This window comes from Arachis ipaensis, chromosome B10 (genome assembly GCF_059453495.1).
Source record: "Arachis ipaensis isolate K30076 ecotype BB chromosome B10, ASM5945349v1, whole genome shotgun sequence".
NCBI lineage: Eukaryota > Viridiplantae > Streptophyta > Magnoliopsida > Fabales > Fabaceae > Arachis > Arachis ipaensis.
Window position 1 is genome coordinate 96,617,719 of NC_142435.1, and position 72,089 is coordinate 96,689,807.

The 72,089-nt window shown below is 40.4% G+C and overlaps 5 non-coding genes across 5 annotated transcripts; 1 reads left to right on the plus strand and 4 right to left on the minus strand.

The window, feature by feature from the left end:
• Window positions 1-5,519: 5,519 nt before the first annotated feature.
• Window positions 5,520-5,623, minus strand: LOC148580978 (small nucleolar RNA R71). The gene has a single exon (XR_015895821.1). It is a non-coding gene; the product is annotated as a small nucleolar RNA R71 (small nucleolar RNA).
• A 9,719-nt stretch (window positions 5,624-15,342) lies between these two features.
• Window positions 15,343-15,446, minus strand: LOC148580979 (small nucleolar RNA R71). Its single transcript, XR_015895833.1, has one exon. It is a non-coding gene; the product is annotated as a small nucleolar RNA R71 (small nucleolar RNA).
• A 7,747-nt stretch (window positions 15,447-23,193) lies between these two features.
• On the minus strand, window positions 23,194-23,297 carry LOC148580980 (small nucleolar RNA R71). Its single transcript, XR_015895847.1, has one exon. It is a non-coding gene; the product is annotated as a small nucleolar RNA R71 (small nucleolar RNA).
• A 20,695-nt stretch (window positions 23,298-43,992) lies between these two features.
• Window positions 43,993-44,096, minus strand: LOC148580981 (small nucleolar RNA R71). Its single transcript, XR_015895488.1, has one exon. It is a non-coding gene; the product is annotated as a small nucleolar RNA R71 (small nucleolar RNA).
• A 13,383-nt stretch (window positions 44,097-57,479) lies between these two features.
• Window positions 57,480-57,587, plus strand: LOC148580982 (small nucleolar RNA R71). The gene has a single exon (XR_015895091.1). It is a non-coding gene; the product is annotated as a small nucleolar RNA R71 (small nucleolar RNA).
• Window positions 57,588-72,089: the final 14,502 nt, after the last annotated feature.

The window sequence follows — 72,089 nt, forward strand, 5'->3', positions numbered from 1 at the left end:
ACAACTATTGCTGAAGACCTTTGTGCCATCAGAGCTGAATGGGTGAGAAAAACAAGAGGGGCTCCAAGAGTCTTGAGAAGGGGAGACCTAACACCGGAAGCTAAAGGGTGGTATGCAATAGTTAGGAGATCCATCCTACCCACTGCAAACTCTTCAGAAATAGTCCCTAAAAGAGCCATCTTGCTACATTGCATTATGGTGGGAGGGGAAATCAAAGTTCATAAACTCATTGCTGAACAGATACAAGAGTTTAGTGAGAAAAGTGACCCTGAATCCTGGCTCCACTTCCCTAGCACCATCATTAGACTATGCATCGATGCCCAAGTACCACTTGAAGATGAAAGACCTAATTGGCTATATCCGGGACTGGCCATAACTGCGTACAGAATGACTCTTGCCCCAACTGCTCCAAGACATACAAGAAGAAGAAATGAAGAAGGGCAACAAGCGGAAGCAGAGCAAGAAGCAGAACAAGAAGGACAGGAAGGGGAAGACAGAGAAGAAGAGCAAGAAGAGCAAGCAATCCCAGAAAGAAGACAACGAATTCCCAGAGACCCCATGGATATGAGCAGAATGCAGGAAATCATGGAAGGAATGTCTCAACAATACATGAGGTCTCAGGAGAGACAAGAGGACTTTCACCTAAAAATGATGGATATGCAAAGGAACTTTGAATCAAGATTCTTAGATCTGCAAAGGGAACAGAATTTACACTTACAGGAATCCTTCAGCCACATATGCCAACACCAAGATGCCAATGTCTTGGCAATCAAGGAAGCCACCACTTTACAGAATGCAAGATACTCAGTCCAAGCTGATTACAACATCAGTTCGCAAATCAAGCTTAACTACATAGGGGAACATCTACACAAGATGGACCCAGCATTCCCAGCTTTTGATGAGTATTTCAAAGGGAGGAAAGAAGGAGAAATAAACAAGGCAATGATCCTTGAAAAAGGAGTGGAAGAAACAATGAAAAAGGCTGGATTCTGGAAAAAGCTCATAAGAAAAGACAAAGGAAGCACAAGTGGTCAAAAAGAGGCAGGAAGCAAGAAGAAGCAGGATCCCAAGAATTAAGAAGAACCAAGCAATAAATAAGAGGTGGTCTCGTTCCTTAATAATCAAATGATAATTGGTGAATTGTCTTTATGAGCTTTCTTTCATCACAAGTCATTTAAGTGTTATGTGGAGTTTTTTTTTAGTATGAGTGTCTGTTTATTGCTTTGAATAAAGTGAATGCCTAGATGTTTGGATATAACTTCACCTTCTTAATCAAATGCTTGCCATGCTTGTTCTGTTTCCAAAAATAAAAGAAAAGTTTGAACAAAAGTAACTTGGCTCAATTAGTGACAAATTAAGTAGAATTAAGTGGTGGTATGCATGCTTGATTGTTTAAGTCACATCACTGGAAATAGAGTGTAGAATTATCATTTTTTTTGTGTAGAAATTGAAAACTGTCTATGGATCTTGATGAATAAATGTCTTTGGCCATGAAAAAGAAAGAAAAAGAAGAAGAAAAAGCCACTGAAAAAGGGCAACCAAAAAGCAAAAAAAATTGAGAAAATAAGCTAGGCACCAATGGTTTGAACTTCTGAGACAAATGCCTGTGGTGTTTATGTATTAAGGATATGCTTGGATGAATAGGTTCTGAGGAGTGTTTCAACACTCGGTAACTTGGGTTAACTAACCCGGGATTATCAACCAAAAGTCCATTATCAAGAGCAACCTAAATACAAAACATTTAGTCACACAAAGAGGTGCTGGGCACCAATGTCTCAAGAAGAAATGTGAACTAAAATGCCTAAAGTGGATATGTGTAGTGCACTAATAAGAAAAAGAAAATGCCAAAGGCTTGTGCAACACATGACACTAAGCAAACAAGGAGCAAAGGAGCTCTAAGAAAAAGAAAAGAAAAACAAAGAAGAGAAAAGTGCCAAGGACATAAGAATAACAAGAGGCCATAGCAGTGTTTGATGGATGCAATGAAAAAGTGATAATCTTACCTGATAAGTATGAAAAAGTGATGCTGCAACTTTCTGCATAAAACCCTTCTGATGAACTTCAAATGCTTGCTAATATAGCCAATGTAATTGCTTTCTGTTTCATACTTTCTTCTCAAATAACTCAGGACTTGCTTAGGGACAAGCAAGTATTAAGTTTGGTGTTGTGATGCCAAGGCATCTTAGGCTAGTTTCACTAGCATTTTTCTGTTAGTTTTAGTTGTTTTATGCATTTTCTTAAGCTTAAAGTAACCAAGAATGGTTAAAATAAGAACAAAGCAATGAACCATCCAAACAGTATGATTTTGATGCAAATTCCATGAGTTTTTAGTTATATTACTTGAATGCTATGAATGGAAGATTTCTCATGAAATTTTGCAAGACTTTGATGCAATTGTTTGGATGATTTCAGGGAAGAAGAGGCTAGGCAAGGAAGCAACAAAGTCAATAAAGGAAGCTTGAATATCACATGTGGAGTTTAAGTTCCAGTTTAAGCCTAAACTGGAGCTTAAACGCCAGAATCATGAAGGCTAAGAAATGCTGGAATTGAAGTTTAACCTCCAGTTTAACCTTAAACTGGAGGTTAAACGCCAGAATTAGAATTCCAATCAGGAAGCACTTCCACGTTTAACCTCCAGTTTAACCTTAAACTGGAGGTTAAACGCCAGAAGTGAGAAGGACACCAAGGGGGGCAGTTCCACGTTTAACCTCCAGTTTAACCTTAAACTGGAGGTTAAACGCCAGAAAGGGGAAAAGCACCAGGGAGCCATTTCCACGTTTAAGCTCCAGTTTGACCTTAAACTGGAGCTTAAACGTGTTCGACCAAGTTTCTCCTCCAGGGTTGCTTTCTCCATTTCCACGTTTAAGCTCCAGTTTAACCTTAAACTGGAGCTTAAACGTGTTCGACACCTCCAGGGCTACCTTTCTAAGCTTCCACGTTTAAGCTCCAGTTTAACCTTAAACTGGAGCTTAAACGTGTTCGACCTCCAGGGCTACCTTTCTCAGCTTCCACGTTTAAGCTCCAGTTTAACCTTAAACTGGAGCTTAAACGTGTTCGACCTCCAGGATGCCTTCTTCCATTTCCACGTTTAAGCTCCAGTTTAACCTTAAACTGGAGCTTAAACGTGTTCGACCTCCAGGGCTGCCCTTTCTATCTCCACGTTTAAGCTTCAGTTTAACCTTAAACTGAAGCTTAAACGTGTTCGACTAAGTTACCCTCCAGGGCTGCCTTCTTCCATTTCCACGTTTAAGCTTCAGTTTAACCTTAAACTGAAGCTTAAACGTGCTCCCACAAAAGGCATCACTGGAAGTGTCTGACGTTTAAGCTGCAGTTTAAGCTTAAACTGCAACTTAAACGCCACTCTTGGAAAAGGTTTCTGGGCCAAAAATATTGTGGTTTAAGTTAGTATTTGAACACAAACATTAACTTAAACTTACTCTGGTATGAAACCCAATTGAATATCATGGTTTATGGGATTGGGCCTGAAGGATTGATGAGTCTGAAATTTCAATTTATTGAGTCATGTGTCATTATTTGATTATCACTAAGTTGGCTCAATGAATGTTACAGAATTTGGATCAGCAGCCTCATCAAGATTATGGATCATAAACCCAAGGCAAAAGGAAAGCAGGGAGAGGCCTCAAAGCCCAAGAAACACGACAGAAGCTCAATATAGAAAGTGTATAAATAGGATAGAATTGAAGTTAGGAAGGACTTTTGAACATTTACCTTTTCATTTGGCTAGTTTTCATATCTTTGTAATTGAATTCAGAGCTATGACTTACTAAACCCCCTTTCATTGGGTTAGGGAGCTCTATTGTAATTCAATGAATCAATAATAGTTTATCTTCTTCTTCAATCTTTTCTCTTGAATTTTGTTAGAAAGCTTCTCAATCTAATTCCATTGGGTAGTTGTCTTGGGAAAGAAACTACCCATAATTGGAATCCTTCGGAACCTTGGGAAAGGAATGGAGGATTCATGCTAGAGAAGCTTTCTCACAGTGAATTGGATTGGGGTTTGGATGGATATTGTGACATGTAATCCTACCAAATTGTGGTTCATGAAGCTGTGTGGTATAATCAGTGATCGAGCATCATCTCTTCTTATGAACATTTAAACCAAGGGATTGGGAATTTGTTTGTTTTTAGAGAGAATTGGTGAGCCAAGGGATTGGGATCCAATCATATAAGATTGCCAAGCAAAATTCAATGAACGCATTGGTTGAGGAAGAGATAAACATGTTTTGATTCGGAGATCTCAATATCTCCTAACACCCAATGAATTCCCCATTTCTGATTTCCACTTTCTCTTTACATTCTGCAACTCAATTCATGCAATCACCCCCATTCCCTTTTAATTTCAGCAATTTAGCTTTTGCTCTTTAATTCATGCAATTTAAGATTCCGCCATTTCAATTTCTTGTCATTTACTTTTCCCGCCAATTTTACATTCCGCAATTCTCATCTAAATCTTGATTCCGCTCAACTAGAACACACTTCTAATCTGAATTGCTCACTCAACCAATCCTTGTGGGATTCGACCTCACTCTATTGTGAGTTTTTACTTGACGATAACCGGTGCACTTGCCGGAAGGAATTTTGCCGATCGTGCAATTTCCTAAATCGTAGCATAACTAGTTTATGCGCATCAAGTTTATGGCGCCGTTGCCGGGGATTGGTTTTCGATTGACAATTCTCAAATTGGAAGTTAACTAGATTGAGCATTTTTTTTGTTTTGATTAATTCAGTACACGTTACTTGTTGAATTTCAATTTCTGCACTCTGTTACATGCTTTCTTTCTTTATGCCTTTAAATTCAAGCAACTAACTCACTGACTCACTAACTGTTTGAATTAATTCCTCAATTGCTCTAACCATACTCTTCCATTAACCAAGAGTATTTCACTTGTTTGTTGCCTGTGCTGTGTTCTTGTATGACAGGTAGGAGAGGAGAGACATCAACTCCTCCATATACCGAACCAGAGAGGACCCTTCATAGACTTAGAAGGGAAGCAAGAGGGAAGAGAGTACTGGGAGAAGAAGAATCTGAAGGAGAATCTGAGGACAATTTTGAGGAAGCTCTAGATCTCAACATGGATAGAGAAGTTCACAACCATGAAAGAGCTGATGGAAACAATGCCATTCCTGAGAGGAGGGTTCTTAGTTCATACATAAACCCAACCTCTGGGAATTGTGGTAGCAGCATTCAGAAACCACCCATTCAGGCCAACAATTTTGAACTCAAACCACAGCTAATATCACTTGTGGAGAATCATTGTTCATTTGGTGGGAGTGCTAATGAAGATCCCAACCAACATCTCACAAAATTCCTGAGAATTTGTGACACTGTGAAGTCCAATGGAGTCCAGGAAGATGCCTATAAACTGCTTTTGTTCCCATTTTCACTTAGGGACAAAGCAGCTAAGTGGCTGGAATCATTCCCAAGGGGTAGTCTAACAACATGGGATGAGGTGGAAAGCAAGTTTCTGGCACGTTTCTACCCCCCACAAAAGGTCAATAGGCTTCGATCTGAGGTTCAGACTTTTAGACAACAAGATGGTGAAACTCTCTACGAGGCATGGGAGAGATTCAAGGATTTGACAAGGAAATGCCCACCAGACATGTTCCATGATTGGGTGCAATTGCATATTTTCTATGATGGACTCTCTTATGAATCAAGGAAGGCTGTAGACCATTCATCAGGAGGTTCATTGAACAGGAAAAAGACTGTGGAAGAAGCCATTGAAGTGATTGAGACAGTGGCTGAGAATGAGTACTACTATGCATCAGAGAGGCACAACACTAAGGGAGTCATGGAGCTGAACCATGTTGATACAATTCTAGCCCAAAACAAGGTGTTTGCCAAGCAACTAGCAGAGCTTACCAGGCAATTAGAAACAAAGCAAGTGGCTGCAATACACACACAAGATCAAGAGGAAGTAAGCATTGAAGGAGGTGATTGGGAAGAGGCCAACTATGTGGGAAACCAACAAAGGCAATCATATGATCCACATTCCAACACTTACAACCCAGGATGGAAAAATCACCCAAACTTTGGGTGGGGGAACCAACAAACCCAACCACAAAACCACAAACCTTACAACCACAACCAACATAACAATTCCACATACCAAAACTCCAACCAAAGAGCATACCAAGCCACACAAAACACTTACTCCCAACCATCATATCATGGCCAAAATAATCAACCTACCCAACCTAATCCGAACCAACAATTTCAAGATCAATTAAACCGGATAGAAGGAATGCTTGCAACCATGAGTCAAGACATAACCGAATTGAAAGATTTTAAGGAAGAAGTAAATTTTAACCTGCAAAACCAAGGAGCTGCCATCTAGAAGCTAGAAAATCAAATTTTGTATTTGTCTAAGCAAACCCCTGGGACAAGCGTTTCTCATGCTGCCAAGGCTATTGCAAGGGAAGAATGTAAGGCCATAACCCTCAGAAGTGGAAAGAATCTAAAGGAGATCTCAAAGGAAACCGCAGAGGATGAAGCAAGGGAACATGTGAGAGACAAGGAACAAGGACAATCCTTTACACCGTCCGCAACAAAAGAAAAAGAAAAAGAGGTCCTGAAGCCTTATACACCTAAAGCACCATATCCTCAACGTTTGATGAAAAGTGAAAAGGATGGTCAATTCTCCAGGTTCTTGGAGATTTTCAAGAAGCTCCAAATCAACATTCCGTTTGCTGAGGCAATAGAGCAAATGCCACTCTATGCAAAATTCTTAAAAGAATTAATGACCAAGAAGAGAAGCTGGAGAAATGAGGAAACTGTGTTGTTAACTGAAGAATGCAGTGCCATCATTCAGCACAAATTGCCTCAGAAATTGAAGGACCCAGGCAGTTTCCAAATCCCCTGCATCATAGGAGAAGTCATGGTGGAGAAGGCCTTGTGTGACTTAGGGGCCAGCATCAATTTGATGTCTCTAACAATGATGAGAAGAATGAAGATTGAGGAAGCCAAACCAACAAGAATGGCCCTCCAATTGGCAGATCGAACTTTTAAATTCCCTCATGGGATAGTTGAAGATTTGTTGGTGAAAGTGGGAGATTTTATATTTCCTGCTGATTTTGTGGTGTTAGATATGGAGGAAGAAGCCAAAGCTTCAATAATTCTGGGAAGACCCTTCCTAGCTACTGCTGGAGCCATCATAGATGTACAAAAGGGTGAACTCACTCTTAGACTACATGATGAGAAATTGGTGTTTAACGTATTCAAGGCAATGAGCTATCCATCAGAATCACTAAGGGAATGCATGAGGGTGGATGTAGTGGACATTGCAGTACAAGAAACCTTTGAGGAAACAACAAAGGAAGTGGCAGAGGAGGAGTTCACCAAGGACATAGAAGTTAGTGACATCAAGGCTGCTGAAACAACCATGCCAAACATGCCAGAGATAGTGAAAGAAGAGAAGGAAGCACCAAAACCTGAGCTCAAAGCATTGCCCCCTAATCTCAAGTATGCATACTTGGGTAGTGATGAGAGTCATCCTGTTATCATTAGCTCTGCCCTGAGTCAAGAACAGGAAGAAGAATTGATCAAGGTGCTACAAACTCATCAAGATGCCATTGGATGGACCCTAGCTGATTTGAAGGGGATAAGTTCATCCATATGCATGCATAAAATCTTGTTAGAAGAGGATGCTAGACCCTCCATCCAAGCTCAGAGAAGATTGAATCCCGTCATGAAAGAAGTGGTACAAAAGGAGGTCATGAAGTTATGGCAGGCAGGGGTAATCTACCCCATTTCTGATAGCCCATGGGTTAGTCCCATCCATGTAGTTCCCAAGAAAGGTGGCATAACTGTGGTGCCAAATGAGAGGAACGAACTCATACCCACAAGAACTGTCACTGGGTGGAGGATGTGCATAGACTACAGGAAGCTCAATGAAGCCACCAGAAAAGATCATTTCCCACTCCCATTCATGGATCAGATGCTTGAAAGGCTTGCCGGACATGCTTACTATTGCTTTTTGGATGGATATTCAGGCTACAATCAAATAGTAGTTGATCCTAGAGATCAAGAGAAAACATCATTTGTTTGTCCATATGGAGTTTTTGCTTATAGACGCATGCCCTTTGGATTGTGCAATGCACCTGCCACTTTCCAAAGATGCATGCTGTCCATCTTTTCGGACATGATTGAAAAATTTATTGAGGTCTTCATGGACGATTTTTCTGTGTTTGGAGATTCTTTTCCTAGCTGCCTACACCACCTTGCCTTGGTGCTTAAGAGGTGCCAAGAGACTAACCTAGTATTAAACTGGGAAAAATGTCATTTCATGGTCACAGAAGGAATAGTCCTTGGCCACAAAATCTCTAATAGAGGCATTGAGGTGGACAGAGCTAAGGTGGAACTCATTGAAAAACTACCTCCACCAAGTAATGTCAAGGCAGTTAGGAGTTTTTTGGGACACGCTGGTTTTTACAGAAGGTTTATTAGAGACTTTTCTAAAATAGCCAAACCTTTGAGTAACTTGCTTGTCTCTGATACACCCTTTGTATTTGATAAAAATTGCATGCTAGCCTATGAACTTTTGAAGCAAAAACTTTCCTCTGCACCTATCATTGCCCCACCTGATTGGAACTTACCTTTTGAACTGATGTGTGATGCATCAGACCTTGCTATTGGGGCAGTGTTAGGACAAAGGAAAGACAATTTGGTACATGTGATTTATTATGCCAGTAAAGTCTTGAATGATAACCAAAGGAATTACACAACCACTGAAAAAGAACTCTTGGCAATAGTCTTTGCATTTGACAAATTTAGATCCTATCTCATTGGATCTAAAGTCATTGTCTTCACTGATCATTCAGCTTTAAAGTACTTACTTGCTAAACAAGAATCCAAACCAAGACTTATTAGATGGGTTCTTTTGTTGCAGGAATTTGACATTGAAATCAAAGACAAGAAGGGTGTAGAAAACAAGGTGGCAGACCATTTATCAAGGATACCATGTGAAGAAGGAAGCGCACAAAGCACACATATAAATGAGTGCTTCCCTGATGAACAACTCATGGTAATTCACAAAGCACCCTGGTTTGCAGACATAGCAAACTTCAAGGCCACTGGGAGTTTACCGTTGGAATTTAACAAACATCAAAGGAAGAAATTGTTAAATGATGCCAAATACTTCATCTGGGACGAACCATACTTGTTCAAAAAATGTTCCGATGGCATACTCAGAAGATGCATATCCGAGGAAGAAGGAAGGGAAGTCTTATGGGACTGCCATGGCTCCACTTATGGAGGACATTTTGCAGGAGAAAGAACAGCAGCTAAGGTGTTGCAGTGTGGTTTTTATTGGCCCACTATCTTCAAAGATGCAAAAGAATTAGTGAAGCACTGCCATGAATGCCAGAAAGCGGGGAACCTGCCAAGAAGAAATGAAATGCCACAACAATTCATTCTGGAACTTGAATTGTTTGATGTATGGGGGATAGATTTCATGGGACCCTTTCCCTCCTCATACTCAAATAATTACATTCTTGTGGCAGTAGACTATGTCTCCAAATGGGTTGAAGCAATAGCAACTCCAACCAATGATAATAAGGTAGTCATGAACTTCCTCAGAAAACACATTTTTTGCCGTTTTGGGGTTCCAAGAGCAATCATCAGTGATGGAGGAAGCCACTTCTGCAACAAACCATTAGAGGCATTGCTTCTAAAATATGGAGTCAAACACAAGGTAGCCACACCATACCATCCACAGACAAGTGGGCAAGCCGAAATATCTAACAGAGAACTCAAAAGGATCCTGGAAAAGACTGTGGGAACTTCAAGGAAGGACTGGTCGATTAAGCTAGATGATGCTCTTTGGGCATATAGGACAGCTTTCAAAACACCAATTGGAATGTCTCCTTACCAACTAGTATATGGAAAGGCTTGCCATTTGCCACTGGAGTTGGAGCACAAGGCATACTGGGCCTTGAAACTTTTGAACTTGGACAACAAAGCTGCTGGAGAAAGAAGGATGTTGCAAATTCAAGAGTTGGAAGAATTCAGAGCGGAAGCTTATGAGAATGCCAAAATTTACAAAGAAAGAGCAAAGAAGAAGCATGACAGCAACATAGCCCCAAGGAATTTTGAAGAAGGACAAAAAGTATTGCTCTACAATTCTAGGCTAAAGCTATTTCCAGGGAAGCTAAAATCAAGGTGGTCTGGACCATTCCTTGTCACCAAGGTCTCCAAATATGGACAAGTAGAAATCATGGAAGAAAAGTCACAACGAACCTTCATTGTGAACGGTCAAAGACTCAAACATTACTTGGGAGATGTGGAGGAGAAGGACAAAGTTAAATATCACCTCAACTGAGGAAGCTGACCGTCAAGCTAATGACGTTAAAGAAGCGCTTGTTGGGAGGCAACCCAACCTGAGGTAATACCCTTTTGCTGTTTCTTTTATTTGTTTTAATAAAAAGGGTGAAGTAGTTTCTGTGCATTGCAAAGAATTAAGTTTGGTGTTTCACACCAAACAATGAATTCGTGGATCAATAATTCAAAGGGGAATGTGTGACTCTAAGTTTGGTGTTCCACCATAAAGATCAACTGAACACAACAACCTTTGAATTGTATGAAAGGAACAACCATTCTAAGCAGTCACAGAAATGCTTAAAACCCTTAGCAGCAACTTCATTCCAAAGAGAACTCAAGGATTCAAAGAACAGAGAAGTAAGTGGGAGACTAAGTTTGGTGTTCACACACCAACTTAAGACTCAGATACTTACCCACACATAGTTGAGCTAACCACTCAAGTGCTTGAGAAGCAAGCAACTTCATCACTCTTTGCAGGAAAGGAAACAAGGATTTTAAAGCATGAAGCAACAATTAGGAGAAGAAGGAGAAATCAAAGTGTTTCCTGGCAACAAAGAGAAAACAAGGAATTTCACAAGGTGGTATTGTTCCTTGATAATTCTTTAAAAAGGGCAAAACAAAAGCATGCTTGTTCTGGTTTAAACTGTAAATGTTGAATCTTTCTGGAATGTGAAGTTTTTTTAGTATGAGTGTCTGTTTATTGCTTTGAATAAAGTGAATGCCTAGATGTTTGGATATAACTTCACCTTCTTAAACAAGTGCTTGCCATGCTTGTTCTGTTTCCAAAAATAAAAGAAAAGTTGAACAAAAGTGACTTGGCTCAATTAGTGACAAATCAAGTAGAATTAAGTGGTGGTATGCATGCTTGATTGTTTAAGTCAGATCACTGGAAATAGAGTGTAGAATTATCATATTTTTTGTGTAGAAATTGAAAACTGTCTATGGATCTTGATGAATAAATGTCTTTGGCCATAAAAAAAGAAAGAAAAAGAAGAAGAAAAAGCCACTGAAAAAGGGCAACCAAAAAGCAAAAAAATTGAGAAAATAAGCTGGGCACCAATGGTTTGAACTTCTGAGACAAATGCCTGTGGTGTTTATGTATTAAGGATATGCTTGGATGAATAGGTTCTGAGGAGTGTTTCAACACTCGGTAACTTGGGTTAACTAACCCGGGATTATCAACCAAAAGTCCATTATCAAGAGCAACCTAAATACAAAACATTTAGTCACACAAAGAGGTGCTGGGCACCAATGTCTCAAGAAGAAATGTGAACTAAAATGCCTAAAGTGGATATGTGTAGTGCACTGATAAGAAAAAGAAAATGCCAAAGGCTTGTGCAACACATGACACTAAGCAAACAAGGAGCAAAGGAGCTCTAAGAAAAAGAAAAGAAAAACAAAGAAGAGAAAAGTGCCAAGGACATAAGAATAACAAGAGGCCATAGCAGTGTTTGATGGATGCAATGAAAAAGTGATAATCTTACCTGATAAGAATAAAAAAGTGATGCTGCAACTTTCTACATAAAACCCTTCTGATGAACTTCAAATGCTTGCTAATATAGCCAATGTAATTGCTTCCTGTTTCATACTTTCTTCTCAAATAACTCAGGACTTGCTTAGGGACAAGCAAGTATTAAGTTTGGTGTTGTGATGCCAAGGCATCTTAGGCTAGTTTCACTAGCATTTTTCTGTTAGTTTTAGTTGTTTTATGCATTTTCTTGAGCTTAAAGTAACCAAGAATGGTTAAAATAAGAACAAAGCAATGAACCATCCAAACAGTATGATTTTGATGCAAATTCCATGAGTTTTTAGTTATATTACTTGAATGCTATGAATGGAAGATTTCTCATGAAATTTTGCAAGACTTTGATGCAATTGTTTGGATGATTTCAGGGAAGAAGAGGCTAGGCAAGGAAGCAACAAAGTCAATAAAGGAAGCTTGAATATCACATGTGGAGTTTAAGTTCCAGTTTAAGCCTAAACTGGAGCTTAAACGCCAGAATCATGAAGGCTAAGAAATGCTGGAATTGAAGTTTAACCTCCAGTTTAACCTTAAACTGGAGGTTAAACGCCAGAATTAGAATTCCAATCAGGAAGCACTTCCACGTTTAACCTCCAGTTTAACCTTAAACTGGAGGTTAAACGCCAGAAGTGAGAAGGACACCAAGGGGGGCAGTTCCACGTTTAACCTCCAGTTTAACCTTAAACTGGAGGTTAAACGCCAGAAAGGGGAAAAGCACCAGGGAGCCATTTCCACGTTTAAGCTCCAGTTTGACCTTAAACTGGAGCTTAAACGTGTTCGACCAAGTTTCTCCTCCAGGGTTGCTTTCTCCATTTCCACGTTTAAGCTCCAGTTTAACCTTAAACTGGAGCTTAAACGTGTTCGACACCTTCAGGGCTACCTTTCTAAGCTTCCACGTTTAAGCTCCAGTTTAACCTTAAACTGGAGCTTAAACGTGTTCGACCTCCAGGGCTACCTTTCTCAGCTTCCACGTTTAAGCTCCAGTTTAACCTTAAACTGGAGCTTAAACGTGTTCGACCTCCAGGATGCCTTCTTCCATTTCCACATTTAAGCTCCAGTTTAACCTTAAACTGGAGCTTAAACGTGTTCGACCTCCAGGGCTGCCTTTTCTATCTCCACGTTTAAGCTTCAGTTTAACCTTAAACTGAAGCTTAAACGTGTTCGACTAAGTTACCCTCCAGGGCTGCCTTCTTCCATTTCCACGTTTAAGCTTCAGTTTAACCTTAAACTGAAGCTTAAACGTGCTCCCACAAAAGGCATCACTGGAAGTGTCTGACGTTTAAGCTGCAGTTTAAGCTTAAACTGCAACTTAAACGCCACTCTTGGAAAAGGTTTCTGGGCCAAAAATATTGTGGTTTAAGTTAGTATTTGAACACAAACATTAACTTAAACTTACTCTGGTATGAAACCCAATTGAATATCATGGTTTATGGGATTGGGCCTGAAGGATTGATGAGTCTGAAATTTCAATTTATTGAGTCATGTGTCATTATTTGATTATCACTAAGTTGGCTCAATGAATGTTACAGAATTTGGATCAGCAGCCTCATCAAGATTATGGATCATAAACCCAAGGCAAAAGGAAAGCAGGGAGAGGCCTCAAAGCCCAAGAAACACAACAGAAGCTCAATATAGAAAGTGTATAAATAGGATAGAATTGAAGTTAGCAAGGACTTTTGAACTTTTTTACCTTTTCATTTGGCTAGTTTTCATATCTTTGTAATTGAATTCAGAGCTATGACTCACTAAACCCCCTTTCATTGGGTTAGGGAGCTCTATTGTAATTCAATGAATCAATAATAGTTTATCTTCTTCATCAATCTTTTCTCTTAAATTTTGTTAGAAAGCTTCTCAATCTAATTCCATTGGGTAGTTGTCTTGGGAAAGAAACTACCCATAATTGGAATCCTTCGGAACCTTGGGAAAGGAATGGAGGATTCATGCTAGAGAAGCTTTCTCACAGTGAATTGGATTGGGGTTTGGATGGATATTGTGACATGTAATCCTACCAAATTGTGGTTCATGAAGCTGTGTGGTATAATCAGTGATCGAGCATCATCTCTTCTTATGAACATTTAAACCAAGGGATTGGGAATTTGTTTGTTTTTAGAGAGAATTGGTGAGCCAAGGGATTGGGATCCAATCATATAAGATTGCCAAGCAAAATTCAATGAACGCATTGGTTGAGGAAGAGATAAACATGTTTTGATTCGGAGATCTCAATATCTCCTAACACCCAATGAATTCCCCATTTCTGATTTCCACTTTCTCTTTACATTCTGCAACTCAATTCATGCAATCACCCCCATTCCCTTTTAATTTCAGCAATTTAGCTTTTGCTTTTTAATTCATGCAATTTAAGATTCCGCCATTTCAATTTCTTGTCATTTACTTTTCCCGCCAATTTTACATTCCGCAATTCTCATCTAAATCTTGATTCTGCTCAACTAGAACACACTTCTAATCTGAATTGCTCACTCAACCAATCCTTGTGGGATTCGACCTCACTCTATTGTGAGTTTTTACTTGACGATAACCGGTGCACTTGCCGGAAGGAATTTTGCCGATCGTGCAATTTCCTAAATCGTAGCATAACTAGTTTATGCGCATCAAGTTTATGGCGCCGTTGCCGGGGATTGGTTTTCGATTGATAATTCTCCAATTGGAAGTTAACTAGATTGAGCATTTTTTTTTGTTTTGATTAATTCAGTACAAGTTACTTGTTGAATTTTAATTTCTGCACTCTGTTACATGCTTTCTTTCTTTATGCCTTTAAATTCAAGCAACTAACTCACTGACTCACTAACTGTTTGAATTAATTCCTCAATTGCTCTAACCATACTCTTCCATTAACCAAGAGTATTTCACTTGTTTGTTGCCTGTGCTGTGTTCTTGTATGACAGGTAGGAGAGGAGAGACATCAACTCCTCCATATACCGAACCAGAGAGGACCCTTCATAGACTTAGAAGGGAAGCAAGAGGGAAGAGAGTACTGGGAGAAGAAGAATCTGAAGGAGAATCTGAGGACAATTTTGAGGAAGCTCTAGATCTCAACATGGATAGAGAAGTTCACAACCATGAAAGAGCTGATGGAAACAATGCCATTCCTGAGAGGAGGGTTCTTAGTTCATACATAAACCCAACCTCTGGGAATTGTGGTAGCAGCATTCAGAAACCACCCATTCAGGCCAACAATTTTGAACTCAAACCACAGCTAATATCACTTGTGGAGAATCATTGTTCATTTGGTGGGAGTGCTAATGAAGATCCCAACCAACATCTCACAAAATTCCTGAGAATTTGTGACACTGTGAAGTCCAATGGAGTCCAGGAAGATGCCTATAAACTGCTTTTGTTCCCATTTTCACTTAGGGACAAAGCAGCTAAGTGGCTGGAATCATTCCCAAGGGGGAGTCTAACAACATGGGATGAGGTGGAAAGCAAGTTTCTGGCACGTTTCTACCCCCCACAAAAGGTCAATAGGCTTCGATCTGAGGTTCAGACTTTTAGACAACAAGATGGTGAAACTCTCTACGAGGCATGGGAGAGATTCAAGGATTTGACAAGGAAATGCCCACCAGACATGTTCCATGATTGGGTGCAATTGCATATTTTCTATGATGGACTCTCTTATGAATCAAGGAAGGCTGTAGACCATTCATCAGGAGGTTCATTGAACAGGAAAAAGACTGTGGAAGAAGCCATTGAAGTGATTGAGACAGTGGCTGAGAATGAGTACTACTATGCATCAGAGAGGCACAACACTAAGGGAGTCATGGAGCTGAACCATGTTGATACAATTCTAGCCCAAAACAAGGTGTTTGCCAAGCAACTAGCAGAGCTTACCAGGCAATTAGAAACAAAGCAAGTGGCTGCAATACACACACAAGATCAAGATGAAGTAAGCATTGAAGGAGGTGATTGGGAAGAGGCCAACTATGTGGGAAACCAACAAAGGCAATCATATGATCCACATTCCAACACTTACAACCCAGGATGGAAAAATCACCCAAACTTTGGGTGGGGGAACCAACAAACCCAACCACAAAACCACAAACCTTACAACCACAACCAACATAACAATTCCACATACCAAAACTCCAACCAAAGATCATACCAAGCCACACAAAACACTTACTCTCAACCACCATATCATGGCCAAAATAATCAACCTACCCAACCTAATCCGAACCAACAATTTCAAGATCAATTAAACCGGATAGAAGGAATGATGGCAACCATGAGTCAAGACATAACCGAATTGAAAAGCTTCAGGGATGATGTGAGAGCTACCTTAAGAAACCATGGTGAAAAACTCAAGAGGATGGAGTCTCAAGTAGGAGAGCTATCTCAACAGGCCCCCAAATCAACTGCAGTGTTCCCTAGTGACACAGAAAAGAATCCTAAAGGGGAACAAAAGAGAGTGAGATGGGAAGAATGCAAAGCCATCACCATATTGAAAGAAGTCTCAGAAGAAGAAGGAATCAGATCCTCAGAACAGGAGCCAGAAATCTTGAAGGAAGGTGTAGAGGAAGCTAAGCAGGAAAGTGAAACTGAGCAAGCCAAGGAACTGCAAAAAGGCACGATGGAAACATACCAACCAAAAGCACCATTTCCTCAGAGGTTAGGAGGAGGTGAAAAAGGGAAAACCTATTCAAGGTTTTTAGAGACATTTAAGTCTCTCCATATCAATATTCCCTTTCTTGAGATTCTCCATCAAATGCCTACACACATCAAGTATTTAAAGGAATTGTTGAGCAAGAAAAGAGTTTTGAAGGGAGGACAAACGGTAACAATGAACAAAGAATGCAGTGCTCTCATCAAGAAGGACACAGTCTCTAAGAAAACAGACCCAGGAAGTTTTCATATTCCTTGCATCATAGGAGAAACAAAAATTGACAGAGGATTCTGTGATCTAGGAGCTAGCATAAATGTGATGCCTCTAACTCTTATGAAGAGGCTACAACTGAATGAGGTGAGATCCACTGATGTAATCATACAACTGGCTGACAAAACTCAGAAGCAAGCTGAAGGGGTAGTTGAGAATGTGCTGGTGAAAGTGGGAGATTATTACTTCCCCACAGACTTTGTCATTTTGGACATGGAGGAAAGCTACCTACACCCTATCATTCTGGGAAGACCATTTCTAGCCACTACTAGAGCGCTCATAGATGTAGAACAAGGAGAGCTAATTCTGAGAATACATGATGAACAGCTCATTTTCAAAGTTTTCAAACCTGCATCTGAGCCTGAACCAGAACCTGAAAAGCCTAAGGATGATAGTAGCCATCTGTGTTTGGAGGAAAGTAATCCAGCAGCTGAAACTCTAAAACAGTCTTTGGAAGGCAAACAGGAGTTGCAAGAGTTAAAGCCACAAGAATCAATGGAAACAGATCAGAAGGATCCTCCTGGCATAAGGGTCAATGAAGAAAGCTTCAAGAGAAAGGGAAGAATTGTAAAGAAATTGCCAAGAGGGTGGAGAAACAAGAAAATTCCCACTGAAGGTTTTTCTCCGGGAGATAAAGTGATATCAAGTCATTATCTGCCAATCCCACCTGACCTCAAAACCATTCCTTCCCAACTCCCTCAAGTGTTCACAATCAGGAAAGTTCTTTCTATGGAACATTTAGAGGTCATGAAGGAATCAAGTGGGGACGTTTGCATAGTGAGAGGAGAAAACGTCAAGCACTACAATCCACCCTAACAAGGGACAACCGTCAAGCTAGTGACGTTAAAGAAGCGCTTCATGGGAGGCAACCCATGTTTTTAATATCCTTACTCTTTTTTTTGTTTTGTTTTGCATCTAATAAAGCATGGTTTCTTATGCATGAACTTGAATCCTCAGGACAACTGCTGAAAGAGTGCACTAAACATTGCATATAAAATACAATTTGTCTCTAAGTTTGGTGTGCCTGAAGGCACCCCAAACTTTATTCAAAATGCATTCAATTTTTCATGCAAAGAGCACAACCAAACATTAAGTTTGGTGTTCCTCCTTGAACACGGTTCATGAAAAGCAAGAAGTTCCTCTGGATTTCGAAATTCATGACAAGTAGACCATTCGTATGTTTTTGGTTTCAATTACTTAGGGTAGTAAATTTGTTTAGAATCAAAGAGCCAAAGTGACTATGATTTATTAGAATTATGCACATTCATTAAGGACAACCAATATGGATTTCATGTCATCAGGAGACTTTACCAAACACTAAGTTTGGTGTCCAATAATAAGTGTACATACATACAAAAGTCACGGCTATAAGCTCATGAAGTCAATCATTGATTTACATGTGCAAGTACTATTCATCATTCACATGGACTGAAAAATGATAGCAAACTTGTTTGTTTGTGCAGGTACAAAAGAAAAGACAAAAATGGAGGAAAAAGACAAAGGGAGGTACGGTGCTTGGTCAAAAAGAAAAGTTCACAAGTCTTTGAAACTAACACATGGGAAAAGGAAGTTCTGCAAGAAAAGATAGCTACATGTACAACTTAATGCACCCAGAATACTTCCAAGAAAATGAAAAGCAATTCGTCCTTCTCCCTAATTCATATATTTACCATCAAGCCACCCTTCACAAACCACCCTAGCCATCCATTTTTCACTTATGGGCACTATAAAGAACCACTTGGGGAACGAGTTCCACACCACCAATTCTCCTTCATGCACATTTTCCTTCATCATAGCATAACTATCTCTTGCCGAAAACAACCTCACCACACTTCCAACAACACTTCTTGCTTCACCTTGTCAACTTTAGCTTGTAACTTACCAAAACCAAAGAACCAATGGCAGCCTCATCTAGCCACAAAAGAAGAAAAGACAAGCAACCAATGGAGGAGAACAGGGAATTCGATGCAAGGAGATACAAATCAGTTTTCCATGAGATTCAAGCCGAATGGATGAGACCTAAAAGGGTACTAGCTGAGGTTCCCTTTGACCTTGAAAAGGATGAGTTCCCAGGTGTTTGGGAGAAGATCAAAAAGAGGAAGTGGGAGCTCCTGACTAAGCCAATCACTAAAATCAACATCAACTTGGTGAAGGAGTTCTATGCAAATGCAGTGAGGGAAGACTCAACCAAGAAACCCACATACAAAAGCTATGTGAGAGGGGTGGAAGTTGACTTCAGTCCCAAAGCAATCATGAAAACTCTTGGCCTGAAAAACATACATTTCAGCCAAGCAAGTTATGAAGAAAGGATGATAGGAGAACCTGACTATACAACTATTGCTGAAGACCTTTGTGCCATCAGAGCTGGATGGGTGAGAAAAACAAGAGGGGCTCCAAGAGTCTTGAGAAGGGGAGACCTAACACCGGAAGCTAAAGGGTGGTATGCAATAGTTAGGAGATCCATCCTACCCACTGCAAACTCTTCAGAAATAGTCCCTAAAAGAGCCATCTTGCTACATTGCATTATGGTGGGAGGGGAAATCAAAGTTCATAAACTCATTGCTGAACAGATACAAGAGTTTAGTGAGAAAAGTGACCCTGAATCCTGGCTCCACTTCCCTAGCACCATCATTAGACTATGCATCGATGCCCAAGTACCACTTGAAGATGAAAGACCTAATTGGCTATATCCGGGACTGGCCATAACTGCGTACAGAATGACTCTTGGCCCAACTGCTCCAAGACATACAAGAAGAAGAAATGAAGAAGGGCAACAAGCGGAAGCAGAGCAAGAAGCAGAACAAGAAGGACAGGAAGGGGAAGACAGAGAGGAAAAACAAAGAAGAGAAAAGTGCCAAGGACATAAGAATAACAAGAGGCCATAGCAGTGTTTGATGGATGCAATGAAAAAGTGATAATCTTACCTAATAAGAATAAAAAAGTGATGCTGCAACTTTCTGCATAAAACCCTTCTGATGAACTTCAAATGCTTGCTAATATAGCCAATGTAATTGCTTCCTGTTTCATACTTTCTTCTCAAATAACTCAGGACTTGCTTAGGGACAAGCAAGTATTAAGTTTGGTGTTGTGATGCCAAGGCATCTTAGGCTAGTTTCACTAGCATTTTTCTGTTAGTTTTAGTTGTTTTATGCATTTTCTTGAGCTTAAAGTAACCAAGAATGGTTAAAATAAGAACAAAGCAATGAACCATCCAAACAGTATGATTTTGATGCAAATTCCATGAGTTTTTAGTTATATTACTTGAATGCTATGAATGGAAGATTTCACATGAAATTTTGCAAGACTTTGATGCAATTGTTTGGATGATTTCAGGGAAGAAGAGGCTAGGCTAAGAAGCAACAAAGTCAATAAAGGAAGCTTGAATATCACATGTGGAGTTTAAGTTCCAGTTTAAGCCTAAACTGGAGCTTAAACGCCAGAATCATGAAGGCTAAGAAATGCTGGAATTGAAGTTTAACCTCCAGTTTAACCTTAAACTGGAGGTTAAACGCCAGAATTAGAATTCCAATCAGGAAGCACTTCCACGTTTAACCTCCAGTTTAACCTTAAACTGGAGGTTAAACGCCAGAAGTGAGAAGGACACCAAGGGGGGCAGTTCCACGTTTAACCTCCAGTTTAACCTTAAACTGGAGGTTAAACGCCAGAAAGGGGAAAAGCACCAGGGAGCCATTTCCACGTTTAAGCTCCAGTTTGACCTTAAACTGGAGCTTAAACGTGCTCGACCAAGTTTCTCCTCCAGGGTTGCTTTCTCCATTTCCACGTTTAAGCTCCAGTTTAACCTTAAACTGGAGCTTAAACGTGTTCGACACCTTCAGGGCTACCTTTCTAAGCTTCCACGTTTAAGCTCCAGTTTAACCTTAAACTGGAGCTTAAACGTGTTCGACCTCCAGGGCTACCTTTCTCAGCTTCCACGTTTAAGCTCCAGTTTAACCTTAAACTGGAGCTTAAACGTGTTCGACCTCCAGGATGCCTTCTTCCATTTCCACATTTAAGCTCCAGTTTAACCTTAAACTGGAGCTTAAACGTGTTCGACCTCCAGGGCTGCCTTTTCTATCTCCACGTTTAAGCTTCAGTTTAACCTTAAACTGAAGCTTAAACGTGTTCGACTAAGTTACCCTCCAGGGCTGCCTTCTTCCATTTCCACGTTTAAGCTTCAATTTAACCTTAAACTGAAGCTTAAACGTGCTCCCACAAAAGGCATCACTGGAAGTGTCTGACGTTTAAGCTGCAGTTTAAGCTTAAACTGCAACTTAAACGCCACTCTTGGAAAAGGTTTCTGGGCCAAAAATATTGTGGTTTAAGTTAGTATTTGAACACAAACATTAACTTAAACTTACTCTGGTATGAAACCCAATTGAATATCATGGTTTATGGGATTGGGCCTGAAGGATTGATGAGTCTGAAATTTCAATTTATTGAGTCATGTGTCATTATTTGATTATCACTAAGTTGGCTCAATGAATGTTACAGAATTTGGATCAGCAGCCTCATCAAGATTATGGATCATAAACCCAAGGCAAAAGGAAAGCAGGGAGAGGCCTCAAAGCCCAAGAAACACAACAGAAGCTCAATATAGAAAGTGTATAAATAGGATAGAATTGAAGTTAGCAAGGACTTTTGAACTTTTTTACCTTTTCATTTGGCTAGTTTTCATATCTTTGTAATTGAATTCAGAGCTATGACTCACTAAACCCCCTTTCATTGGGTTAGGGAGCTCTATTGTAATTCAATGAATCAATAATAGTTTATCTTCTTCTTCAATCTTTTCTCTTGAATTTTGTTAGAAAGCTTCTCAATCTAATTCCATTGGGTAGTTGTCTTGGGAAAGAAACTACCCATAATTGGAATCCTTCGGAACCTTGGGAAAGGAATGGAGGATTCATGCTAGAGAAGCTTTCTCACAGTGAATTGGATTGGGGTTTGGATGGATATTGTGACATGTAATCCTACCAAATTGTGGTTCATGAAGCTGTGTGGTATAATCAGTGATCGAGCATCATCTCTTCTTATGAACATTTAAACCAAGGGATTGGGAATTTGTTTGTTTTTAGAGAGAATTGGTGAGCCAAGGGATTGGGATCCAATCATATAAGATTGCCAAGCAAAATTCAATGAACGCATTGGTTGAGGAAGAGATAAACATGTTTTGATTCGGAGATCTCAATATCTCCTAACACCCAATGAATTCCCCATTTCTGATTTCCACTTTCTCTTTACATTCTGCAACTCAATTCATGCAATCACCCCCATTCCCTTTTAATTTCAGCAATTTAGCTTTTGCTCTTTAATTCATGCAATTTAAGATTCCGCCATTTCAATTTCTTGTCATTTACTTTTCCCGCCAATTTTACATTCCGCAATTCTCATCTAAATCTTGATTCCGCTCAACTAGAACACACTTCTAATCTGAATTGCTCACTCAACCAATCCTTGTGGGATTCGACCTCACTCTATTGTGAGTTTTTACTTGACGATAACCGGTGCACTTGCCGGAAGGAATTTTGCCGATCGTGCAATTTCCTAAATCGTAGCATAACTAGTTTATGCGCATCAAGTTTATGGCGCCGTTGCCGGGGATTGGTTTTCGATTGATAATTCTCCAATTGGAAGTTAACTAGATTGAGCATTTTTTTTTTGTTTTGATTAATTCAGTACAAGTTACTTGTTGAATTTTAATTTCTGCACTCTGTTACATGCTTTCTTTCTTTATGCCTTTAAATTCAAGCAACTAACTCACTGACTCACTAACTGTTTGAATTAATTCCTCAATTGCTCTAACCATACTCTTCCATTAACCAAGAGTATTTCACTTGTTTGTTGCCTGTGCTGTGTTCTTGTATGACAGGTAGGAGAGGAGAGACATCAACTCCTCCATATACCGAACCAGAGAGGACCCTTCATAGACTTAGAAGGGAAGCAAGAGGGAAGAGAGTACTGGGAGAAGAAGAATCTGAAGGAGAATCTGAGGACAATTTTGAGGAAGCTCTAGATCTCAACATGGATAGAGAAGTTCACAACCATGAAAGAGCTGATGGAAACAATGCCATTCCTGAGAGGAGGGTTCTTAGTTCATACATAAACCCAACCTCTGGGAATTGTGGTAGCAGCATTCAGAAACCACCCATTCAGGCCAACAATTTTGAACTCAAACCACAGCTAATATCACTTGTGGAGAATCATTGTTCATTTGGTGGGAGTGCTAATGAAGATCCCAACCAACATCTCACAAAATTCCTGAGAATTTGTGACACTGTGAAGTCCAATGGAGTCCAGGAAGATGCCTATAAACTGCTTTTGTTCCCATTTTCACTTAGGGACAAAGCAGCTAAGTGGCTGGAATCATTCCCAAGGGGGAGTCTAACAACATGGGATGAGGTGGAAAGCAAGTTTCTGGCACGTTTCTACCCCCCACAAAAGGTCAATAGGCTTCGATCTGAGGTTCAGACTTTTAGACAACAAGATGGTGAAACTCTCTACGAGGCATGGGAGAGATTCAAGGATTTGACAAGGAAATGCCCACCAGACATGTTCCATGATTGGGTGCAATTGCATATTTTCTATGATGGACTCTCTTATGAATCAAGGAAGGCTGTAGACCATTCATCAGGAGGTTCATTGAACAGGAAAAAGACTGTGGAAGAAGCCATTGAAGTGATTGAGACAGTGGCTGAGAATGAGTACTACTATGCATCAGAGAGGCACAACACTAAGGGAGTCATGGAGCTGAACCATGTTGATACAATTCTAGCCCAAAACAAGGTGTTTGCCAAGCAACTAGCAGAGCTTACCAGGCAATTAGAAACAAAGCAAGTGGCTGCAATACACACACAAGATCAAGAGGAAGTAAGCATTGAAGGAGGTGATTGGAAAGAGGCCAACTATGTGGGAAACCAACAAAGGCAATCATATGATCCACATTCCAACACTTACAACCCAGGATGGAAAAATCACCCAAACTTTGGGTGGGGGAACCAACAAACCCAACCACAAAACCACAAACCTTACAACCACAACCAACATAACAATTCCACATACCAAAACTCCAACCAAAGATCATACCAAGCCACACAAAACACTTACTCTCAACCACCATATCATGGCCAAAATAATCAACCTACCCAACCTAATCCGAACCAACAATTTCAAGATCAATTAAACCGGATAGAAGGAATGATGGCAACCATGAGTCAAGACATAACCGAATTGAAAGCTTTTAAGGAAGAAGTAAATTCTAACCTGCAAAACCAAGGAGCTGCCATCCAGAAGCTAGAAAATCAAATTTTGTATTTGTCTAAGCAAACCCCTGGGACAAGCGTTTCTCATGCTCCAAGACATACAAGAAGATGAAATGAAGAAGGGCAACAAGCGGAAGCAGAGCAAGAAGCAGAACAAAAAGAGGCAGGAAGCAAGAAGAAGCAGGATCCCAAGAATTAAGAAGAACCAAGCAATAAATAAGAGGTGGTCTCGTTCCTTAATAATCAAATGATAATTGGTGAATTGTCTTTATGAGCTTTCTTTCATCACAAGTCATTTAAGTGTTATGTGGAGTTTTTTTTTTAGTATGAGTGTCTGTTTATTGCTTTGAATAAAGTGAATGCCTAGATGTTTGGATATAACTTCACCTTCTTAATCAAATGCTTGCCATGCTTGTTCTGTTTCCAAAAATAAAAGAAAAGTTTGAACAAAAGTAACTTGGCTCAATTAGTGACAAATTAAGTAGAATTAAGTGGTGGTATGCATGCTTGATTGTTTAAGTCACATCACTGGAAATAGAGTGTAGAATTATCATTTTTTTTGTGTAGAAATTGAAAACTGTCTATGGATCTTGATGAATAAATGTCTTTGGCCATAAAAAAAGAAAGAAAAAGAAGAAGAAAAAGCCACTGAAAAAGGGCAACCAAAAAGCAAAAAAAATTGAGAAAATAAGCTGGGCACCAATGGTTTGAACTTCTGAGACAAATGCCTGTGGTGTTTATGTATTAAGGATATGCTTGGATGAATAGGTTCTGAGGAGTGTTTCAACACTCGGTAACTTGGGTTAACTAACCCGGGATTATCAACCAAAAGTCCATTATCAAGAGCAACCTAAATACAAAACATTTAGTCACACAAAGAGGTGCTGGGCACCAATGTCTCAAGAAGAAATGTGAACTAAAATGCCTAAAGTGGATATGTGTAGTGCACTGATAAGAAAAAGAAAATGCCAAAGGCTTGTGCAACACATGACACTAATCAAACAAGGAGCAAAGGAGCTCTATGCAAAATCCATGTATGTGCACGCACAAAATATGTTTTTTTTAAAAGGATCATGTGTGCGCGTGCACACAGGTCCGTGCGCTCGCACAGAAGCAAGGGATGTTGGGGTGCAGGCACACAAGCTGTGCTAATGCTCCCAACAGAGGGCCTTCAAGCTCGTGTGTGGATGCACACGTCTGTGCGACTGCACAGAGAGCGCGATAAGGAACATGTGTGCGTACGCACAAGATGATGCGCACGCACAGACCAAGGAAAGCAGGGGAGTGCCCACGCACAGACCGTGCTGGCGCTGCGAAAAGAGGGCAATACAAATATTGTGTGGGCACACAGGCTTGTGCGCTCACACAAGTCGCGAAGCTCATAGTTGTGTGCACACGCATAGAAGCGTGCGTACGCACAAATGCCCTGTTTTGCAAAAAAATTTTCTTTCATTTCTAAGGTGTTATGCCTTAGCTCAATCAACATTTCAACCCCAAAACATTCAAAACATCACAAAATCATGATCCATTTGTAATTCAACCTATCTAAACTCAAATTTAAACTAATCCTAAGCTAACTAAGACAAGCAAACATACAAGAAACTAGGACTATAAGCAAAGAGAAAGGGTAAGAAAGATGTTACCATGGTGGGGTGTCTCCCACCTAGCACTTTGGTTTATAGTCCTTAAGTTGGACTTATTGAGGAGACTCTAGCTAGGGTGGATTGTGTTTCCACTACTCCTTGAATCTCCATCCAAGCTTGCACTTTGAGGCTCCTCCGAGATCCCATATTCTAGGCATCCGGTCTCCTTCTTGTTGATCACTATGCTCCAAGCCGGATGGAAAAGCTCTTAATTGACCCTTGTAACAACCCAACATTTTCCAAAAATCACCCAATTGTGCTCTACACTCCACATGAATCCCAAAGCTTAAATTGTTCTTCTTGAAGGGCCTTTGATTCTCTGGGCAACCAATACTCCTTCCTCCACTATGTACCAACCCAAGAAGGACCTTGAGTTGGTAATCCGTCTCTAAGATAGTATATTGATGGGGGCCAATGAAGTTCATAGGTGAAATTGCCACCTATTCAATATGTTCTTGGACCGGAATTGCTTCCTCACCAACTTCCTCTTCCCCATCACTCAAGTCATAACACGGAAATTGTGAGAAGTCTACCTCCATGTCTCTCTCAAACTCAATGGGAGGAGGCTCATTAAGATCACCAAGGGGATTGATCAAGGAGGACAAAAAATCATCAATGATGGAATCCTCATCTTGATCAATCTTCCTCAACTCCTTTTTTCTCTCCTCCGGTTCACATACTCCACTTTCTCCCTCTTGTTCCAATTCATGCTCTATCTCTTCTTCTTTCCCTTGTGGCTCCATGCTCTCCTCTTCACTACACCTTTCAATTGCTCCTTCACACTCTTCAAGAGGAGTGCCTTGATCGAATGAGCGTAGCAAAACCAAGCGGTTCACCGCTTCGTCTATGGTAGCCATAAATTACCCTTGTGTGCTTCGGAATCCTTCTTGCTCTTGGAGAAAGGCTTGAAGGTCTTGTTGGTCTTGGGCCAAGGGTTGGGGAACTTTATATTGTGGTGAAAATTGAGCTTCAAAGTTTGGGAGAAAGGTTGTATATGTGGGAGGTGGCTCATATTCATACATGGTTGCTTCCCACTTCATATATGCTCCAAAGCCACCAAAAATGGGCCAAAAAGCCCCCAAAACACGAGTCCACGTGCAATTTTAATGGAGGCACTGGTGCACGAAATCGTGATCATTCATTCCTTGGTAACGGCGCCAAAAACTTAATACGCACGTTCATAATCTTAGTTCTTTGTCACAACTTCGCACAACTAACCAGCAAGTGCACTAGGTCGTCCAAGTAATAAACCTTACGTGAGTAAGGGTCGATCCCACAGAGATTGTCGGTTTGAAGCAAGCTATGTGGTCACCTTGTAAATCTCAGTCAGGCGGATTCAATTGGTTATGGAGATTTCATAATTAAAATATAAAATAGGATAGAAATACTTATGTAATTCATTGGTGAGAATTTCAGATAAGCGTATGGAGATGCTTTTGTTCCTTCTGAACCTCTGCTTTCCTACTGTCTTCATCCAATCATTCATACTCCTTTCCATGGCAAGCTGTATATTGGGCATCACCGTTGTCAATGGCTACATTCCGTCCTCTCAGTGAAAATGGTCCAAATGCGCTATCACCGCACGGCTAATCATTTGTCGGTTCTCGATCATGCTGGAATAGGATTCAGTAATCCTTTTGCGTCTATCACTACGCCCAGCACTCGCGAGTTTGAAGCTCGTCATAGCCATCCCTTCCCAGATCCTACTCGGAATACCACAGACAAGGTTTAGACTTTCTGGATCTCAAGAATGGCCGCCAATAATTCTAGCCTATACCATGAAGACTCTGACCATAGATCAGGATGCTAAGAGATATGCATTCAAGCTTGCTTTCATGTAGAACGGAAGTGTTTGTCAGGCACACATTCATAAGTGAGAATGGTGATGAGCGTCACATAATCATCACATTCATCATGTTCTAGTCTGTGAATGAATATCTTAGAGAAGAAATAGGCTTGAGTTGAATAGAAAAACAATAGTACTTTGCATTAATTCATGAGGAACAGCAGAGCTCCACACCTTAATCTATGGTGTGTAGAAACTCCACCGTTGAAAATACATAAGTGATGAAGGTCCAGGCATGGCTGAATGGCCAGCCCCTAAACGTGTACAATATGATCTCTTGCTTAACAAAAGATTAATCAAAGATATAAAGTAAATCTCTAAAAGAAGTTTATATACTAGACTAGTAACCTGGGGTTACAGAAATGAGTAAATGATGCAGAAATCCAATTCCAGGCCCACATGGTGTGTGCTTGGGCTGAGCATTGAGCTTTCATGTGTAGAGACTCTTTTTGGAGTTAAACGCCAGTTTGTAACTTGTTTCTAGCGTTTAACTCTACTTTACAACTTGTTTCTGGCGTTTAACTCCAAAATAGGGTAGAAAGCTGGCGTTGAACGCCAGTTTGCATTGTCTAAACTTAGGCAAAGTATAAACTATTATATATTGCTGGAAAGCCCTGGATGTCTACTTTCTAACGCAATTAAGAGCTCGCTATTTGGGTTTCTGTAGCTCCAGAAAATCCACTTTGAGTGCAGGGAGGTCAGAATCCAACAGCATCTGCAGTCCTTCTTCAGCCTCTGAATCAGATTTTTGCTCAAGTACTTCAATTTCAGCCAAAAAATACCTGAAATCATAGAAAAATATACAAACTCATAGTAAAGTCCAGAAATGTGATTTTTAATTAAAAACTAATAAAAATATAATAAAAACTAATCAAATCATACTAAAAACTATGTAAAAACAATGCTAAAAAGCGTATAAATTATCCGCTCATCACAACACCAAACTTAAATTGTTGCTTGTCCCCAAGCAACTGAAAATCAAATAGGATAAAAAGAAGAGAATATACTATAAATTCCAAAATATCAATGAAACTTAGCTCTAATTAGATGAGCGGGACTAGTAGCTTTTTGCCTCTGAATAGTTTTGGAATCTCACTTAATCCATTGAAGTTCAGAATGATTGGCATCTATAGGAACTTAGAATTTAGATAGTGTTATTGATTCTCCTAGTTTAGTATATTGATTCTTGAACACAGCTACTTTATGAGTCTTGGCCGTGGCCCTAAGCACTTTGTTTTCCAGTATTACCACCGGATATATAAATGCCACAGACACATAACAGGGTGAATCTTTTTAGATTGTGACTCAGCTTTGCTAGAGTCCCCAGTTAGAGGTGTCCAGGGTTCTTAAGCACACTCTTTTTTTGCTTTGGACCTTGACTTTAACCGCTCAGTCTCAAGCTTTTGGCTTGACACCTTCACGCCACAAGCACATGGTTAGGGATAGCTTGGTTTAGCCGCTTAGGCCAGGATTTTATTCCTTTGGGACCTCCTATCCACTGATGCTCAAAGCCTTGGATCCTTTTTATTACCCTTGCCTTTTGGTTTAAAGGGTTACTGGCTTTTTGCTCTTGCCTTTTGGTTTAAAGAGCTCTTGGCCTTTTCTGCTTGCTTTTTCTTTTTCTTTCTTTTATCTTTTTTTTTCGCAAGCTTTTGTATTTATTGCTTTTTCTTGCTTCAAGAATCAATTTTATGATTTTTCAGATTATCAAATAACATTTCTCCTTTTTCATCATTCTTCAAGAGCCAACAATTTTAACATTCATAAACAGCAATTTCAAAAGACATATGCACTGTTCAAGCATTCATTCAGAAAACAAAAAGTATTGTCACCACATCAAAATAATTAAACTAATTTCAAGGATGAATTCAAAATCATGTACTTCTTGTTCATTTGTGATTAAAAGCATTTTTTATTTAAGAGAGGTGATGGATTCATATGACATTCATAGCTTTAAGACATAGACACTTAAATACTAATGATCATATAGTAAAGACACAAACATAAATAAAACAAAAGGCTCAAAAACCAAAAAACAGGAAAATAAGAACAAGGAGATTAAGGAACGAGTCCACCTTAGTGAGGGTGGCGTCTTCCTCTTCTTGAAGAACCAATGGTGTTCTTGAGCTCCTCTATGTCTCTTCCTTGTCTTTGTTGCTCCTCCCTCATAGCTTTTTGATCTTCTCTAATCTCATGGAGAATGATGGAGTGCTCTTGATGTTCCACCCTTAGTTGTCCCATGTTGGAGCTTAATTCTCCTAGGGAAGTATTGATCTGCTCCCAATAGTTTTGTGGAGGGAAGTACATCCCTTGAGGCATCTCAGGGATTTTATGGTGAGGAATTTCCTCATGCTCTTGTTGAGGTCCATGATCTCTTGTTTGCTCCATCCTTTTCTTAGTGATGGGCTTGTCCTCATCAATGAGGATATCTCCTTCTATGTCAATTCCAGCCGAATTGCGGAGGTGGCAAATGAGGTGAGGAAAGGCTAACCTGATGCCAGGGCATCTTGGCTAGTTTCACTGACCTTTTCTTTACTGTTTTTAGGGTAGTTTCATGCATTTCTTTAGGAAATAAGCTAGTTTTGGGTAGATATTCACCTACACCTTGATTCAAGCATACATTGTGCATTTTACATTATTTCATGAGGATTTTGCATGAATTTAGTGACAAATTGTATGCTGCATTACCCATGACTTGGACTAGAACTTTGATGTACTCTGTTGCTTGATTTCAGGACCAAAGGAAGCAAGGAAAGGGAGGTAACTTGCAAGGCTAAATGAGAAAAGTGATTGCCAATGACACTCGCAAAGCCATCATTGCCCACGTTAAGAGTCACGTTAACTAAGTTAAAATGAACTCTAACGTGGAAAAGGGAAGTTGAGCCAACGTTAGTGACACTTAACATTGTCACTAACGTTGGCAAACACTCATGAGTGGCCACGTTAGAGCCCACGTTAACCTAGTTAACGTGGCCTCTAACGTTAAAGGGGGAAGAAAAGCCAACGTTAGTGACATTCAACATTGTCACTAACGTTGGCCTAAGGATGCAACACACCACGTTAACTCCCATGTTAACTTGGTTAACGTGGGAGCTAACGTAAGAAGTAAGAGTTGTCGACAACGTTAGTGACACTCAACATTGTCACTAACGTTGGAAGCAACCACACAACCCCCAAAGGAGCCACGTTAACTTCCACGTTAACTTAGTTAACGTGGAAGCTAACGATGAGGAATGAATGATGAGCCAACGTTAGTGACACTCAAAATTGTCACTAACGTTGGGATGGCTAAGAATGGCCACGTTAGAAGCCACGTTAACCTAGTTAACGTGGACTTTAACGTGAGATCTAGGGGCACATTGGAACGTTAGTGACAATGTTGAGTGTCACTAACGTTCTCGAAGGTTGGCAAGGCCACGTTAGAAGCCACGTTAACCTAGTTAACGTGGGCTTTAACGTGAAGAAAAAGGGGCACACTAGAACGTTAGTGACAATGTTGAGTGTCACTAACGTTCTCGAAGGTTGGCAAGGCCACGTTAGAAGCCACGTTAACCTAGTTAACGTGAGCACTAACGTGAGGCAAAGGGGTACATTGGAACGTTAGTAAAAATGTTAAGTGTCACTAACGTTCCCGAACTTATACTTTCACTAAATGACTAACACCTCTTACGCCCTGAACTAAAGTCTCTGCCCACTTAACACTTTCTCTCTGCAAGTAAAGCCAAGCCCAAATGAAGAAAAAAAACTGCTTCAAACTCAAGATCCAAAGGCCCAAGACTTGAAGAGCAAAACTAGAAGCTGAGAAGAGTAGTATATATAGGAGTAGCTTTGAATTGTAAGGAGAGTTTTTGGAGGCTGGAAGAGGAGAACTACTCTCTGTATTTTACTTTCTCTGCATTTTTGGTAGCACAAATTGCGAATCACACTTTTCACAACTCGTACCACTAACCAGCAAGTGCACTGGGTCGTCCAAGTAATACCTTACGTGAGTAAGGGTCGAATCCCACAGAGATTGTTGGTTTGAAGCAATCTATGGTTATCTTGTAAATCTTAGTCAGGAAGTCAATTATGTTTATCAGTTGAATTATGAATAACCAGTAGAGCATAAATTAAAAGTTACTTGTTGTGTAGTAATGGAGAATATGTTGGAGTTTTGGAGATGCTTTGTCTTTTGAATCTCTGCTTTCCTCTGTCTTCTGATTCACGCACGCACGTCCTCCTATGGCAAGCTGTGTGTTGGTGGATCACCGTTGTCAATGGCTACCTTCCATCCTTCCAGTGAAAACTACGCTCACGCGCTCTGTCACAGCACGGCTAATCACCGGTTGGTTCTCGATCCGGTTGGAATAGGATTTACTATCCTTTTGCATCTGTCACTAACGCCCAGCCTTCAGGAGTTTGAAGCTCGTCACAGTCATTCAATCCTTGAATCCTACTCGGAATGCCACAGACAAGGCTTAGACTTTCCGGATTCTCATGAATGCCGCCATCAGTTCTAGCTTATACCACGGAGATTCTGATTAAAGAATCTAAGAGACACTCATTCAATCGGATATAGAACGGAGGTGGTTGTCAGGCACACGTTCGTGGGTTGAGGAAGGTGATGAATGTCACAGATCATCACCTTCATCACAGTTAAACGCGAATGAACATCTTAGATAGGAACAAGCGTGTTTGAATGGAAAACAGAAATACTTGCATTAATTCATTGAGACACAGCAGAGCTCCTCACCCCCAACAATGGGGTTTAGAGACTCATGCCGTCAGAGAATACAGAGTTTAGATCTGAAATGTCATGAGATACAAAATAAGTCCCTAAAAGTTGTTTAAATACTAAACCAGTAGCCTAGGGTTACAAAATATGAGTGGACTATGATGGATGATGCAGAGATCCACTTCTGGGGCCCACTTGGTGTGCTGGGGCCCACTTGGTGTGTGCTGGGGCTGAGACTTTAAGCAATTCACGTGCAGAGGCCATTTGTGGAGTTGAACACCAGTTTTTGTGCCAGTTTGGGCGTTCAACTCCAGTTTTTGATCCTTTTCTGGCGCTGGACGCCAGATTTGGGCAGAAGGCTGGCGTTGAACGCCAGTTTACGTCGTCAATTCTTGTGCAAAGTATGGACTATTATATATTGCTGGAAAGCCCTGGATGTCTATTTTCCAACGCAATTGGAAGCACGCCATTTCGAGTTCTATAGCTCCGGAAAATCCACTTTGAGTGCAGGAAGGTCAGAATCCAACAGCATCAGCAGTCCTTTTTCAGCCTGAATCAGATTTTTGCTCAGCTCCTTCAATTTCAGCCAGAAAAATACCTGAAATTACAGAAAAACACACAACTCATAGTAAAGTCCAGAAATATGAATTTTTCCTAAAAACTACTAGAAATAAACTAAAAACTAACTAAAACATACTCAAAACTATATGAAATTATCCCCAAAAAGCGTATAAAATATCCGCTCATCACAACACCAAACTTAAACTGTTGCTTGTCCTCAAGCAACTAGACAAATAAAATAGAAGACTAATAGGTTGAGAAGCAATAATATCTCAGAGTTTTTGATTGAAGCTCAGATGCTAATTAGATGAGCGGGACTAGTAGCTTTTTGCTTCTGAACAGTTTTGGCATCTCACTTTATCCATTGAAGCTCAGAGTGATTGGCATCTATAGGAACTCAGAATTCAGATAGTGTTATTGATTCTCTTAGTTCAGTATGATGATTCTTGAACACAGCTTCTTTATGAGTCTTGGCCGTGGCCCTAAGCACTTTGTTTTCCAGTATTACTACCGGATACATAAATGCCACAGACACATAACTGGGTGAACCTTTTCAGATTGTGACTCAGCTTTGCTAAAGTCCCCAATTAGAGGTGTCCAGAGTTCTTAAGCACACTCTTCTTTTTGCTTTGGACCTTGACTTTAGCCGCTCAGTCTCAAGTTTTCACTTGACACCTTTACGCCACAAGCACATGGTTAGGGACAGCTTGATTTAGCCGCTTAGGCCAGGATTTTATTCCTTTTTGGCCCTCCTATCCACTGATGCTCAAAGCCTTGGGATCCTTTTTATTACCCTTGCCTTTTGGTTTTAAGGGCTTTGGCTTTTTCTGCTTGCTTTCTCTTTTTTCTTTCTCTCTTTTTTTTTTTTTTTTTTTGGATATTTTTTTTTTCTGCAAGCTTTGTTCTTTGCTGCTTTTTCTTGCTTCAAGAATCATTTTTATGATTTTTCAGATTCTCAATAACATGTCTCATGTTCATCATTCTTTCAAGAGCCAACATATTTAACAGTCTTAAACAACAAATTCAAAAGATATATGCACTGTTCAAGCATTCATTCAGAAGACAGAAAGCATTGCCACCACATTTAACTAATTAGAATTTCTCTTATTAAAACTCGAAATTTTATTGCTTCTTATTTAAAAGATCTACTATTTTATTCATGTTTGCTGATGATGAGAAAAATAAACTATAGCTTAATTGGAGATAAAATCAAAATAGACTACTTACTACTATATGACTCCTAAGGTAAAATTAAAATAAGAACAGTTATCACAGAGTTAAGGCTAAGATTAGAACTCAACAACCTTGAGGTTTGGGAAGTGGATGTTCCTCTAGTCTGTGAGGTGCTTGGTCCTTCAAGAGAGAATTTCTGGCGCTTCAGTTCCTTTAAATCACGCCCTTGCTCCTCTTGGAGTGGGTTGTTTTCCTTTAGGGGCCATGATCTTAGTGATCACGGATAAGCACACCAAACTTAGAGCTTTGCTTGTCCTCAAGCAAAAGAAAAAGATGGAGATGGGTAGAAGGAGAGCTCCTCCCCACCATCCTGGTGTTTGAACGCCCAAATGCTGCTCTCCTGGGCGTTCAACGCCCAGTTGTTGCCCTTTTCTGGCGTTGAACGCCAGATAGCTATCCTTACTGGCGTTCAGCGCCCACTGGATGCCCATTTTGGGCGCTGAACGCCCAAAATGGCCTTCACTGGCGTTTTCTTGCCAGTAAGCTCCCTATCTCTGTTTTGTGTGTAGATTCCTTCTGTAACCCTGTAAACTTATGCAAATGATTCTTTACCTTAGTGTCAGTGAACTTTATATAAACAAATAAAAATAAAAATAGGACAAAATGATTAGAGGATTGTTGCCCCATGGCTGGGTTGCCTCCCAGCAAGCGCTTCTTTATTGTCTTTAGCTGGACCTTGCTGAGCTTTTAATCTAGCTTCAGCCTTGAGCATTCTTGCTCAATGTTGCCCTCAAGTTAATGCTTGATTCTCTGTCCATTGACAATGAACTTCTTATCAGAATCAATATCTTGAAGCTCCACATAACCATATGGTGATACACTTGTAATCACGTATGGTCCCCTCCACCGGGATTTCAGTTTCCCGGGGAATAGCCTGAGTCTAGAGTTAAACAACAGGACCTTCTGTCCTGGTTCAAAGATTCTAGATGACAGCTTCTTGTCATGCCATTTTTTTTATTTTTCTTTATAAAGTTTGGCATTTTCGAAAGCTGTGAATCTGAATTCCTCTAGCTCATTTAGCTGGAGCAATAGTTTTTCTCCTGCTAATTTGGCATCTAAGTTTAGGAATATGGTTGCCCAGTAGGCCTTATGTTCCAGTTCCACGGGCAAGTGGCATGCCTTTCCATACACGAGTTGGTATGGAGAGGTCCTTATAGGGGTCTTGAATGCTGTTCTGTAAGCCCACAGAGCATCATCCAAGCTCCTTGCCCAATCCTTTCTACGGGTATTTACTGTCCGTTCCAGGATTCTTTTTAATTCTCTGTTAGAGACTTCATCTTGCCCGTTGGTTTGTGGATGATATGGAGTGGCCACTTTGTGGCGAATTCCATACCGAACCATGGCAGAGTAAAGCTGTTTATTGCAGAAGTGAGTGCCCCCATCACTGATTAACACTCTAGGGACACCAAACCTGCTAAAGATATGTTTCTGGAGGAACTTCAGCACTGTTTTAGTATCATTGGTGGGTGTGGCAATAGCCTCAACCCATTTTGATACATAGTCAACTGCCACCAGAATATAAGTGTTTGAGTATGATGGTGGGAAAGGTCCCATGAAGTCAATTCCCCATACATCAAACAACTCTATTTCCAAGATTCCTTGTTGAGGCATGGCGTAACCATGAGGCAGATTACCAGCTCTTTGGCAACTGTCACAATTACGTACAAACTCTCGGGAATCTTTATAGAGTGTGGGCCAATAGAAGCCACATTGGAAGACCTTGGTGGCTGTTCGCTCACCTCCAAAATGGCCTCCATATTGAGATCCATGGCAATGCCATAGGATTCTCTGTGCTTCCTCTCTGGGGACACACCTACGGATAATTCCGTCTGCACATCTCTTAAAGAGATAGGGCTCATCCCACAAGTAGTACTTTGCATCAGTAATTAGTTTCTTTTTTTGTATTCTATTGTACTCCTTGGGTATGAACCTTGCAGCTTTATAGTTTGCAATATCGGCAAACCATGGTGCTTCCTGAATGGCAAATAGATGCTCATCAGGGAACGTCTCAGAGATCTCAAGGAAGGGGAGGGACGTCCCTTCCACTGGCTCTATCCGGGACAGATGATCAGCCACTTGGTTCTCTGTCCCTTTTCTGTCTCTTATTTCTATATCAAACTCTTGCAGAAGCAATACCCATCTGATGAGCCTGGGTTTTGAATCCTGCTTTGTGAGTAGATATTTAAGAGCAGCATGGTCAGTATACACAATCACTTTTGATCCTACTAAGTATGATCTAAACTTGTCAATGGCGTAAACCACTGCAAGTAGTTCTTTTTCTGTGGTTGTGTAATTTTTCTGGGCATCATTTAGAACGCGACTGGCATAATAAATGACATGCAGAAGCTTGTCATGCCTCTGTCCCAATACTGTACCAATGGCATGATCACTGGCATCACACATTAACTCAAATGGCAATGTCCAGTCTGGTGCAGAAATGACTGGTGCTGTGACCAGCTTAGCTTTCAGCGTTTCAAACGCCTGCAGGCATGCTGTGTCAAACACAAATGGCGTGTCAGCAGCTAGCAGATTGCTTAGAGGTTTTGCGATTTTTGAAAAATCCTTTATAAACCTCCTATAGAATCCTGCATGCCCCAGAAAGCTTCTGATTGCCTTAACATTGGCAGGTGGTGGTAATTTTTCAATTACCTCTATTTTTGCTTGATCCACCTCTATTCCCTTGTTTGAGATTTTATGCCCAAGAACAATTCCTTCAGTCACCATGAAGTGACACTTTTCCCAGTTTAAAACTAGGTTGGTTTCTTGGCATCTTTTCAGAACAAGTTTCAAGTGATCAAGACAGGAGCTGAATGAGTCTCCATATACTGAGAAGTCATCCATGAAGACTTCCAGAAATTTTTCCACCATATCAGAGAAAATAGAGAGCATGCATCTCTGGAAGGTTGCAGGTGCATTGCATAGCCCAAAGGGCATCCTTCTATAGGCAAACACTCCGGATGGACATGTGAATGCTGTTTTCTCTTGATCCTGGGGATCTACTGCAATCTGGTTATAGCCTGAGTAGCCATCCAAAAAGTAGTAATAATCATGACCTGCTAGTCTCTCTAGCATCTGGTCTATGAATGGTAAAGGAAAATGATCCTTTCTGGTGGCTGTATTGAGCCTTCTGTAGTCAATACACATGCGCCACCCTGTAACTGTTCTTGTAGGAATCAGTTCATTTTTTTCATTATGAATCACTGTCATGCCTCCCTTTTTTGGGACGACTTGAACAGGGCTCACCCAGGGGCTATCAGAAATGGGATAAATAATCCCAGCCTCTAGTAATTTGGTGACCTCTTTCTGCACCACTTCCTTCATGGCTGGATTTAGCCGCCTCTGTGGTTGAACCACTGGTTTGGCATTATCCTCCAGTAGGATTTTGTGCATGCATCTAGCTGGGCTTATGCCCTTAAGGTCACCTATGGACCACCCAAGAGCTGTCTTGTGTGTCCTTAGCACTTGAATAAGTGCTTCCTCTTCCTGTGAATTTAAAGCAGAGCTTATGATCACTGGAAAAGTGTCACCTTCTCCTAAAAATGCATATTTCATGGATGGTGGCAGTGGCTTGAGCTCTGGTTTAGGAGGTTTTTCCTCTTTCAGAAGAAAGTTCAGAGGCTCTTTCATGTCCCCTGAATCCTCCAAATCAGGCTGAACATCTTTAAAGATGTTTTCCAACTCTGATTCGAGACTCTCAGCCATGTTGATCTCTTCTACCAAAGAGTCAATAAGGTTAACTTTCATGCAGTCTGTTAATGTGTCTGGATGCTGCATGGCTTTGACAGCGTTCAACTTGAACTCGTCATCGTTGACTCTCAGGGTTATTTCCCCCTGCTGGACGTCAATGAGGGATCGTCCAGTTGCTAGGAAGGGTCTTCCTAGAATGAGAGTAGCACTCTTGTGCTCCTCCATTTCCAGCACAACAAAGTCAGTGGGAAAGGCGAATGGCCCAACTCTGACAATCATGTCCTCAATCACGCCTGATGGGTATTTAGTGGAACCATCAGCAAGTTGGAGACATATCCAGGTTGGTTTAACTTCTTCAGTTAAGCCAAGCTTCCTGATAGTGGATGCAGGTATTAGGTTGATGCTTGCCCCAAGATCGCATAAAGCTGTCTTGGTGCAATCACCTTCTAATATGCATGGTATCAGAAAACTCCCAGGGTCTTTAAGCTTTTCAGGAAAGCTTTTCAGAATGACTGCACTGCATTCTTCAGTGAGGAGAACTCTTTCTGTTTCTCTCCACTCCTTTTTATGACTCAAGATCTCTTTCATGAACTTGGCATAAGAAGGTAGTTGCTCAAGTGCCTCTGCAAAAGGAATCTTTATTTCAAGAGTCCTTAGATAATCTGTAAAGCGAGCAAATTGCTTATCCTGCTCCTCTTTCCGGAGTTTTTGAGGATAAGGTATCTTGGCTTTATATTCTTTAACCTTAGTGGTTAAAGAAGCCTTTTTAGAGGGGTTGTTATCAGCACTTGTGTGTGTCTGATCCCTCACTGGCAATTGCGTACCAGAGTTAGAAGCTGGAGTGACGTTAGACGCCAACTCACTGTCTGTTCCTGGCGCCTGAACGCCAGAAATGTGCCCCTGCTGGGCGTTCAACGCCAGATTCTTGCCCATTTCTGGCGTTGAACGCCAATCCTGCCTTGTTTCTGGCGCTGAATGCCAATTTTGGGCATGGTCTGGGCGTTCAGCGCCAGCCTTCCACCTATTTTCTGGCGTTTTAGTGCCAGAATTATTTTTCCCTGGGCTCTTACTGTCCTCAGGGGAATTTTTGGTGGGTTGCTCATTTCTTGAATTTTTAATGCCTTGAGATGGGGTATTTAATGTTTTCCCACTTCTTAATTGAACTGCTTGGCATTCTTCTGCTATTTGCTTTGATAGCTGCTGCTTTGTTTGCTTAAACTGTTCTTCCATATGTATATTAGCTATCCTTGTCTCCTGTAACCTGTCTTTGAATTCAGCTAGCTGCTTTGTTAGAAAATCTAATTGCTGATTGAATTCAGCAGCTTGTTTTACAGTACTGAATTCAGCAGTTACTGTTTTAACCTCTTCATTCATGGAAGGGTTGCTGCTTAGATACAGATGCTGATTCCTGGCAACTGTATCAATGAGCTCTTGAGCCTCTTCAATTGTCTTTCTCATATGGATAGATCCACCAGCTGAGTAATCTAAAGACATCTGAGCTCCTTCTGCAAGCCCATAGTAGAAGATGTCTAACTGAACCCACTCTGAAAACATTTCAGAGGGGCATTTTCGTAGCATCTCTCTGTATCTCTCCCAGGCATCATAAAGAGATTCATTATCTCCTTGCTTGAAGCCTTGGATGTCCAGCCTTAGCTGTGTCATCCTTTTTGGAGGGAAATATTGATTCAGGAATTTTTCTGTCAGCTGTTTCCATGTTCTTATGCTGGCCTTAGGTTGGTTATTTAACCATCTCTTGGCTTGATCTTTTACAGCAAATGGAAACAGTAATAGTCTGTAGACATCCTGATCTATTTCCTTATCATGTACTGTGTCAGCAATTTGTAAAAATTGTGCCAGAAACTCTGTAGGTTCTTCTTGTGGAAGACCGGAATACTGGCAATTTTGCTGCACCATGATAATGAGCTGAGGATTCAACTCAAAGCTACTAACTCCAATGGAGGGTATGCAGATGCTACTCCCATATGAAGCAGTAGAGGGGTTAGAATATGACCCCAAAGTCCTCCTGGACTGTCCATCTCCACTTATGTCCATGATGGATCTCTATGGATATAACTTGGACTGATTTATCTTTTTATTTATTTTATTTTATAAGAAGTAAATACTTAAATAAAATAAAATAACTAAAAAAAATTTGAAGTTTGAAATAAATTTTTTTTTTTTCGTAAAAAAAAATTTTAAATTAATTAGTTAAAAAAACGAAATTTTTGAAAAAGAGGGGAGATATTTTCGAAAATTTGAGAGAGAGAGTTAGTTAGGTAGTTTTGAAAAAGTTAAGAAACAAACAAAAAGTTGGTTAGTTAGTTGAAACAAATTTTGAAAAGATAGGAAGTTAGAAAAGATATTTTGAAAAGATATTTTTGAATTTAGTGAGGAAAGAGAAAAACAATAAGATAGTACAAGATTTAAAATTTTTAGATCTAATGCTCCTTGTTTTTGAAAAATTTGGAGGGAAAACACCAAGGAACACCAAACTTAAAAATTCTAAGATCAAGACACAAGGAAACTCAAGAACACTTTGAAGACTCACAAGAACACAAGAACATTAAGGAAGAACACCAAACTTGAAATTTTTAGAAAACCAAACCAAAATTTTCGAAAATCAAAGGGGAATCAACAAGAAAACACCAAACTTAAAGTTTGGCACAAGATTTAATAAAAAAAATATTTTTGAAAAAGAAGGTTTTGAAAAGAGTATAAAAGATTCTAACCCAATCAAATTAATGTTGTAGCTAAATGAGTTATGGGACCTTCAAAAATTTTAAGGAAGGTTATTTTTGAAAACACCAAACTTAAAGTTTGGCACAGTATTTAATAGAAAAATTATTTTTGAAAAAGGTTTTTTTTTAAAAAAATTATGATAGCCAATTATCATGAACATAAACACCACGTTCTAAATAACTGAGCTATAAATTTAAAGTGTTTTAACAAGGGATAAATAATAAAAGACTCTAAACCAAAAAGAGAAAATTTTTCCTAATCTAAGCAACAAAATAATCCGTCATTTGTTCAAACACGAACAATCCCCGGCAACGGCGCCAAAAACTTGGTAGCACAAATTGCGAATCACACTTTTCACAACTCGTACCACTAACCAGCAAGTGCACTGGGTCGTCCAAGTAATACCTTACGTGAGTAAGGGTCGAATCCCACAGAGATTGTTGGTTTGAAGCAATCTATGGTTATCTTATAAATCTTAGTCAGGAAGTCAATTATGTTTATCAGTTGAATTATGAATAACCAGTAGAGCATAAATTAAAAGTTACTTGTTGTGTAGTAATGGAGAATATGTTGGAGTTTTGGAGATGCTTTGTCTTTTGAATCTCTGCTTTCCTCTGTTTTCTGATTCACGCACGCACGTCCTCCTATGGCAAGCTGTGTGTTGGTGGATCACCGTTGTCAATGGCTACCTTCCATCCTTCCAGTGAAAACTACACTCACGCGCTCTGTCACAACACGGCTAATCACCGGTTGGTTCTCGATCCGGTTGGAATAGGATTTACTATCCTTTTGCATCTGTCACTAACGCCCAGCCTTCAGGAGTTTGAAGCTCGTCACAGTCATTCAATCCTTGAATCCTACTCGGAATGCCACAGACAAGGCTTAGACTTTCCGGATTCTCATGAATGCCGCCATCAGTTCTAGCTTATACCACGGAGATTCTGATTAAAGAATCTAAGAGACACTCATTCAATCGGATATAGAACGGAGGTGGTTGTCAGGCACACGTTCGTGGGTTGAGGAAGGTGATGAATGTCACAGATCATCACCTTCATCACAGTTAAGCGCGAATGAACATCTTAGATAGGAACAAGCGTGTTTGAATGGAAAACAGAAATACTTGCATTAATTCATTGAGACACAGCAGAGCTCCTCACCCCCAACAATGGGGTTTAGAGACTCATGCCGTCAGAGAATACAGAGTTTAGATCTGAAATGTCATGAGATACAAAATAAGTCCCTAAAAGTTGTTTAAATACTAAACCAGTAGCCTAGGATTACAAAATATGAGTGGACTATGATGGATGATGCAGAGATCCACTTCTGGGGCCCACTTGGTGTGCTGGGGCCCACTTGGTGTGTGCTGGGGCTGAGACTTTAAGCAATTCACGTGCAGAGGCCATTTGTGGAGTTGAACGCCAGTTTTTGTGCCAGTTTGGGCACTCAACTCCAGTTTTTGATCCTTTTCTGGCGCTGGACGCTAGATTTGGGCAGAAGGCTGGCGTTGAACGCCAGTTTACGTCGCAATTCTTGTGCAAAGTATGGACTATTATATATTGCTGGAAAGCCCTGGATGTCTACTTTCCAAGGCAATTGGAAGCACGCCATTTGGAGTTCTGTAGCTCCAGAAAATCCACTTTGAGTGCAGGAAGGTCAGAATCCAACAGCATCAGCAGTCCTTTTTCAGCCTGAATCAGATTTTTGCTCAGCTCCTTCAATTTCAGCCAGAAAAATACCTGAAATTACAGAAAAACACACAACTCATAGTAAAGTCCAGAAATATGAATTTTTCCTAAAAACTACTAGAAATAAACTAAAAACTAACTAAAACATACTCAAAACTATATGAAATTATCCCCAAAAAGCGTATAAAATATCCGCTCATCAATTTTCTAGTTTTATGATGTATTCTCCATCTTTGTTTTCATTTTCTAGAGCTCTGTTGGGTTAGGGAGCTCTGTTGTAATTTGATGGATCAATACTAATTTTCATTATTCTTCTTCTATCTTTTCTCTTGATTTTACTTGAAAGCTTTCGATCTTCATCCAATTGAGTAGTTATCTTGGAAGAGAAGCTATTCAAACTTGGATCTCTTTTGAACCTTGAAAGAGGAATGAAGAGATCAAGCTAGAAATGCTTTCTCATGCTGGACCAAATTGGGTTTGGATGGGTATGTGACTATAACCCTCTCAATACTTGATTTGGGAAATGCATGTGGTATAATCAGTGACCATACTTCATCTCTTCTCATGAGCAATTGACCAAGGAATTGGCTATTGATCAAGATTTGAGAGATTGAATTGCAAGAAATTGTAATTCAATCACTTAAGATTGCCAAGGAGATCAATGAGTGCATTGATTGAGGAAGAGATGAAAATGAACTTGATCCGGAGAATTGCAACATCTCCTAAGCCCAATGAACTCCCCATCTCTGATCTTACCCATTCTCTTTAATTTCTGCCATTTACTTTTATGAGCAAATCCCCCATTCCCATTTACAATTCTGCAATTTATTTTCAGTCATTTACTTCCAGTCCTTTAATCCTAGCATTTACTTTTCTGTTATTTACATTTCCGCCATTTTATTTTCTGCAACTCTCAACCAAAATTCTGGATTCGCTCAACTAGAACATTCTTCTAATTAAAGTTGCTTGGTCAATCAATCCCTGTGGGATTCGACCTCACTCTATTGTGAGTTTTTACTTGACGACAAATTCGGTACACTTGCCGAAGGGAGATTTGTTGTGAGACAAGTTTTCCGTGCATCAAGTTTATAGCACCGTTGCCGGGGATCGATTGTGCATCAACAATGATTAAATTGGAAGATCACTAGATTGAGCATTTTTATTTTGTGAATTTCTTTTTCTGTTTGAGTGATTACTTTTTGTTTGATATATTGCATCACCCACAACTAACAGTAATTCTGACACAAATACTTTCTGCACCTATCTTTTCTTGCTTGCACTTGATGGTTGTATGACAGGGAGAAAAAGCGGGGCTTCAACTTCCTTCGATTCTGAACCTGAGAGGACCTTCCTTAGATTAAGGAGGAAGGCAAGAGGAAAGAAAGTGGTTGGTGCTGAGGAAGAAGAGGAATTCTTTGAAACAAACATGGAAGACAATATGGAAAACCATCATGAAGAAGAAGATCACAACCATGGGGGAGGAGGTAGAGCAAATCATGCTGGGGAGGATAGAAGAGTTTTGGGCTCTTACATCAATCCAAACCGAGGTAATTGTGGAAGTAGCATCCAAAACCCAACAATCCATGCCAACAACTTTGAACTTAAACCACAGCTTATCACCCTTGTTCAGAACAACTGTTCGTTTGGAGGAAGTGTTCAAGAAGACCCCAATCAACATTTAACCACCTTCCTGAGAATATGTGACACAATAAAGTCTAATGGTGTTCATCCTGACGCCTATGGACTGCTCTTATTTCCATTCTCACTCAGGGACAAGGCAGCCAAATGGCTAGAATCTTTCCCAAGGGAAAGCTTGACAACTTGGGAAGACGTGGTGAACAAATTCTTAGCAAGATTTTACCCTCCTCAACGAATCAATAGGCTGAGAGCTGAGGTCCAAACTTTCAGGAAACAAGATGGTGAGACTCTATATGAAGCATGGGAGAGATTCAAGGACTTAACAAGGAGGTGTCCACCTGACATGTTTAACGAATGGGTGCAGCTGCACATTTTCTATGAAGGGCTCTCTTATGAGTCAAAGAAGGCCGTAGACCAATCATCTGAAGGATCTTTGAACAAGAAGAAGACCATTGAGGAAGCCATAGATGTTATTGAAACAGTAGCAGAGAACGACTACTTCTATGCTTCCGAAAGAGGGAACACAAGAGGAGTAATGGAGCTAAACAATGTAGATGCTCTGTTGGCCCAAAACAAGCTCATTACCCAGCAGCTGGCTGACCTCACCAAGAAGATGGAGATGAACCAAGTAGCAGCAATCTCCACTTCATCAACAATCCAAGAAGGAGTGAATGAAGAAGCAGAGGTGAGTCAGGAGTAAGCCAACTACATTGGGAATTCACCAAGGAAAAACTATGATCCATACTCCAAGACCTACAACCCTGGATGGAGAAACCATCCAAACTTTGGGTGGGGAAGTGAGCAAGATCAAAACCAAGACCAGAGACGTTACAACTCCAACAATAATGCAGCTCACCAGCAATTCACACAGAGGATGTCTCAACACCCCCACAACAACACTTCTTCATATGCTTATCAAAACCAAAATAGCACATCTGCTCCGAATCACCCATCAATTGATGACAAGCTCTCTAAGATTGAAGCCTTACTTGAAGGAATATGCCAAGAGATTCAAGAAAATAAGGTGTTCAAAGAAGAAGTGCGAGCCAATATTAAGAACCAGGGAGAGACCATTAGGAAGCTGGAATTCCAGGTGGGATATTTAGCTGAGAAGATTCCCAAACCTACCGATAGCTTCCCAAGTGACACGGAGAAAAACCCTAAGGGAGAAGCAAAGAAAGTAAGATGGGAAGATTGCAAAATGGTCACTACGAGTGATCAAGAGACTGAAGACAAGCAAGGTAAATTTTGCAAACAACCTGAAGACAAATCAACAAAGGAGGAGGATAGAGATCACCAAGAACCAGAAATCTCACAACAAGAGTTGCTGAAGCTCTATGCTCCCTTCCCTCAACTGCTCAATGGTGCTGTGGGAAAGAGAATATACTCAAGGTTCCTAGACTTGTTTGCATCGCTGCATGTAAACATACCATTCATCAAGGCAATTCAACAAATGCCTGCATTCATCAAGTATATGAAGGAACTTCTTCCCAGGAAAAGCTCACTCAAAGGAGGCCAGACTATAGTGATGAACAAGGAATGTAGTGCCCTTATTCAACCTGAGTTGCCTACAAAAAGAAGAGACCCAGGGAGTTTTCACATCCCTTGTGCCATAGGTGAAACTATGTTCGATAGAGCACTATGTGATTTGGGGGCCAGCATCAACTTACTGCCTTTATCCCTGGTGAAGAGGCTACAGATTAATGAGATAATACCCACAGATGTAATCATCAGACTGGCTGACAAAACTCAAAAGCAAGCAATAAGAGTGGTGGAAAATGTGTTGCTAAAGGTTGGGAAATACTTTCTCCCAACAGACTTTGTCATTCTGGACATGGAAGAAAGTCACACTCACCCAATCATATTGGGAAGACCATTCCTAGCTACGGCCAGAGCACTTATCGATGTAGAGAAAGGGGAGCTAATATTGAGAATCCATGATGAACGACTCAGCTTCAATGTCTTCAAACTCTCACAAGAAACAGATCAAGAGGACAAGGAACTAAGCACAAACGATAAAGAGACACTGAAGGAGGAGACAAGCACTGAAGCACAGCAAGTTCATTCTGAAACCTCCTCAATTGATAAACAAGAAAAACAGCAATTGCCACAGCTCAAGGAAAAGTTGGAGGAACCTAAACCTCTAGAGGCATGTGAAGACAAAATCACAACTCCTTGGAAAAAAAAGGTCACCAAGGGGAAGGCAACCTCAAAAGAAACAAAGAAGAAGGTACCAAGGAAATGGAGGAACAAGAAGATCCTTACGGAAGACTTCTCTCCAGGGGATAGAGTTGTCTCAGCTTACTTTCCAGATATTCCCCCTAATCTCCCTACTGTACCATCTCAGTTACCTAAGGTCTTCACTATCAACAGAGTTCTTTCCCTGGAACATGTGGAGATCATTGATCCAACCAATGGATACAAGTCCACAGCAAGAGGGGAGGATTTTAAGCACTACCAACCACCCTGATGAAGGAAAAACGTCAAGCTAGTGACGCTAAAGAAGCGCTTCATGGGAGGCAACCCATGTTTTATATGTTTTTAAAATAATGAATAAATCAATGTTTATGAATTTCAACCCAAACTTGACAAACACTTGGTGAAATCTTTATCATGCAGTCTATAGTGAAGAACAAGTTTGGTGTTCAAAGCAGAACTCTTGGAGCTTTGAACAAAACTTTTCATCACAATGCTTCAAACTAAGTTTGGTGTCACCCCATGGTGCCACCAAAATGCATGAGGATACACCAGTAGTTGGCTAAGTTGAAATTCATAAATATACAAACTCTTTTTCTTCTCTTTAGTATTCTAGCCGTAGAGTTTGATATTTTTTTTATGATATTAATTTCCTTATTTTAAATCTTTATAGGAAAGGAAAAGGAGCATTAAAAGGGATAGATTGGACAACCAAACAAAGAAGGTTCGGACACCATAAAAGGAGGGGTTACACACTTGTTCTAAAGAGGGAATACATTGGAAAATGTTGCCATGCAACATTGAAAAAATGAGACCCCTAGAAGACCGAGCAATCCTCATCATAAAGTGATGATCCTTGTCTTCTAGCCATGCATAACCCTAACCGTCCATCAAGTGACCACTTCATCAATCTACACCCTCCATTCTCTCACAACTTCTTTATATAAACGATCCTTCTCCGTACCACCCTTCATTGTCATCACACACCCTTCACCACTCTTCATTTCGGTACAATACACCCCCTATCCGATTATAAACATTCCTCCCCTCACTCTCTTCATTGCCATAAAACCCTAAACAACCAAAAATCTCCACAACCTTGCCACCTTCACATATTAATCATCATTCATGGCAACTTCAAGTTCTAAGAGAAGGGAGGGAAAGGAACCCATGGAAGAACACCCATATGATGAGAAGAGATTTAGAAGCTTGCATCATTCATTGCAATACGGGTGGATGGTTGATAAGGAAATCATTTATGAGCTGGGATTTCAAGTTAAGAAGACTGAATGCCCCGAAATCACTGAGGAGGTAGAAAGGAGAAGATGGGAGCTCCTCACTGACCCGGTCACTAAGGTGAATGCAAATCTCATAAGAGAATTTTATGCAAATACAGTCAGATATGATAAGAAAGATGAGTCATATACAAGCTTGGTGAGAGGAACAATGGTGGATTTTGGTCCCATGAGTGTAATGAGGGCATTGAAGCTACGGTCTATACCGTTTGAAGAAGAAAGTTATCACTCAAGATTGGACAACAACCCCAATTATGACCAGCTTTTATGAGACCTTTGTGTACCAGGAGATGACTGGGAAAGGGGTGCGGGAAATAAACCAAAGTTCATTAAGAGAACAGACCTCACTCCTGAAGCTAAGGGGTGGTTTGAGCTAGTGAGGAGGTCTATTCTCCCAGCTGCAAACAACTCGGAGATGAATTTCGAGAGAGCAACAATGGTGCATTGTATACTCAAGGGAGGAGAAATCAAAGTTCATGAAATCATAGCTCAAGGCATTAGAAAGATGGAAGAGAAAAATGACTCAAGAGGAACATTAGGTTACCCCAGCACTATTTACCGAATATGCAAGAAAGCTAGGGTAGTTTTTGAAGATGAGGACCCCGTTTGGATAAAGGAAGGCATTCCAATAATAGTCCGTAGGATGAATGCTGTAGTATCCCCCTGCCTCAACGGAAGCAAAGAAAGAGGATAGCCCCTCAAGTAGTGGAAGGCCAAGTCTCAGAGGGTCAAGCACAACAGACCCTGGACATGCACAAATTGCAAGAGGCCATTGATGGCTTGTCTAGACAATATTTGGAAAGCCAAGGAGCACAGAAAGAGCTTCAACTACAGATGATGGGGCAGCAAGAGGAAACACTTTCAAGATGGATGACTCAGCAAGGTGAGTGGCAAAGGCAAATGATGGAACAGCAACTAAGCCAAGGACAACAATGGGGAGAAGCATTCAACAGGATGGAACAAAGGCAAAACGAGCAACAAGAATCCACCCAGAGGCTAATCAACATCCAAGCACATCAAGGGGCACACATACATGAGATGCATCGAAGACAAATAGAACAGGCAAAACTATTGGACGAGCAAAGGGCATTCGCAGAAGGAGTTTACATGAGCGAAACAGGACATCATATAAACACTCAAGCCAGGCTCGGCTACTTAGTGGGACAGCTGCCAGTATTGCATCCAGGAATAGCCAAGTATGACGAAATGAAGGATGAATTAGCACGAAATGAAAGACAAAGGGTGGAAGAGAGTCATGAGTCAGTGAAGAAGGCACTTGAGGATTGGAAGCAAGCAAGATTGGCATGGATGCGAGGAAATACAAGAGGAAACAAGGAGGACAAGAAAGGAAAAGAGCATGGACATCCACAACAGTAAAAGGTGGTGGAGCTCCTTCTTTGTTCCATCTTTCTCTATGTCTTAAATAAGGAAGATCTTGTGTGAAATAGAACTTGCTTCCATGTTATGTTTAAACCTTTTTCAATCATGTCTTTTAAGTTTGTGGTATTGAATAGGTCTCTGTGTGCTAGTCTTTATGTCACTGCATCCTTACTTAACTTACTTGTATGCTTGTTCCTTTTGAATTAAATAAAGAGAGAATGATTGTTTTTAAAAGACCAGAGTGGGGTTCATATTGTGGAAGTGCATTCATGAATCTTTGGGGTATTCATAAGTTAGCTAAGTTGGTTCAACCGCAAGGTTAGGAGGACAACTATCTATCCTGAATACTTGACTTTGGATATACCCATGAGACTAAGTAGATGACAAGATCCTAATAAGAGAAAAGGGAAAGAATAATGGAAGTGAAAAACAAAAGAAAAAGAATAAGCAATAAGGCTAGGCACCAATGGTTTGGACCTTGAGACAAGTGTCTGTGGTGCTCCTGTGTGAGGGATCTACTTGGATGAATAAGCTCTTAGGGGTGCTTTATCACTTGGTAACTTAGGTTAACTAACCTGGGATTATCAGCTGAAAATCCACTATCAAGAGTAACCCTCACCACAGAGCATTTAGTAACCCAAAGAGGTGCTAGACACCAAGGTCTCAAGAAAAGAAAATAAAGGAACTATATGCCTGTGGTGTGTATGTATGGGGGAGAGACTTGAGGGAGTAAGTCCTTAGGGATGCTTCAACACCTAGCACCTTGAACCAACTGGTTCGGGAGTGTTGGCTGAAAGCTTATTTTAAAGAGTTGTCCCCTTACAGAGCACTTAGCCTAAATAACACAAATAACCCTTGAAATAATAATAATAAAAGGATCAATGAATAAAAGTCTCATGGGATATAGACAAAGTAAGTGTTTAGGGACATGATAAAGGTCTGAAAGTCAGTAAGGAATGAACCTAAGTTGCTATGCATGAAACCACCATAAAATCAGTAACATGACTTCCACAAGAATGACTCATTCCTCTGGATATTCCATTCATCATTCTCTTGTTCCAGTACTTGCTTAGGGACAAGCAAGCTTTAAGTTTGGTGTTGTGATGCCAAGGCATCTTGGCCAGTTTCACTAACCTTTTCTTTACTGTTTTTAGGGTAGTTTCATGCATTTCTTTAGGAAATAAGCTAGTTTTGGGTAGATATTCACCAACACCTTGATTCAAGTATACATTGTGCATTCTCCATCTTTGTTTTCATTTTCTAGAGCTATGAACAACTAAACCCCTTTCATTGGGTTAGGGAGCTCTGTTGTAATTTGATGGATCAATACTAATTTTCATTATTCTTCTTCTATCTTTTCTCTTGATTTTACTTGAAACCTTTCGATCTTCATCCAATTGAGTAGTTATCTTGGAAGAGAAGCTATTCAAACTTGGATCTCTTTTGAACCTTGAAAGAAGAATGAAGAGATCAAGCTAGAAATGCTTTCTCATGCTGGACCAAATTGGGTTTGGATGGGTATGTGACTATAACCCTCTCAATACTTGATTTGGGAAATGCATGTGGTATAATCAGTGACCATACTTCATCTCTTCTCATGAGCAATTGACCAAGGAATTGGCTATTGATCAAGATTTGAGAGATTAAATTGCAAGAAATTGTAATTCAATCACTTAAGATTGCCAAGGAGATCAATGAGTGCATTGATTGAGGAAGAGATGAAAATGAACTTGATCCAGAGAATTGCAACATCTCCTAAGCCCAATGAACTCCCCATCTCTGATCTTACCCCTTCTCTTTAATTTCTGCCATTTACTTTTATGAGAAAATCCCCCATTCCCATTTACAATTCTGCAATTTATTTTCAGTCATTTACTTCCAATCCTTTAATCCTAGCATTTACTTTTCTGTTATTTACATTCCCGCCATTTTATTTTCTGCAACTCTCAACCAAAATTCTAGATTCGCTCAAATAGAACATTCTTCTAATTAAAGTTGGTTGATCAATCAATCCCTGTGGGATTCGACCTCACTCTATTGTGAGTTTTTACTTGACGACAAATTCGGTACACTTGCCGAAGGGAGATTTGTTGTGAGACAAGTTTTTCGTGCATCATAACCTGGCCAAAGTGGAGGACTTGTCAGCCACCTTGTAGAGTTCTTGAGGTATAATTGGTGCACGAAATTGTGATGTCCAGGCTCAAACTATTCCTGGCACGTGAGCAACTTGGTACGCGTAATCGTGATTACACATTCATAATTTGTCACAACTTCGATACAACTGACCAGCAAGTGCACTGGGTCATCCAAGTAATACCTTACGTGAGTAAGGGTCGAATCCCACGGAGATTGTCGGTATGAAGCAAGCTATGGTCACCTTGCAAATCTCAGTTAGGCAGATATAAAATAATTATGGAGTTTTCGAATAATAAATAATAGAATAGGGATAGAGGTACTTATGTAAATCATTGGTAGGAATTTTAGATAAGCGAATGGAGATGTTTTTCGTTCCTCTAAACCTCTGCTTTCCTGCTATCTTCATCCAATCAGTCTTACTCCTTTCCATGGCTGGCTTTATGTGATACATCACCACTGTCAATGGCTACTTTCGGTCATCTCTCGGGAAAATGATCCAATGCCCTGTCACGGCACGGCTAATCGTCTGGAGGCATCACCCTTGCCAATGGCTTCATCTTATCCTCTCAGTGAATAATATGCTCACGCACCCTGTCACGGCACGGCTATTCATCTGTCGGTTCTCGATCATGCTGGAATAGGATTTACTATCCTTTTGCGTCTGTCACTAACGCCCTGCAATCGCGAGTTAGGAGCTCGTCACAGTCATTCAATCATTGAATCCTACTCGGAATACCACAGACAAGGTTTAGACCTTCCGGATTCTCTTGAATGCCGCCATCATTCTAGCTTACGCCACGAAGATTCTGGTTAGGAGATCTAAGAGATATTCATTCTAGCTTATTTCATGTAGAACAGAAGTGTTTGTCAGGCACGCGTTCATAAAGGAGAAGGATGATGAGCGTCACACATAATCATCACCTTCATCACGTTCTTGGGTGCGAATGGATATCTTAGAAGTGAAATAAGATGAATTGAATAGAAAACAGTAGTACTTTGCATTAATCTTTGAGGAACAGCAGAGCTCCACACCTTAATCTATGGAGTGTAGAAACTCTACCGTATGAAAATACATAAGTGAAGGTTCAGGCATGACCGAGATGGCCAGCCCCCTTAAACGTGATCAATAGTCTCCTAAGATGAACAATGGATTAAAACTGAGACCAAAGATGTCTAATACAATAGTAAGAGGTCCTATTTATAATAAACTAGTCACTAGGGTTTACATGAGTAGGTAATTGATGCATAAATCCACTTCCTGGGCCCACTTGGTGTGTGTTTGGGCTGAGCCTGAGTGTTGCACGTGTAGAGGTCCTTCTTGGAGTTGAACGCCAGTTTTTGTGCCAGTTTGGGCGTTCAACTCTGGTTTTGGCTCCTTTTCTGGCGCTGGACGCCAGATTTGGGTAGAAAGCTGGCGTTGAACGCCAGTTTATGTCATCTATTCTTGGCCAAAGTATAGACTATTATATATTTCTGGAAAGCCCTGGATGTCTACTTTCCAACGCAATTGGAAGCACGCCATTTCGAGTTCTGTAGCTCCAGAAAATCCACTTTGAGTGCAGGGAGGTCAGAATCCAACAGCATCAGCAGTCCTTCTTCAACCTCTGAATCTGATTTCTGCTCAAGTCCCTCAATTTCAGCCAGAAAATACCTAAAATCACAGAAAAACACACAAACTCATAGTAAAGTCCAGAAATGTTAATTTAACATAAAAACTAATGAAAACATCCCTAAAAGTAACTAGATCCTACTAAAAACATACTAAAAACAATGCCAAAAAGCGTATAAATTATCCGCTCATCACAACACCAAACTTAAATTGTTGCTTGTCCCCAAGCAACTGAAAATTAAATAGGATAAAAAGAAGAGAATATACTATAAATTCCAAACTATCAATGAAACATAGCTCCAATCATATGAGCGGGACTTATAGCTTTTTGCCTCTTGTATAGTTTTGGCATCTCACTTTATCCATTGAGGTTCAGAATGATTGGCATCTATAGGAACTTCAGATTTCGAATAGTGTTATTGACTCTCCTAGTTCAGTATGATGATTCTTGAACACAGCTTCTTTATGAGTCTTGGCCGTGGCCCTAAGCACTTTGTTTTCCAGTATTACCACCGGATACATAAATGCCCCAGACACATAATTGGGTGAACCTTTTCAGATTGTGACTCAGCTTTGCTAAAGTCCCCAATTAGAGGTGTCCAGGGTTCTTAAGCACACTCTTTTTTTTTGCTTTGGACCTTGACTTTAACCTCTCAGTCTCAAGTTTTCACTTGACACCTACACGCCACAAGCACATGGTTAGGGACAGCTTGGTTTAGCCGCTTAGACCAGGATTTTATTCCTTTAGGCCCTCCTATCCACTGATGCTCAAAGCCTTGGGATCCTTTTTATTGCCCTTGCCTTTTGGTTTTAAGGGTTATTGGCTTTTTGCTCTTGCCTCTTGGTTTTAAGAGCTTTGGCTTTTTCTGCTTGCTTTTTCTTTTTCTTTCTATTTTTTTTCACCTATATATATATATATTTTTTTTTTCTGCAAGTTTTGTTCTTTGCTGCTTTTTCTTGCTTCAAGAATCATTTTTATGATTTTTCAGATTATCAAATAACATGTCTCCTAGTCATCATTCTTTCAAGAGCCAACATATTTAACATTCTTAAACAACAACTTCAAAAGACATATGCACTGTTCAAGCATACATTCAGAAAATAAGAAGCATTGTCACCACATCAATATAATTAAGCTAAGTTCAAGGATAAATTCGAAACTCATGTACTTCTTGTTCTTTTGAATTGAAACATTTTTTTATTTAAGAGAGGTGATGGATTAATAGGACATTCATAACTTTAAGACATAGTTACTACTACTAATGATCATGTAATGAAGACACAAACATAGATAAGCACATAACATAGAAAACGAAAAACAGAAGAAATAAGAACAAGGAATGAATCCACCTTAGTGATGGTGGCGTTTCCTTCTTGTGGAACCAATGATGTCCTTGAGCTCTTCTATGTCTCTTCCTTGTCTTTGTTGCTCCTCCCTCATTGCTTTTTGATCTTCTCTTATTTCATGAAGCATGATGGAGTGCTCTTGATGTTCCACCCTTAGTTGTCCCATATTGGAACTCAATTCTCCTAGGGAGGTGTTGATTTGCTCCCAATAATTTTGTGGAGGAAAGTGCATTTGAGGCATCTCCGGGATCTCATGGAAATGAGCTTCTTGCGCCTCTTGAGCTCTATGATTGGGCTCTCTTGCTTGCTCCATCTTTTTCTTAGTGATGGGCTTGTCCTCTTTAATGAGGATATCTCCCTCTATATCAATCCCAGCCGAATTGCATAGGTGGCAAATGAGGTGAGGAAAGGCTAACCTTGCCATAGTGGAGGACTTGTCAGCCACCTTGTAGAGTTCTTGAGATATAATCTCATGAACTTCCACCTCTTCTCCAATCATGATGCTATGGATCATGATGGCCCGGTCTATAGTAACTTCAGACCGATTGCTAGTGTGAATGATTGAGCATTGAATGAACTCTAACCATCCTCTAGCTACAGGCTTGAGGTCCAATCTTCTTAGTTGAACCGGCTTGCCTTTGGAGTCAATCTTCCATTGAGCTCCTTCCACGCATATGTCCATAAGGACTTGGTCCAACCTTTGATTAAAGTTGACCCTTCTAGTGTAGGGGCGTTCATCTCCTTGCATCATGGGCAAGTTAAACGCCAACCTCACATTTTCCGGACTAAAATCTAAGTATTTCCCCCGAACCATTGTAACATAGTTCTTTGGATCCGGGTTCTTACTTTGATCATGGTTCTTGGTGATCCATGCATTAGCATAGAACTCTTGAATCATTAGGATGCCGACTTGTTGGATGGGATTTGTTAGAACTTCCCAACCTCTTCTTTGAATTTCATGTTGGATCTCCGGATACTCATTTCTTTTGAGTTTAAAAGGGACCTCGGGGATCACCTTCTTCTTGGCCACAACATCATAGAAGTGGTCTTGATGGGCTTTAGAGATGAACCTTTCCATCTCCCATGACTCGGATGTGGAAGCTTTTGTCTTCCCTTTCCCCTTTCTAGAGGATTCTCCGGTCTTAGGTGCCATCAATGGTAATGGAAAAACAAAAAAGCTATGCTTTTACCACACCAAACTTAGAATATTGCTCGCCCTCGAGCAATAAACAAAAGAATAGAAGAAGAAGAAGAAGAAATATGGAGAGGGAGAGGGAGATGTGGTTTCGGCCAAGAGGAGTGTAGAGGGGTGTGCTATGTGAATTTGATGAAGAATGGAGGTCTTTATATAGGGAAGGGAGGAGGGGTTAAGGTTCGGCCATATGCGTGGGTTTGGGTGGGAAATTGGTTTTGAATTTTTGAAGGTATGTGGAGTTTATGAGGTAGGTTTATGGGGAAGAGTGGATGGATGTGAGTGGTGAAGAGGTGATAGGGAAGAGTGTTTATGGGGTTGTGTGAAAGAGAGTGGTGAGAAGAAGTGAGTGGAGGTAGGTGGGGATCCTGTGGGGTCCACAGATCCTGAGTGGATCCTGTGGGGTCCACAGATTCTGAGTGGATCCTGTGGGGTCCACAGATCCTGAGGTGTTCAAGGATTTACATCCCTGCACCCATTAGGCATGTAAAAATGCCTTTGTACCCAACTCTGGGCGTTCAGCGCTAGGTTGGTGGCCATTTTGGGCGTTCAACGCCCATTTGTGTGCCATTTCTGGCATTGAACGCCAGAACCATGCCTGTTCTGGCGTTCAGCGCCCAGAAGCTGCCTATTTTGGGCGTTCAGCGCCAGAACCATGCTCTGTTCTGGCGCTGAACGCCAGACAGATGCTCCTCTAGGGTGTGATTTTTCTTCTGCTGTTTTTGATTCCGTTTTCAATTTTTATATTTATTTTGTGACTCCATATGATCATGAACCTACAAAGACATATAACTAAGAAAAATATAGTAAGATAAATAAAAATTGGGTTGCCTCCCAACAAGCGCTTCTTTAATGTCAATAGCTTGACAGTGGGCTCTTATGGAGCCTCACAGATGTTCAGAGCTTTGTTGAGACTCTCCAACACCAAACTTAGAGTTTGGATATGGGAGTTCAACACCAAACTTAGAGTTTGGTTGTGGCCTCCCAATACCAAACTTAGAGTTTGACTGTGGGGGCTCTAGTTGACTCTGCTTTGAGAGAAGCTTTTTCTGCTTCCTCTCCATGGTTGCAGAGGGAGATCCTTGAGTTTTAAACACAAGGGAGTCCTCATTCCATTGAAGGATTATTTCACCTCTGTTAACATCAATCACAGCTCTTGCTGTGGCCAGGAAAGGTCTTCCTAGGATGATGGATTCATCCTCTTCCTTTCCAGTATCCAGGACTATGAAATCAGCAGGGATGTAAAGGCCTTCAACCTTTACTAACACGTCCTCTACTTGTCCATAAGCCTGTTTTCTTGAACTGTCTGCCATCTCTAATGAGATTTTAGCAGCTTGCACCCCATAGATTCCCAGTTTCTCTATTACAGAGAGGGGCATGAGGTTTATTCCTGAACCAAGGTCACATAGAGCCTTAAAGATCATGGTGCCTATGGTACAGGGTATTATGAACTTTCCAGGATCCTGTCTCTTCTGAGGCAATGTCAGTTGATCCAGATCACTTAGTTCATTGATGAACAAGGGAGGTTCAACTTCCCAAGTATCAATGCCAAATAATTTGGCATTCAGCTTCATGATTGCACCAAGAAACTTGGCAGTTTGCTCTTCAGTAACATCCTCATTCTCTTCAGAAGAGGAATACTCATTAGAGCTCATGAAGGGCATAAGGAGGTTCAATGGAATCTCTATGGTCTCTAGATGAGCCTCAGAGTCCTTTGGTTCCTCAAGGGAAAGCTCCTTATTGACCGCTGGACGTCCCAGGAGGTCTTCCTCCTTGGGATTCACGTCCTCCACTCCCCTTGTAGGTTCGGCCATGGTGCTTATGTCAATGGCCTTGCACTCTCCTTTTGGGTTCTCTTCTGTATTGCTTGGGAGAGTACTGGGAGGGATTTCAGTGATCCTTTTACTCAGCTGGCCCACTTGTGCTTCCAGATTTCTAATGGAAGATCTTGTTTCATTCATGAAACTTATAGTGGCCTTAGACAGATCAGAGACTAAGTTTTCCAGATTAGAAGTATTTTGTTCAGAGTTCTCTGTCTGTTGCTGAGTTGATGATGGAAAAGGCTTGCTATTGCTAAACCTGTTTCTTCCACCATTATTAAAGCCTTGTTGAGGCTTTTGATCCTTCCATGAGAAATTTGGATGATTTCTCCATGATGAGTTATAGGTGTTTCCATAAGGTTCACCTAAGTAATTCACCTCTGCTATTGCAGGGTTCTCAGGATCATAAGCTTCTTCTTCATGAGAAGCCTCTTGAGTACTGTTAGATGCAGCTTGCATTCCATGCAGACTCTGAGAAATCATATTGACTTGCTGAGTCAATATTTTGTTCTGAGCCAATATGGCATTCAGAGTATCAACTTCAAGAACTCCCTTCTTCATAGGCGTCCCATTGCTCACAGGATTCCTTTCAGAAGTGTACATGAACTGGTTATTAGCAACCATGTCAATGAGTTCTTGAGCTTCTGCAGGCGTTTTCTTTAGGTGAATGGATCCACCTGCAGAAGTGTCCAGTGACATCTTTGATAGCTCAGATAAACCATCATAGAATATATCCAGGATGGTCCATTCTGAAAGCATGTCAGAAGGACACTTTTTGGTCAACTGTTTGTATCTTTCCCAAGCTTCATAGAGGGATTCACCTTCTTTCTGTCTAAAGGTTTGAACATCAGCTCTAAGCTTGCTCAGCTTTTGAGGAGGAAAGTACTTGGCTAAGAAAGCCGTGACCAGCTTATCCCAAGAGTTCATGCTATCTTTAGGTTGAGAGTCTAACCAGATTCTAGCTCTGTCTCTTACAGCAAAAGGGAAAAGCATGAGCCTGTAGACTTCAGGATCTACTCCATTAGTCTTAACAGTATCACATATCTGCAAGAATTCAGTTAAGAACTGAAAAGGATCTTCAGATGGAAGTCCATGAAACTTGCAGTTCTGCTGCATCAAAGAAACTAATTGAGGTTTTAGCTCAAAGTTGTTTGCTCCAATGGCAGGAATGGAGATGCTTCTTCCATGTAAATTGGAATTAGGTGCAGTAAAGTCACCAAGCATCTTCCTTACATTATTATTATTTTCGGCTGCCTGATGAATGGATTTTTGACGGTTTAGAATTTCACTAATGAAATCTCGTTGTAAAGTATAGTTTCTAAACCAATCACTAATCCTTTCATACAAAAAGTTGTTTGTCACAAGTACAAACCCCTAAAATCTATAAACCGAAGTATTTAAACCTCGGGTCGTCTCTCAAAGGACTTGCAGGGTAGTGTTCTTGTTATTGGTTATGGACTTGTTTATTTTGGGGTTTTGGATGAGGAATGTGAATAGTAAATGGTAGGAAAACTTTATTCACAAAATGGTCTTGGCAAGGTTTGGTTGTCAAGGGTCTCTATCCTAATTACTAACCACAATATGAGAATTGGCAAGGATTAATCTCATTAAATCATCCTCTAACTAGTAGTAAAGGAAAGTCAAATGAGCTATATCAATCCTAGTCCATAAGTCCTAACTCTCCACTAATTCAATTAGTGAGAACTAGAGTCAATGAATCCCAATCATCAATTACTTGGACATTAGTAGCTCAAGAGTTCCCAAGTTACCTTTCCAAACCAAGAACATAAAACTCTACTCTAAAATCCAACCAAGCATTTCATCAAACACTTGGAAGGCACAAAAGAAAAAACATAGTAAATCAACAACAAGAATTAAATCTAACAACAATTGTTGAAAGGAATTAACAACAACAATCAAGGAAATCACAATTATCATGAATTACCTCAAATTGCATTATTGAAAGAAAACAAAGGAACAACAATATATCCAAAACAAAATGAAGAATTACAATTATTAAAGCACACAACTAGAAAGAGGAAGAGGAGGAGATTAAGAATTGGTAAATGAAAAGTGAATCAAAGCATGAGTTAAACCTAGATCTAAGAAGAGAGATTAACCTAAACCTAATCCTAATCCTAGAGAGAAGAGAGAGCTTCTCTCTCTAGAAACTAACTAAAACTCAAAACTAAAACTAATTGGTAACTAACTTCTAAAGTGATCAATGATCCCAAGTGATGAATGATGATCCTCCTTAATCCTTCATCCTTTTATTCCTTTCCCTTAGCAATTTGGCGCCAAAAATGGGTTCAGAAACCCTCTCAAATTGCCAGGCACGTGTTGCATTAATGAGGTCATGTGCCATCATTGGCGCGTGCGCGCATGGTACGCGTGCGCGTCCTTGGTCGATTCTGCAATGTGCGCGTGAACGCCTTGTGCGCGTGCGCGTGCATGGCTGACTTTGCTTCTTTGACTTTTTATGCTTCTCTCCACTTGTATGCTTCCTTCCTTGCTTCCTTTGATCCATGCCTAGCCTATTTCAACCCTGAAATTACTAGCAAACACATCAAGGCATCGTATGGAATCAAACAGAAATTAGAATTCACCAAAATAAGGCTTAAAAAGCATGTTTCTACACTTAAGCACAATCATGGAAGAGATAACAAAATCATGCTAATTCTTAGGCTAAATGTGACAAAAGGTTATCAAAATGTTCTAAATCCAAGGCAAAATAAACCGTCAAATTGGGGTTTGTCAACCTCCCCACACTTAAGCCTTAGCATGTCCTCATGCTAAAATAAGAAGGGACTAAGGGGTATGGCATTTATTGAATGCAACTAAACTATATGAGTCCTATCTAAATGCAACTATCTAAGGCAATTGGAAATGCTTAGTTCAAACAAATCAATTCCAAAGAGAGCATGTGTAAGTACAAGTGCTAAGTAATAAGGACCAAGTCCAAACCACAATTGTATTGAATTGTTAAAAGGAGTTCAAACTTGCAAGAATATAGATAATATAGGTGAAATGCATGTAATTGAACTTTTGAACCCTCACCGGATGTGTATCCGCTCTATTCACTCAAGTGTTTAAGGGTTAATCCACTCAATTCTCTTCTAATCATGTTTTCCAAGATTTGATTTTCTTCTAACAATCAACATTTATTCAATGCGTGCATACATTCATCATGAGGTCTTTCATTTAGGTTGTAATGGGGTTAGGGTCAAGGTAGGATCATTTATGGTCAAGTGGACTAGGATTTGAATCTTTGATTAGCATAGACTCTCCCACCTAACCTATTTAATGACCTATACAAATGCAAGCTATTCTAATTACCCATTCTTCACTTTTTTTTCCTTACATACTCATGCATTCTTGATTGATTCACAACACCTATGCATTGATTCCTTTTTATTGACTTCACTTTGGGGCATTTTGTCCCCTTCTATTTTTCTTCACTTTAATTTTTTTTTTTCATTTTGTTTTTTTTTTCTTTTCATCATTTCATTTTTTTTTTTTATATATTTTTCCTTTTTTCTTCTTTCAAACTAAATACAAGAACATCAATGCATAAGGTCTCTACATTTGATTAATACATGAATATGTGCCCAATTCCTAAACATAAAAGTGTATTGTCCCCTCTACCTTATCCAATGTTCCCAAGCCTCACCAACTTTGAATAATAAACACTCTCGCTAGCCTAGGCTATTCAAAGATCCAAACAAGGACTTCTCATTGGTTTTCCGCCTTGGGCTTGTAATGAGCTAAAATAAGAATGAGTTGGTTAAGCATAGGCTCAAAATTGGCTAACAATGGAGAGTAAAAGGTTGGCTATTTGGGTAAGTGGCAAATGAAATAATGGCCTCAATCATATAAATGCACAAACACAAGAATTAAACGGATATATAGAATCAAGCAAATTAAGGATCGCAATCATGGAAAGAGAACAATTTCACACAAGAATGGAAAGTAAGTGGTTATAAAATGTAACCACATCAATAAGCTCAAGTCTCACAAGCTTGTGTTCTCAATTCAATACATGCTTCACAAGGTATGAATTTCAAGCAAGTTTCAAAAATTTTCTTTCAATCAATTGGGTTAATGCCCTATATTTAAAATTTCTTGAAAAACCTCAATGTTTGACTAAGCATTGTTGTGATTGAAAAATTCAAAAAATTTTCTTAGTTTACCCTTTTCTTTTTCACTCAAAACTAAATTCTTATGCAAAAAGGGTGACTAAGTTTCACTCAAAACATAATTTCTAATCACAACCACAGACTAAAAGGAGAATATACAAAAGGAGATGTGCAAAAATGTATAAAGAAAAATCAAACTAAAATATGGAATCTATCATCCAAAATATCTAAAAATATCCAAAAGCATCAAAATATCTAAAATCCAAAATAAGCAATAAAAGTATCCAAAGCAACTAGAAATGCATCAAAATATATACAAAATGTGCAAAATGAGATAACTAGGCCGAAAAAGAGTTCACCGATTCCCAAATAACGCTACCGGTGCCCTCCCCACACTTAAAACCAAGCATCGTCCTCGATGCTAAACCGGAGGATCAGTGGGAGGTGCAACGATAGGCTCTGGCTCTGTCTGTGGCTGTGGGTCCGGCTGAGGAACAGGCTCCTCCTGAGTCCGAGGTGGCTCTGTAGTGTCAGGGGCATCCTGCTGAACCGGTGCCTCCGCGTCCTCCTCCTGATGATCCTGCTCATCGGAGGCCGGAGAATCGGGAAGCGGAGGTAGCTCAGCGCCTAGAGAGATAAGTGCCTGGTCCATCCGATCCAAACGGCGTCTGACATGGCGTCGCTCTCGCTCCAAGACCCGGAAGAGACGCTGGACCAGGAGATATGTAGGCTCAGGTGCGGCTGGAGGGTCTGTAGATGGTGGAGGAGCTGCGGCTGTAGAAGATGATGGGCCAGCCGCAGGAGCTGGTGGTGAAGGTGTCCCTACGGCAGCCCTAGCCCGAGAGCGGCGGCTAGCAGGTGGCCGCTCGTGCACCCAAACACCCCAGGGGATAGTAACCTCCCTGTCATCAGCATCAGCGGGTGGTGGACGCACATCATCATCCGACCATGGGACATCAGCCAGGGCTGCCATACTCGTGACCAATGTAGGAAACGGTAGTAGGCCACGAATATGCGCCCGCCACATGCACTGTCGGATAAGTCTAGGGAAGGAGACCTCCTTCCCTTCCATAACATACCCAATCAGCAGAAGCATCTCTATAGGGACCTCAGAAAAGTGGGTGGTAGGCAGGACGTAGTGGGCGAAGATCATCTGCCAAGTCTTGGCCTCCCTGGTCAAATGAGTGAATAACATCCCCTTCGGCCTGGTGTTGCCCGCATCCATAACCCATGAAGCCTCCGGTATCCCAATCACGCGCCGAAGCGCCTCATAATCAAATGTCATGGTATGGATGGCTATCTCAGCCTGATGGTGGGCACACTGGTCAAGCGGAATGTGACGGCAATGTAATGCCTCCCCAATGGCAGCCTCGGTGAGCAGAATCTCTCTACCCTGCACCTGAACCGAATCCAAGGTCGGACGGAAAAAATTGCAGTAGAATTCCTTCACCCAAGATATGTTGATGTCACCCAAATCCCGGTCCACAAAATCAATACCTAACTCAAGGATCCGACCGTTAATGCGCCGTCTCACATCATTAGGTAGGAGCAACTTCTTCTCAATATTAAGCTTCGTGGTTCGATATCTGGAAAACCGAAGCTCACAGTAGAGATTGGGGAATTTTCCCGGATCGGTAGAAGGCAACAGCTGGTTCTCTTTATCCTCGTCCTGCAATGGATTTCTGGCATAGTTCTTGTAGATGGAAGGAGTGGAGGGGGTAGAGTGTTTTCTCTTTTTGGAGGTGGTGGCTACGGCTTTGCCCTTATCCGACATCCTGAAAAAAAATGTGATAGAATATATAAAACATTTAGCATGTAACGAGAAAGCATGTTCAGGATACAATTATCAAAGACCAATCATGATGTCGCACTGAATATGTAAAAGTGAACAAGTAAGCATAAGTGAATGAACCAAAACCTTAATCCTATTAAAGGTAACATCTCATATGCAAAAGGCACCAATATCATCATATTCATGAAAGAATTGTTAAAGAGGGTTAAAAGTGAGTGGAAGTAAAATGGTGAAAGAAATTAGTGAGTTAGAAAAGTGGATTAGCGATATGATGAGATATAGGCTCAATTGAACGAGAAATTGTGGTGCATGTTCACAATGATTGTGCAAATCCGGGAAGTCAAAAAGGAAACGGAAAGTTGCCCAAAACTGAAATAAAGATTAAAAGAAAACTAACTTCCTTGAAAATCGGGCAGCATTCCGGCTTAAAATTGGACGTTCCCGGATAACAGAATAGCACAAACAGTAAGAAAGCAGCACCAAGTAAGCACAGCAACAGTGGTATAGCAATCAGGCAGCAAGAAGTGCATAAAAAGCAAGCCAAAACCAGCATACAGCATACAAACAGACAAACAGCAAGTAAGCACATACGGAGCACTTATCAGGCCTAGAATCCTCTATCCAGTCCTAGCTACCTAACCGCAAGTATTTCTAACTAATAACATATAACAGTCTAATGCTACTAATCATGCAATTCTAGGAATTAACAGAAAAAATGAAAAAAAAGGGAAAATAAAAACAGAGATAGCAGAAATGGAGCAGGAACCTGGGAGCCGGGAAAATTGAAAATGGAAATAGAGGGGATAAGGCAGCAGAAACAGAGTGGCACCGCCGTGAACGGTGGCGCGGTGGCGCGGTGGTTTGGCCGGAGGGAGAAGAGCCGAAAGGGAGGAGGGGGGTGATGGCGAGAGGGAAGGAGGATATGAGGGTGTGTAGGGAGAACAAAGAGGGAGGAGCGAGCCGCCGGCAGTGAGGACGGGGTGGCGGCGGAGGGGTTAGTCACGGCGCGGTTGAGAGGAGGGAGAGGGAGAGAAGAGTGAGAGAGCGAGAATGGGTGGGGGTGAGGGGGAAGAGAAGGTGAGGTTGAGCAGGGTGAGTCGCCGGCGATGAGGGTGGCGCGGCGGCGGCCGGTGACTCTGCTGCGAGGATAGATGGGGCGAGGAGAAGAAGAAGATGGGGGTGGAGGCTGGGGTGCGCGACTGCGCAGTGTGCCTCGCGAGCTAGGGTTATCTCTATTTTTGAACTGGCGCGCGCCCGCACCATGCGCGTCCGCGCCCATTGAGGAAATGTGGACTCCACGCGTGCGCGTACAATGCGCTTAAGCGTGGATGAGCAAATGGGGAGGGACGCGTGCGCGTACCGTGCGCGCACGCGTGCATGGAGTTGGGCCAGGGGCGTAGAGTGGGCTTGAGGCACGCCCAACTCTCTGGTCCGTGGCCCTGGGCGATGCTAATACGCATCGACGCGCACGCGCACTAGGTGCGTACGCGTGAGTGGTTTTGAGCTGGGGGCTTAAAAGAGGCCCAGATCCAGCACAACTCTCTGGAAAGTGGCCCAGAAAGTCTAGCAGCGAGTCGACGCGTACGCGGCAGATGCGCGTACGCGGGCGGTGCGTTCCCTATAGCCTTATAGGCGCGCACGCGTGTGGTGCGCGTCAGCGTGGAATGGATTGGGCTCAAGGCACAAGGCTGGCCCAGGGGAGGCCTAACTCTCTGGAACGTGGCTCGTGGTGCATGCGCGGCAGGACGCGTACGCGCACGTTGCGCGCGCGCGTCCACGCTCTTTTCTTTCTCTCTTTTTTTTTTTTTTTTTTTTATGTTAGAAAAGAACTGCTGAGTGCTCCCCTTAGTGTTCACAACTCTTATTCACTTAACCATCATAGAATTCACAAAAATGCAATTTTTGATATTATTCATCTACTACTAAACACGACATGCATGTGACTAAGCTAACAATTAAATTGTGCAAACAAATTTGTATGAAACATCTACCTACAATGGTAACTCAAATCACTTATTAGGCAAATTTAAAAAGGAATGGAAAGAGTTTACCATGGTGGGGTGTCTCCCACCTAGCACTTTTAGTTTAAGTCCTTAAGTTGGACATTCTTGAGATGCTTATTGTCATGGTGGCTTATGTTTGTACTCATCCTTGAATCTCCAAGGATCCTTGCTTCTCACTTGGTTGACAGAATTTCCAACCAGTTTCGTCAAGCTTGGGCAAAGTTCTACCCAAGATATGAGTCCCCATAGTTGATCTTCGTATAGCGAACCGGGATCCCATATCTTGTCTTCACACCCATCCGTTAGTTGAGGTTCATGTTTTTGTCGGATGAGCGGTTGACATAAAGGTGATTGGCACATAAAATTCTCTTTACTCCACCAATGCTTTCTCCTAGGTCCATATAAAGTGATTCTTGTCCCAACATCATCCCTATACCTTGAAGCTTTGACCTCAATGAGCCTAATTCCTAACTTGCAACCACTACACAACTCATTCTTGCTTTTAATTCCACAAAGAGCTCTAAGTTGTCCATCCGTTTCAATCAAGCCATATTCAAGCGAGAAAGTGAAGCGTATGGATAAGAATTTTACCCACTTGAAGGTTGTGTTAGATGGTAATTTGGGGAGAGAGGCTTCCCCACACTTAGACAATGCAAGGTCTACTTCCTTGTGCTCTTCCTTGTGTATTTCCACCTCTTGACGAATTTCTTCACTTTCAACCTCATCCTCTTTGTTACGTGGCTTGGTGTTATCTTCAAGAACTTCATCTTGTTTAATGAGAGGCGATTCAATTTTGGATAGAAATTCATTGATGAACGAGGTCATCTCTTGATCAACCTCTTCATATTCTTCAATTTCAATATACACCATGCCAACGTTTTCCTCTTGGTAGCTCTCTTTCTCATTGCTCACCAAGGGTATGGGAGGTTGTGCACACTCTTTTATACTTTCAACTCCATGTCCAATGGGAGAGGATTCCATTGTAGAGAGAAATTCATCCATGATTGAATCCATCTCTTGATAAGCCTCTTCCAAGTCTCCAACGACGATATGCCTTGGAGGTTGCGCACCCTCTTCAACATCAATATCAAGCTTCTTGGAAGAGTGCTCCATGATGCTACATTCCCTTGGACTTTCAACATCTCCTAAATCTTCGACCACCTCTTCCTTTTCTTCAATGATCATAGGCTCCTCCAATCGTTCCAACACAAAATTTGACTCCTCCTTCTCCACCGAATTTTCCAATTTCTCCTTCATGCTTTGCTCTTCTTTTGACTTTTCACATGCGGTCACGGAAGTACCTTGAGTATTCAAGCATTGGTGGGCTAAAGTGTGCACCACCTTGGTCAAATTGGTGACAAACTCAAGTGTATCCCGCTTCATGGCTTCTTGTCCTTGGAGTAACAAAGTGAGATGATCGTCTATTGGGGCTTGGGGTGAAAAGGAAGGTTCATTATTTTGGAGAGAGTTTTTATGGTAAGAAGGTGGTTTCTCTTGGTAAAATTGTGGAAACGGTGTGCATTGAGGTGGTTCTTGGGAGTAATCTTGATATGGTTGTGGTGGTTCTAAAGGTTCTTGCTCACAATGGCCATAAGAATATGGTGTGGATGATTGGTTATGTGATGGATATGGATCATAGGGTGGTGTTTGGTGATGAAAGGCTTGTGAGAATGGTTGAGGTGCATGTTGAGGGTGAGATTCATAGGCATATGATGGTGGTTGTTGAAAATCACAAGGTGAGTCACCATAGCCATTGGATTGACATGCATTAGGATGGAAATTATACCTATAAGTATCCGGAGGTTGTTGCCAATAGGAGTGATCAATTCCTTGAGGCTCTTCCCATCTTGGAGTGTTCCATCCTTGGTACATGTTAGCATTGAAGTTCACATTCCCTACAACACAATTAGAGCCAAACTCATAGCCAAAGTGGTGAGAGTTCATTATGGAAAAACAAAATAAAACTAACAAAATCTAGTAAACAAGCAAAAGACAAACTATTTACACTTTTCACATATGTACAATAACCAATAACATAACACCATTGCTCATCCCCGGCAACGGCGCCATTTTGATGAATGGATTTTTGACGGTTTAGAATTTCACTAATGAAATCTCGTTGTAAAGTATAGTTTCTAAACCAATCACTAATCCTTTCATACAAAAAGTTGTTTGTCACAAGTACAAACCCCTAAAATCTATAAACCGAAGTATTTAAACCTCGGGTCGTCTCTCAAAGGACTTGCAGGGTAGTGTTCTTGTTATTGGTTATGGACTTGTTTATTTTGGGGTTTTGGATGAGGAATGTGAATAGTAAATGGTAGGAAAACTTTATTCACAAAATGGTCTTGGCAAGGTTTGGTTGTCAAGGGTCTCTATCCTAATTACTAACCACAATATGAGAATTGGCAAGGATTAATCTCATTAAATCATCCTCTAACTAGTAGTAAAGGAAAGTCAAATGAGCTATATCAATCCTAGTCCATAAGTCCTAACTCTCCACTAATTCAATTAGTGAGAACTAGAGTCAATGAATCCCAATCATCAATTACTTGGACATTAGTAGCTCAAGAGTTCCCAAGTTACCTTTCCAAACCAAGAACATAAAACTCTACTCTAAAATCCAACCAAGCATTTCATCAAACACTTGGAAGGCACAAAAGAAAAAACATAGTAAATCAACAACAAGAATTAAATCTAACAACAATTGTTGAAAGGAATTAACAACAACAATCAAGGAAATCACAATTATCATGAATTATCTCAAATTGCATTATTGAAAGAAAACAAAGGAACAACAATATATCCAAAACAAAATGAAGAATTACAATTATTAAAGCACACAACTAGAAAGAGGAAGAGGAGGAGATTAAGAATTGGTAAATGAAAAGTGAATCAAAGCATGAGTTAAACCTAGATCTAAGAAGAGAGATTAACCTAAACCTAATCCTAATCCTAGAGAGAAGAGAGAGCTTCTCTCTCTAGAAACTAACTAAAACTCAAAACTAAAACTAATTGGTAACTAACTTCTAAAGTGATCAATGATCCCAAGTGATGAATGATGATCCTCCTTAATCCTTCATCCTTTTATTCCTTTCCCTTAGCAATTTGGCGCCAAAAATGGGTTCAGAAACCCTCTCAAATCGCCAGGCACGTGTTGCATTAATGAGGTCATGTGCCATCATTGGCGCGTGCGCGCATGGTACGCGTGCGCGTCCTTGGTCGATTCTGCAATGTGCGCGTGAACGCCTTGTGCGCGTGCGCGTGCATGGCTGACTTTGCTTCTTTGACTTTTTATGCTTCTCTCCACTTGTATGCTTCCTTCCTTGCTTCCTTTGATCAATGCCTAGCCTATTTCAACCCTGAAATTACTAGCAAACACATCAAGGCATCGTATGGAATCAAACAGAAATTAGAATTCACCAAAATAAGGCTTAAAAAGCATGTTTCTACACTTAAGCACAATCATGGAAGAGATAACAAAATCATGCTAATTCTTAGGCTAAATGTGACAAAAGGTTATCAAAATGTTCTAAATCCAAGGCAAAACAAACCGTCAAATTGGGGTTTGTCACTGCCATCTCCTCTTCCTGTTCGAAAATTTCTGAAAGGTTATCTCTGGATTGTTGTAATTTAGCTTCTCTTAATTTTCTTTTCAGAGTCCTTTCAGGTTCTGGATCTGCTTCAACAAGAATATTCTTGTCCTTGCTCCTGCTCATATGACAAAGAAGAGGGCACAGAAAAATAATAATAATAATAGAGATCCTTTATACCACAGTATAGGGATCCCTGTGTGAGTAGAAGAAAAGAGGGAGATAAGGAATGTGATGTAAAGAAAGAAACACAACTGTGAGGATGGCAGAGATGTGAGATGAGATGTTAGTAAATGAATAAATAAATAGAATAAGATGGGAGAGGGAGAATTTTCAAAAAATATTTTTGAAAAAGAGTTAGTGATTTTCAAAAATGGTTTTTGAAAATGTTAGTAGTTTTTTCGAAAATTAAGATTTAAAATTTAAAATAATAGTTAATTAAAAAGAAATTTTGAAAAAGGGGGAAGTTATTTTCGAAAATGAGAGAGAGAGAGTTAGTTAGGTAGTTTTGAAAAAGTTAAGAAACAAACAAAAATTTAGTTAGTTAGTTGAAACAAATTTTGAAAACCAATTTTGAAAAGATAAAAAGTTAGGAAGTTAGAAAAGATATTTTCAAAAGATATTTTTGAAAAAGATAAGATAAGAAGATATTTTTGAAAAGATATGATAGGAATTAGTTTTTGAAAAAGATTTGATTTTTAAAATCTCAATTAATGACTTGATTCACAAGAAATCACAAGATATGATTCTAGAACTTAAAGTTTGAATCTTTCTTAACAAGCAAGTAACAAACTTGAAATTTTTGAATCAAAACATTAATTGTTATTGTTATTTTCAAAAATTTGGTATAAAAATAAGAAAAAGATTTTTGAAAAATATTTTTGGAATTTTCGAAAATAACTAAGAATTTTGAAAAAGATTTGATTTTTGAAAAAGATTTTGAAAAAGATAAGATTTTTAAAATGAAAATTTGATTTGACTCATAAAAACAACTTGATTTTAAAAACTTTTGAAAAAGTCAAATCTAATTTTCGAATTTATGAGAGAGAAAGAGGGAAAGATATTTTTTTTTATTTTTGAATTTTTATGATGGGAGAGAAAAACACTAAAAAGATGCAGTGCATGAAATTTTTAGATCAAAACAATGAATGCATGCAAGAATGCTATGAATGTCAAGATGAACACCAAGAACACTTTGAATGTCAAGATGAACATCATAGACACAATTTTGAAAAATTTTTAATGCAAAGAAAACATGCAAGACACCAAACTTAGAATTCTTTAATGCTTACGCACTAAGAATTCAAGAATGCAAATGAAAAACACCAAAAGACACCAAACAAAAAAAATCATCAAGATCAAACAAGAAGACTTACCAAGAACAACTTGAAGATCATGAAGAACACCATGAATGTATGATATTTTCGAAAAAATGCAAGATGCATATGCAAGTGACACCAAACTTATAATGTGACTCAAGACTCAAACAAGAAACAGAAAAATTTTTTTATTTTTATGATTTTCTAATTTTTTTGGATTTTTTCGAAAATTATATGAAAAAGAAAAATAAGGATTCCAAAATTTTTAATATGAATTCCAGGAATCTTGCATTCTTAGTCTAAAGCTTCAGTCTAGGAATTAGACATGGCTCACTAGCCAGCCAAGCTTTCAATGAAAGCTCCGGTCCAAAACACTAGACATGGCCAATGGCCAGCCAAGCTTCAGCATGTAATTCAGACATGACAAGCCTGACATACTCATTCCCAAAGGAATTGGACATGGCTTTACAGCCAGCCAGGCTTCAACATGCTTCATGAAACACTAGAATTCATTCTTAAAAATTTTGAATAAAATTTTTGAAAACATTTTTATATTATTTTTTTGAAAACAGATGAGAAAATTTTGAAATATATTTTTTTTTGAAAAATTTTTGAAAAGAAAACAAAAAGAAAATTACCTAATCTGAGCAACAAGATGAACCGTTAGTTGTCCAAACTCGAACAATCCCCGGCAACGGCGCCAAAAACTTAGTATTGTTGCCGGGATTGGGATCTTAGACGATTCTTGGCGCTAAACAGGAACAATTAAGTCCCCGGCAACGGCGCCAAGAACATGGTGCCAATACCATGGTTCACAATTTCGATACAACTGACCAGCAAGTGCACTGGGTCGTCCAAGTAATACCTTACGTGAGTAAGGGTCGAATCCCACGGAGATTGTCGGTATGAAGCAAGCTATGGTCACCTTGCAAATCTCAGTTAGGCAGATATAAAATAATTATGGAGTTTTCGAATAATAAATAATAGAATAGGGATAGAGGTACTTATGTAAATCATTGGTAGGAATTTCAGATAAGCGAATGGAGATGCTTTTCGTTCCTCTGAACCTCTGCTTTCCTGCTATCTTCATCCAATCAGTCTTACTCCTTTCCATGGCTGGCTTTATGTGATACATCACCACTGTCAATGGCTACTTTCGATCATCTCTCGGGAAAATGATCCAATGCCCTGTCACGGCACGGCTAATCGTCTGGAGGCATTCCTATCCTTTTGCGTCTGTCACTAACGCCCTGCAATCGCGAGTTAGGAGCTCGTCACAGTCATTCAATCATTGAATCCTACTCGGAATACCACAGACAAGGTTTAGACCTTCCGGATTCTCTTGAATGCCGCCATCATTCTAGCTTACGCCACGAAGATTCTGGTTAGGAGATCTAAGAGATATTCATTCTAGCTTATTTCATGTAGAACAGAAGTGTTTGTCAGGCACGCGTTCATAAAGGAGAAGGATGATGAGCGTCACACATAATCATCACCTTCATCACGTTCTTGGGTGCGAATGGATATCTTAGAAGTGAAATAAGATGAATTGAATAGAAAACATTAGTACTTTGCATTAATCTTTGAGGAACAGCAAAGCTCCACACCTTAATCTATGGAGTGTAGAAACTCTACCGTATGAAAATACATAAGTGAAGGTTCAGACATGGCCGAGATGGCCAGCCCCCTTAAACGTGATCAATAGTCTCCTAAGTTGAACAATGGATTAAAACTGAGACCAAAGATGTCTAATACAATAGTAAGAGGTCCTATTTATAATAAACTAGTCACTAGGGTTTACATGAGTAGGTAATTGATTCATAAATCCACTTCCTGGGCCCACTTGGTATGTGTTTGGGCTGAGCCTGAGTGTTGCACGTGTAGAGGTCCTTCTTGGAGTTGAATGCCAGTTTTTGTGCCAGTTTGGGCGTTCAACTCTGTTTTTGGCTCCTTTTCTGGCGCTGGACGCCAGATTTGGGTAGAAAGCTGGCGTTGAACGCCAGTTTACGTCGTCTATTCTTGGCCAAAGTATGGACTATTATATATTGCTGGAAAGCCCTAGATGTCTAATTTCCAACGCAATTAGAAGTACGCCATTTCGAGTTCTGTAGCTCCAGAAAATCCACTTTGAGTGCAGGGAGGTCAGAATCCAACAGCATCAGCAGTCCTTCTTCAACCTCTGAATCTGATTTCTGCTCAAGTCCCTCAATTTCAGCCAGAAAATACCTGAAATCACAGAAAAACACACAAACTCATAGTAAAGTCCAGAAATGTGAATTTAACATAAAAACTAATGAAAACATCCCTAAAAGTAACTAGATCCTACTAAAAACATACTAAAAACAATGCCAAAAAGCGTATAAATTATCCGCTCATCAATAATCTCATGAACTTCCACTTCCTCCTCAATCATGATACTATGGATCATGATGGCCCGGTCTACAGTAACTTCAGACCGGTTGCTAGTAGGAATAATTGAGCGTTGAATGAACTCCAACCATCCTCTAGCTACAGGCTTAA